The sequence below is a fragment of the Balaenoptera acutorostrata genome, chromosome 4 (genome assembly GCF_949987535.1).
Source record: "Balaenoptera acutorostrata chromosome 4, mBalAcu1.1, whole genome shotgun sequence".
Taxonomy (NCBI): Eukaryota; Metazoa; Chordata; class Mammalia; order Artiodactyla; family Balaenopteridae; genus Balaenoptera; species Balaenoptera acutorostrata.
The window spans coordinates 34,053,875-34,125,963 of NC_080067.1; the positions used below are offsets into that span (position 1 = coordinate 34,053,875).

The window sequence follows — 72,089 nt, forward strand, 5'->3', positions numbered from 1 at the left end:
ACTGTCATAGTGTCGTGACCTCTGTTTAGAATACCCTAACTTTCAAGACAAGGCTCAAATACCTTCTCTGAGATGGGAACTCTCGGCAACTTGTGGCTCTCAGAATTAATTCTGTCCTTCTTTTTATTATCTGAGCATATCTCTCTTATTTAAACACAATATTACACAGCCTGCTACTCTTACCTCATTGGATTGTGGACATCTTACATTCAGGGGTTGTGTCTTATTGATGTCCCCATGCCTAATTCAGTAGTCATTATTGGTGATTTGATTAGTTAGTTGTCTCTCTTCTGTGACTCAAGGCCAAAAACTGGCTTATATCTACACTCTAATAATAAGCAATATTTGAAAAAATTAAATAGTAAAAAATATTTAAAGAGACAACATATGTTGCTCATGTATAAATAATATGAATAAAATAGTACTTTATTTGCATATTTGAGTTATAAATTTTAAAAATTTGACTTTTACGCTTTGTTCATTCAGGAAAAGCCAATTTGCCAACAAAGCCATACTTCGTTGTTAATGCTTATTTTATCCTCTAAATTGTTTCTTATTTTGGTGTGTTCGAAGTGTATTTTAGTGAAATATAAATCTCTTTGCTAAGAATTATTTGAGAATATTATCCTCACAATAAGATATTTGCTTTATATGAATAATATATCTACATCCTGTAAACCTTCAAGTCATAAGCAATGCAGAAAATAGAAAATGATGGATGGGCTGCAAAAGATTCAAGAAAACAATGATAATAATAACTATTCTAATCTTTAAGATGTGCCAAAGGGGAGATCCAGGAAATTACCAAGCAGTTAACATCAATACTGGGAAAGAAAAGAACAAATAATAATCAAATTGATCAGGAAGTACTTAGGCAAGAACAATTTAATGAGCAACTGGCAGCATGAGCTCACGTAGAAAGATCGTGGAATACAAACCAAACAGAAAGTGTGACTACAAGCAGTCAGCCAAAGAAACCTGAATTTGTCTATTTAAAATTATACCAATGGCCATGTGAAAAACTGTTTTCAATTAAAATAACCCTATAAGGATTAGTACAAAATTAACTTTTGACCGATATATTAGAAAAGACAGCACTTAATTTAAAAAACTTGCTGTTCAGAAGATGGTTTCAACTCAACCACGCCTCCACCACTGAACTCCAAATGATGCATAGGATTACCAGTGGCATTACTTCAATATTCACACTTCATCTCCCAAAAAACAATTGATCAAACCTTGCTAATAAGTGGTTTTCAAGCCAGCCAAATATGGACTACTTCGTGAATGCCTCCAGCATGACAACTAGTGTAGATGAAATCTTGATAAGATGACAGCTGTTAGCAATCAAGGGGCTGCGTGTGAGCGCAACCAGTTTTACTTTTTTAAACATAATTTGCTTATGTGTAAGGAAGTATTTGGACTGCAGGGTCAACCTGAAGATTCTAAATGGGCCAGGGGAAGCTTTATACATTAGCTGTCTCTAACCAAAGGAGCTCAGATCAGCTATAAACATCTCCCCTCTGTCAAAGACATGCCTTTCACTGATCAGGGAGGAGCCTTCCGCTTGGACCAGGAATCACGCAGCTCAATCAGCAGGGCAGGAGTCTGCCCTCAGCCAGCAGGGGTGTTCTCAAGGTGGCCGGGTGCCAGAGAAGCGTCAGCCAAAGTAGACAGCTTGTTATCATGACCTCTGTAGTGAGTAAAGGACTGCCAGCATGATTGTGTGAATGAACTATTTGACAGTAAAGAAGGGACCACTCACCAAAATTGAACCAAAATAAGAAATATGGTGGAAAATATTTGGATTGTATTCTGAAGACAATGGGAATTTAAATAAAACTGGGACAACTTCATCTCCTTATCTTTCCTCAGCCAGTTAAATTCAAACACAATTTTGCAAATGTCACCCATTTTTCTAGAATTTTTAATCTGAAAGTCTGCTGAGTTCTTTATATGGGTCAAAATATACCCCCTTTGCCATCCTAAATACCTACCTTGTTCTTCCCAGATACTTTATTTCTCAGCACCTCCATTTTTTAGCATTTACCATATAAAACTTACTTCTCTTAAAGTTAAATGTTTATGAAATTGATCAACTCTTAGTATATCAGTCCCTATATAGAGCATGATGTATTTATTCAATGTTTATTAACAATGATGTTCACAGATTTGAAACACTCACATATTACAACTTTCCAGTTGGGAATTATATTTGTGTGGTAAATAAAATGTTTCATTCTTTCCTATTATCTATCAACATTTTATTGGTGAATACAGTAACCTTGCTTTTTTTAGAAAGTGAAATTAATTCTATACGAAATTGATCCATCTTCATTTACTACATCTGACTTCATTTCTATCGTTAACAATAGCTTTATTCCTACTAGTTTTCTCCTCTTTCCTCATAAGCATTGAAATAATTTTAAAATATATAACTCATGGTTAAAGCAAAATATAACTTGAATAAATATGTTTTATTCTTTTAGAGTCTTCCAGCCTCTACAAATTTTATCACATTCACCAGCTTATTGGACAATATCTATTGAATAATATCCTTATGCTCTGGTGAGTTACAGAACCTTGCAAATATTCATTCTCCATCTTTATAAATGGGATGATAAGAAATAGTAGAAATCCTGTCTGATTAATGATCTATGAAGTTTAGAACTGTTTTTTTTAAATCAGTTAGGTTTGTAAAACAGAAAATAAGAGGGGTAAAGCAGCTGTTTATTCACTCTACATATTAGTTTCTGCAGTATACTATATGGACAACTGAAATAAATCACCTGAGATATAGACCCTCATTATAATACATGGCATTGTAAAACTCAGTTACACTTAATGAGGCGATGTACATGCCCCAGTCAAGAATGCTCAACAATTGTTGTTTGGTTGTCATATTCATCTCTTTATATTCCTGTAAAACTATTTAAAGCAGGGATATCAATTTTGGTAAAGTATATTGAGTAAGATAAATCCCTGTTTTATTAAAAGCATTTCTTAGAATAGTGACTGTATTTGAATATTTGGACATCATACATATGTAGAATTATTAGGGTTAATTTTTTTTTTAAAAAAGATAACATGTATTGAATACTAACTACAGACCAGGCACTGTTCTATTTGCTTTACATTAATTAATTTGTTTAACCCTCATCTACACTGAATTAAGTGCTATTCATACCCACATTTTGCTGATAAGTAAGTTAAAAGATAGGAGATTAAATAACTTGCCCAAGTTCACACAGCTAGTAAACAGGATATTGGAAAACCCTTATTTTAAGGAAAGATCTAGATGTCAGCTGTCTTGGCCAAGCTCCACTGATGTCTCTAGAGATAATGGAAAATGGGCTCCAGGTCTCTGAATTCCTAGTTAACATATCTTCCCATAAAAATCATGCTACTTTATATATTCAAAAACAGTACAGGTATAGGTGCACTCACAGTGTTGAAGCCATGGGGACTTCAAGTTTAGTGTCAGCAAAAACTGTCCACAAAAGGTGACCCCTGATGTTCCTTGATCTCCAAACAGTTCCTGTGCTAAGTTCCCTGCCTTCTTGTTTATTCTGCTAACTTTTTAATGGTGATTTAATCGTTATGTAAAATTTGGATAATATAGACAAACATAAAAATAAAATATAATTTAAAAGTATCCATAATCACTACATTCTTCATTCAGAAAAAACCACTGTATACATTTTGGTGAATATACATCTAATCTTTTTCTACGCATATGCATGTGAATGTGTGTGTATACATGTGTGGGTATGTGTGTGTGTATGTTTTAGTTAATTTGGATAATAGTGTATATATTGTTCAATAAGCTGATTTTCACTAATTTACATATCATGAATATTTTCCATATCACTAAATATCCTTCTGCATTACTTTCAATGGCTAAGTTCTAGTCTAGATTTGCCATGATTTATTTAACTAACCCTTTATTTAGGGGACATTAAGATTTTTTCCAATTATGTACTATCATGCTTAACAATGTAAATAACATCCTTGTACATAAAGCTTTGCATATATCCGTGATTATTACTTAGAATAAATTCCTGGTTGATGAGGGTATGCAACAATCCTACAGTATCAAATATATATATTTTTTTCTGCTTCTGAGAGTACCAACTTACCTACCACCTTGCAAAAATTGAATTCCGGTGTTATCTTTTTTCTTTAATCTCTGGTGATTTTATAGGTGAAAAATTGCACCTTGTTGCTTTAAATTTCATTTTTACTACTTTGAAGACTAAACATTTGTTTCATATTTATTGGGCACTGCACTTCTTTTGCATGACCTGTCGAATTTTTATTCCAGACTGATATTCAGAGTTGAGTCTTTCTTAGATGATCTAGAATCCGACATGAGCCGAGCCCTGGCCTCAGCAGCAGTGAGGCTCTGCACTCCGCCTTTGCTCACCTAGCGTTTCAACAGCCCACTGGCCTTTCCTTCTGTGTTCCCACTTCCAGCTTCATGGTGACGGCTCACTCTGATTCTGCCTCACATGACGCATACAGAGAGGAAAGAGAAAAAAAGCCTACACCTCAGTCCACTGTATCAGAAGACTTCATTTGTATCAAAATTTCAAATTTTAAATACCAGAGACAAATTTAAGCCTTAGAAAGATATCAAGAAGTTTATCTCTTTTTTCAAAGCATCAAAAAGCCAATACATCCCTGACCATTATGGAAAACTGCCAGTTCCTCACTAAAAATCACTGCCAATTATTAAGCACTTTACTATGTACCAGGCACAGTACCTGAAGCTTTTATATATATATATATATATACTCTTTCCCTTAATCCTGACAAGAGTTTAGAGAACATTATTACCCTATGTATTAAAAAATCCATATCAGAGGGTAAATTTGTGTATGAGGCTAACAAGCAGCAAAGCTGGGTTCAGCTTAAGTGTTGGGCGTTTAAACCATACTATTACTCAGCTGATTCAGCACAATAATAATGATGCCATTAATTTCTTGGAAACTTGTCCTTCTCATCTGATTGTGTCTGATGATGTAACATCCCAGGGAGTGAACCCCACCCTTTTGAGAAATTTCACCCAAAACAGCTGACTTTGTAACAAACTTCCTGTCCTCAAAAATACTATCATTTCTAAAATCAAGGTGGAATTTAGTACAGATGTGACTATGGTTAATGATTTCTAGCACTAAATAGGTTTAAAAATATAAAACTCTCCTGATTCTTAAATAATAATCACAGGAGCATTTCCTAATATCACTCACAGACTCTGGAATTTGTCACCTACTTTTGGCTTTTCTACAGAAAGTCTTGTGATAATTGATTCCAAATATCTGTGATACTATGAGGCAAGTCCTCCAACTTTGTTCTTTTTCAAGATTGTTTTGGCTATGCTGGGTCCCTTGCACTTCCACATGAATTTTAGGATCACCTTGTTAATTTCTTCAACAACAGCTTGTTGGGATTTTGATGTGGACTGTGTTTGCTCTGTATATTACTTGGAGATTATTGCTATTTTAACAATACTAAATCTTCCAATCCATGAACATGGAATGTCATTCCGTTCGTTTAGGTCTTATTTAATTTCTTTCAACAATGTTTTCTGTTGTCAGAGTACAAGTTTTGCACCCTTTTGTTAAATTTATTCCCAAATATTTTAATATTTTTGATCTATGGTAAATGCAGTTTTTTCTTTATTTCATTTTTGGATTGCTCATTGCTGATGTATAGAAATACAACTGATTTTGTATACTGTTCTTGTATCATGAAGACTTTCTGAACTCATTTATTAGCGCTAATAGCTTTTTATTGATTTCTCAGGATTTTCTAAATACAAGATCATGTCATCTGCACATAAAAATAGTTTCACTTCCTTTCTAATCTGGATGCCTTTCATTTCTTTTTCTTGCCCAATTGCCCCAGCTAGAACCTCTAGTACAATGTTTGATAGATGTGTGGAAAGCAAATAACTTTGTCTTTTCCCTGATCTTAGATGCAAAAACATTATCTTTCAACATTAAGTATGATGTTAGTGAGTTTTCATAGATAGACTTTACAGTTTGAAGAAGTTCCTTTCTGTTCCTAGTTTGCTGAATGATTTTATCATGAAAACGTGTCCGATTTTGTCAAATCCTTTTCTGATTTATTAAGATGATCCTGTGGTTTCTGTCCTTTATGAATATGGTGTATTACATCACTTGATTTTTGGTAAACTAATCTTGCATTACTTGGATAAATCTCACTTGGTCATATTGTATTATCCTTTTAATATGTTACTGGATTTGATTTGTTAATATTTTGCTGAGGATTTTTATCTACACTCATATGGAAGATTTGTAGTTTTCTTTTCTCCCGACATCTCATCTGGTTTTGGAATAAGGGTGATACTGGCTTCATAGTGTGAGTTGGAAAGTGATACTTCCTCCTTTGTTTTCTTGGAGGAATTTATAAAGAATTTATATTAATTCTTCCTTAAATATTTGGTCATACTTTGTTTTTTAACTTTTTCTATTTTTATATTTAAAAAAAAATGTAACTCCAATAGCATGTCCGATAGGAGGAAATGAATGTCCACCCATTCGCTCTGTAACAACCCTGAGATTAATCTATGGATCTATGATCCACAATGGTATTGTCAAAGTTTGAGTTACTCCCAGGGAAGAGAAAGTCCCCTAATTTGTCCTTAGAAGTTTCCCAAGTTTTAAAAAAAAAAAAAAAAGTAGAGGAATGATCTCGGTGTGAATAGCTGCTCCTGCAATCGCAGCTCTCTTCCATTTCTCCACTCCCTCCCCCGATGCCGGGTTCTGGGCCTGGTACTCTCAGATCTAATAAGTGACACTGGGGTGACTATGGCATCATCCCGCTTCCGTCAGCATCTGGAGAGGAAAGGGGGTTGGGCCGAGAGGGTCTCCCGGGCGGGGCGGAGGAGGAGGGAATTCAAAACACAGCCTCGCCCCTGGAACCCTCGAAGCAGCAACGCCCCTCGCTATAAATTTGTAGCTGCCTTCGTAGAGAATGATTCCAGCGCCTGTCAGCCAAGGGCGCCAGGCAGTGGGCGACTGAGCGCCTGGGCGGACGCAAGTCTAGCAGCTCTGCCGGCCCGAGGCGGCGATCCATGGGGAGGAACCCGAGCGGACCCCGGGAGTGAGGGCGCACCCCGCACCAGCGCCACCAGCTCGGCCGGACGTGGGCGCAGCGTCCCGAGTGGCGGTGAGTGGCGCGGACTGCCCCGCCAGGCTTGGGGGCTGGGGGCGAGGGTAGTCAGTTTCCTGCCAAGGTGTGAACTGCGGGTGCTGTGCCGGGAGGCTCCCGGGGACGAAGGCGAGAGCGAGCTTAGTTCCAACCGGCGCCCACCCCGAGCTGGAGGCCCTTCCCCAAATCAGAGGAGGCGCGTCAGAGTTGGGAAGAAACAATTTCAGCTTGTTTGCCGCACGCCCCAGAAATTTCATTCCGATTTGACACAACTCTATCGAGTACAAGCAAGGAATCTGCAGAAATGGGATGCAGCCAAATAAACTTTCTTCCCGACGCTTTTAGCTAACTCTTGTCTTTTAAATGTGACCTGAGTGTATGACTCCGCGGGGCGTCCATTTAAAAGTTGTGCCACTTCTAAAAGTGAAGTTGAGTGTCCCCTGCCTTCCCAGGCCTCGCACCAACACGGCTCACCTCCCCCATACCCCTCTCTGCAAACCATATCGGTGGGTCCTTGGCACGGGATGCCGTGCCTGCCCACATCGAATTAATTGGAGAGGGGAAAAACCGGGGCTTCTCCACACCCCAATCCCCACAGCCTTGGCCAGGGCACGTTTGTAACTGAGGGGGATTCTAGGAGAAGCTCTTCTGCTTCCAAGACTGAACAGAACCTCTTGCTGGCCCCTTCCCTTCATCCACCCCTCTACCTAGCACCCCATTCTCCAATTCTCTTAAATATCCAGCCCAATCTCTCCAAAGTGCCAGATGCTTCGTCTCCAGAAGCATCTCCTTCCCTGACTTTGGGCCCCCATTAGAGACCTGGCTATTGAACCCATCTGGGGCCTCTTTACCTAATCTTTGTTTGCTGATGGCTTCATTAAGAATCAAACACCCACTAGTGGCCCTCTGGAGCCCTCTCTTCTTTGTGAACGTTTGGGTGCCCACTTTCCCCTGGAATCACATTTTCGACCTGCTACATTTACTTCTAGTGTCATTCCTGGAAGAGAAAGTAACAATGAGGCAGGGAGGAAATCTGGCACCCTGCTGCTCTGTTTTATAACTTTTCTGAGCAACTTATATCTCCTCTTAAAGGTGCCTCATCCCCAACATGATTCTCTTGGTAGTTACCACCCAAGGATCCTGGGTCTCCAAGGTTTATTCTCCTTAGCATAAGCAGTAACACCTTGATAAGTCTTCTCAAAAAAGGACACTGTCTGTTTCCCTTGTCCCCTGCAGTGTTTCCCTAGCTCTAAAGGCCCCACCACGTGGATAATCTTTCCTCAGGCTGTGGTGGAGTCCACCACCCTTTTGGAAGACAGTGCAGGAGCAGCAGGGAAGCACAGAGAGCTGGGAATGGAGACTCCCACTTAACTGGCCATGTGCTGTTAGAGTTATTTCACAACTCTGAACCTCAAGGCCCCGCCTGTAAGTTTGCCTCCAGTGATAAAATTCCTTGATTCCTTTTGTTTCCTAGTTATTGCTTAAAAAAATAAAAGCCTAAAATAATTACCCTTTTAGCCCATGTCTGTGGTCCTCAAAACTGTCTAAATAGCTCTCCTGGTAAATTATCTGCTCTGGAAAATCATTAGGTCCAAGTGTCCATCCCCCAAATTAGAGTTGGCAGTTCCTACAACCTGGCTTAAGGCTCAGGGAGTGGCCCCAAGTTGCTAGATCTCAACATTTGTTAAAGTTTCATGATTGGTAGTGTCAAGTCTGTTATCTATTCTTTTTACCCCCTTTTTTTCCCCTGACTTCATTGTTCTTTGTGCCCATCATGAGGCCTTAATTTCTAGCTCGGTTCTTCTTTGATCTTAAACTGAATCAACTGCTCCATCATCCAGCTCGGAAGAAAACTGGTTTTCTTCCACTGATGCCAAAGGAAGACTTGTCTTCCTTGAGTTTTATAAAGTGTCTTTCAGTCACTGTTGCTTTGGCAATGCTCTGCATCCCAAGAGCTCTGAGCTTCCATCTCTCCTATCACTCTCTTGCCCTGCTTCAGGGTTCAAATTGTGACTCTGTGAATTGTTCAGGTTTCTTACTTCTTCGTTTTTCCTTTTCCTACTTTGGGTAAGAATTGTGTGTGTATACCTGTATATAATTTGGGGTGATTTTGCTGTTGCTGCTGCTTATTACTGTTGTTGTTGTTACTATGACTAATTGCTTGCCCTATGCTAGAGGGAAAATAATGAAAGAAAATTTAATCTGCTCCTTACCCAAAGCCCAGGTAAAATACTTAGCTGAGAAGGAGTTTGAAACTCACGGTTAAAATGCATGATGCACGTCTCCCATAGTTTTATCTGTGCTGTCACACTGTCCTTTTTAAAATGCAGCTGATAGTTGCTGTATTTTGCTCTCAAATTTGTTACAGGGACCAAGATCAAGTCCCATCACACTTAGATGTTTTGGCTGTCTGACACAGGCTCCTGGTCTTTAGCCCCAAGCTCGCTAGTTTACTTGGTCCTTTTCCTGCTCAGTCATGACTGAGCAATGCCAGAGATTCTCCCAAGTGAGCTAGCAAATTAAGAAATTTATTTAGAAGTTTGATGTAAATCCAAGTGTTGTGAAAATTAAAAAGCTGTCTTGAAGACAGACTGTGGCAATAAACAAATAAAGAGCCAGAGCAACAAAATATGACAAAGTATCCAAGGCTCGGTTAGGAACACTTTTCTCCCATGTTATCTAGCAAATTGGAAAAATCAGCTTTCCAACACATCACCACTGGAAAGTACTATTATTTTCTTTAAAATGCTTATAAGCTTTCTCTTTCAAAATTGCCTGAAGTCATTGGATTACATGTGTTTCTTTTCACATAAGTTTATTAAAACAGTATACTAAAGCTCCCATAAGCAAAAGTAAATTTTGTTCCATTTCCAGCCTTAATTTAGCTATCACTTTACATTTTTTATTCTTCATCATGATATGAATTTTAGCTACTAAAAATCAACTTTTCAGTGGCTTAATACACAAAGCCATCTTAAATCTAGGAGTATCTATAGGGATTTAAGGTACTATTCAAATGATTTGGCAAATGACTACCATTATCCTATTAAAGCTCTAAAATAAGTCACAGCAAAAAAATTACCTAAAGAGCTATAAATTTGCCAGATGTTTTGTTAATTGGTAGTTAATGACAAATTTGACAATTAGAAAATGAAATATATATCTATAACAATCATAAAAATGATAAGTGACTCTTAGCTGTGGTTGTATTAACATTAAAAGTTTTTCTATCTGATTTTGATTCTTTCTCTTGATAGCAGATGATCACAGAGGGAAAGAAATTCCCTTGACTATGAAAACCAAAATTTCTTTCAAAATATTTTACTAACAAAGAATGCACTATATACTGTAAATGCTGTACAACTGCTTTATACTATTGATACATTATTTTTATAGCTCAATTTAGAAGAGTTCATTTTTGTTTGTCTGGTTCCTAAATAGGTGCATCAGCTAAATGTCTTAAGTAGAAATAAGTGTCTAGAATCTGCCCGTTACGGTTTGATTTTTCTTCCCATACTCAAAAATATTTTAAATTGTATTGCCAATCTCATATTTAATTACTTTTCTAACACAAGTTGGAAAAATGGGTAAGAAATAGATATGCTTCATTTTTCATAATCTCATTGTGCCTTCACATTCCAAGTCCCAATTCTAGATGTCCTTAAAACTTAAAATCATAGAATTAATAATCATTCAGTTTGGGTCAACTTTTATGGGATTTCTTGTTCATTTTATATACATATAAGCTGCTTTGTTCTTCAAATGATGTTAAAATCTCATTTAGATCAATGAATTAAAGTACTTTGACTAGTGAACTTCAGATTAAGAATACTAGAGAATACACATTTGGTTCTGCACTTTTAAAGAGAGTTAATGATTGCTAATTTCCCCTCTGAGTTTTCTTTCGCTATTTCCCATTTTATATTAGTCAAAGCTCCTCTTATCTACCTTGGAAAATGAAGAATTATATCTATGAAATATATCAATAGTAGTAGAAGATAGAGGGAATTCAATGGATCTGAGTGATATTAGGCCCTGAGGACACACCGAAGTATAAAAATGGTCTTTGCCCTAGAGAGATGTTGGTCAAGCTAAGTACATATTTAGATATGGGTCTCTCTAATCATCTCAATGCCACTGGGGTGGGAAGCCATTTAAAAACAACCCTCCTCCCTCCTACCTTTCAGACTAGGGGGAATGTCTAATGTGGTTACATTGTTTGATTCTAGCCACTTCCATAATAACCACTACAACTTTCGTTTCCCCATGAGGTTATAACTCCTTTGATTGTATGCACCACACCCAACTGCATCCTCCTATTCTGTTACTAAATGCTCCACAAGTCACTTTCTTGCCTGTTTGTTTATGGCTAAAGCTATGGAAAACATTAAATACATTTTCAGATCCCTATATTGTAGAAGAGAAATGTTAGAGAGAAACCACTTCCTATTACACACAATAAAATGACTTAAAATTGATGCTTTAGTCTAATTGAGGAACTAAGTATTAATACCATTTTTTTAGTCTAAAGCTGTAATGTCAAGGGCAAGGTAGAGAAAAGAGTAAGAAAAGGAGAAATGAAAAAGAATAAAAGGTTGAAATATCAAATCAGTGGTTCTTCAGGCTTTAGAGAGCAAGTAAGGCAAGCATATGACAATCACCTGGGGAGCATTTTAAATCTGTACATATTGTCTACACTTCCCTTTTTCCTCCTTTCCCCATTTCCCCCTATTGAGAACCACCACATCTATTACAAGTTAGAACCAATCTTCCATAATTACCTCAAGTGTCCAGGTCCAGAGACTAGCATCATGGGCATCACCTGGAAGCTTATTAGAAATGCAGACTTTCAGACCCCACCCAGACTCACTGAATTACAATCTGCATTTTAACAAGATCCCCACATGATTCAAATGCACATTAAAGCTAAAGAAGCACAAGTGGACAGTACCTCTGGCTTGTTCAGAATGATTACCTAGAGGTTCTTTCCTTGGCTTTTTAATAAACTAACATTTTTAATAAAGCTAACATTTATTGAGCACATACAATGTGCCAAACAATATTCAGCCTTTAAATACTGTGTTTTATTTAATCCTCACAACATCCCTATATAATAGTCACTGCCTTACCCCCATCTTATAGATTGGGATACTGAGTAATAATGAGATAAGTAGCTTTCCCAGATGTGGTAACTCGTAGTCAAGATTTAAACACAAATGTTGATTCCTGTGCTCTGAGCCGCCACCCACACTGTCTGCTCTACACTAGGCTGCCTGCTTTTGAAGGCCAATTAATTATTTGATAATTTATTTAAAGTTATAACTGGAAATCAAGTTCTGTTTCCCTCATAGAAAAAAACAAGATGTCCTCCATTTTGGTTAACATTTGCCTGTCATCTTACCTTTAACTGTAATAATGAAGAATTCTAGAAATTCCTTCTTTAGTTGGGAAATAAATATGAAAACTATGACAGCCCATTATTTAAAACTTAAGGTCTGATATCTCTATTTTCCCATAACTTACCTGAAATTTACTTTTCTTTCTACTGTTTTGTGTTCTGATGAACCTTTTTTTTTTAAAGTTCTTGAATTGAACAAGACATTTCCTACATATATAAACTGTTCATCTTTCCAACTCAAATTATATATCACTTTCAGCTTTTAATATAAACACTTATTTACCTATAGGTATAGTTTACAAAACTTTAGTTGAATATAGTTACTCATCAGTCACTCTGCAAACAAGGGTGACTTATTTTAAGCCAGCGACTCCCCAAATGATTTAGTCTCTGAAAGATTTCTCCCAATGCGTATAGATTGAGAGCTGTCAGTTGGATCTGGTCAAATGTCTGTTGCTTTGACAGGGCCTCATTGATGTTGGTCAAAAGACTGAGGTGAGTCTGGGCTCCTTGTGATCATGTTTGAGAGGAGAGGTGTGTCAACGGGACTGAGCAGCCATGATTTTCTCCGTGATAAAGGGACATCCTTAGGAGACAGAATTTCACCAGCTGCTTAGATCTAGAACTTTCAGCAGTGCTAACAGTACAGCGTCTACCTTGTAAGTTATGGCTGAGGGCGAAATCAACCCAGCGATGCCATAAAGCCAAGTAGCAAGGGAACTCGTGCCCAGGAGACATCCTGCATATTAGCAGGCAGAGTTTCTTAGTGCTAATAAATGATAAAGTACTAGTGATTCTCTCATGACCCTTTACAGTCCTGCTTGTCTCACTAACCCCAAATATCTGTGACTGTGGCTGAATTTAATCTGCACCAGGTTTTTTCCTATATAAATTGAAAAAACATCTCACAGCATTTCTTCTAGTAAACTTCATACATTTACAATTTTATTATCACACACAATTTTCTTCACTTTTTGACCCAAACTCTTATTGTTATACAATTCAAATGCATCTTACATGCTTTCTGTGGGATTATGTGGGATGCCGCTAGAACAAGAATGTTCCATTAACCCAGCTTTAATAATCTAATTCTCTTTCCATTCAAATGATGTCACTTCACATAAAACACACTGTACCATGATGTCTTCCAGCACTTAACCTTCACACAGTTAATTACTGCCACTTTATCAGGAATGGAAAAGAATCTGATGTGATTCCTACGTAATGATTTCCTGAATGTGTCCTAGTGTTTGATCTACTGGGTTAACAGAATGGATTTTTGAGAGAAATACAAATCTACTCTTTTAAATTCCCATTACATTAAGCCACATGATGAAATATTATATAGTCATTATATATTTTTATATAAATATATTTTAAAACATTTAGTGACAAGGAAAGATAATCACAAGTAAATATAGCAACATATAAAACATAGATCGAGTGAGAGACTGTGTGTGTGTATGTGTTTGATAGATTCTTGTCAAGCTGCCATTAAGGTCTTACTTGGGTCACTGGTATTCTAATGAAAATAGTTTAGTTATATTAGCACTGATTTGTGAGTAAAATCACCGATATATTTTTTAAATGCCTGCATATTTGCGGAACAGATAAAAAACACTAGGAAAAATATATAACAAATCTTAAACGCTTTTGAGGATTATTAAGATCAAGGCTAAGATCAAAGGTGACTTTTTTCTTTCCCCCTTTTTTTTTTTGCATGTGCTTTCAAAATTTCCTATAATGAACCTCTATTATACTTCATACTTTCTGTTTATCTTGGAATTTCTTTTCCTTTCCTTCCAACTCACTCTAGATTTCAGATCGTAGACGCTACTGTTAACCCTCTGGAGAATGATACTGGCAAGTCAGCCCTGTCTCTATTTTTTTTGTCCCTAAGGTACACTAGAGCCTTACAAGAATCCACAGATTTTACACCAGAGTGGTATTTTATAGGAAGAATCATCTAATGGGAAAATCTTTGCTATAACAACAAAACCACCAAAAAATTGGGATAAAAATAGATCCTTCTAATGCCAAAATTCTCCTATATCTCCTGTATCACAATGTGATAGTAATAGCTGGCGTACATTGTTGTTTAAAAAAAAAAAAAAAGCAACCTCTACACAGCCTTCTTGAATAACTCTTTAACTTTAAAAAATTTCCTACTTAAAAAAATCCCCAAATCTATAATGAAAAATATTGATGAATTTGGCTACATTAAAAAAAAAAATTGAAATGGTTGTATATTAAAAAGCACCATAAACAAAGTCAAAAGATAAACAGGAACTTGGGAAAGCTATTTGCCACACATTACATGTAAAATGCCAATTTTCAACATGAGCTCTTTAAAATGAGAAACAATGAACAACCCAATGGAAAAATGAGCAAAGGCCATGACTGGGCAAACTAGTAGAAAAATGACTACAAAACATAAGAAAACAAAAAGAAGCTCAACCTCATTCATAACTAAAGAAATGCAAACCAAAACAAATATATACTTTTCACTTATCAGACAGAAAAAAATTTAAGATTTGATACAAGCCAGATTTTTGGTATCATAAATTCATGTAACCTTTATAGAGGACATTTTGTAAGTACCTTTCAAAAACTTAAAGTGTATAAACAATTTGCATCAACAATTATATTTGGAACTTATTCTACCTATATAATCATATAAGTACAAAAATGCAAATGTATAAATATGATCATTGGGCTTTTTTTTAAGCATCCAAAAAGGGAAATTGGAAAAAAAAAACAAAACAAAACAACAACCTTACAGCCCATAATAGGGGCTGGTTAAATAAATTATCATATTTCAGTGCAATGAATGGAATACTATATAGCTATTAAAATGAATGAGTTAGATTTATGTATACTGATGTAGAAAGTTCTGCTAGCATATTATTAAGTTTAAAAAAAAAGAAAGCAAGGCACAGAACATATAATGTATAAAATGAAAAAACATGGATATACACATTTATATGCATGTATATACATTTTTTAAAGTCCTAGAAGGGTACATAAGAAACTATTAGTAGTAAGTATCTCTGGGAAGTGGATCTAGAGAGACAGAGTTAAGAGACGTGTACTTTTGTTTTGTATGTTTCTGTAAGTTGACACGTATATCACATGCATCTATTACTTCAATGAAAGATTAAAACTGAAAACATCTTTTTAAAAGATTCTTTTTCAAAATTATGGTACAATAACACTTGTATAAGCTCTAGAATCATATCAAAGCTTAACTGTAAATTCCCAAGTAAAAATCTAATCTATTAGGATATTTCTTATATTTAGTAGTTATGTCTACAGAAATGCCTTAGAAGATGGCACTGTTTTTGACCCAGAAACATTCTTTTTCTCCTTCTCTAGTGTTCATGTATAAGGGCGTGAGGGAAGGTGTTGACTATAAGGAGGAACAGGACCAGGTCCCGTGACAGACAGCCACTCAGTAGAGCCCAAGTCCATATAAGGAAGAATATGTTCTTGATATCAACCAGATGACTTCATTACCTTTAAAAACTTTCTTAAGATGTAGTGTTAATGCTTATTTTATAAATTAGAAAATTAAAATCTGACCATATTCAGTGAGTCACATTAATCTTTTTTTTCTTTCCAGATTTGATACATGATAAATTGGTCTAAAATGGCTGAGGTTATATCTGAATAAGTCACTGAAGCCACCCCAGAAGGTCTGCATCCAGGTAAATGTCTTACACCTATAACGTTGTATCTGTCAGTAGTTTTCTCTAACGTGTCAACAGTGAAGGTAGCACAAAAAGCCACATATGCCGTTGTCAGGTGACAGAAACAGAGGAAGCAGAAAAGAATGAAGTTCCAGTCTTACCCCATCCCTTCCAATATACAGCTTAAAAACATATATATTAATATGATTTTCAATATAAACAGTGTCAGAATTACCAAGATATTCATGTATTGATGATAAACCACGTGACAGATTTGCAAACCCTTGGCGAGGATCTCCTCATGGTCATAGGCGATTGATCTGAGCATTGCGTTCCAAGCTACCTAGGGCTTTAGCAGGGCCAGGAGGGAAATGACTGTGCTGTCTCATCAGCCACCAAATGGGGAATTGGGGCTCTGTGATGCCCCAGCACTCACTTCTAGAGGCGGGCATATGTCTAAACACCATAAACCTTGAAACTACCTGCTCACCTTCAGAAAACCCGAATGTCTCGGAGCCTCATTCTTACAAAAGTCTCTCTTACTCCAATAAGATATAGGAAAAGGGCTCTGAAATTGGATATAGAGGTACCCTTTAATTCCCATGCAGTTTGACCCCCTGGTAGATGTGAGTCCTGTGGAGTCACATGGCGGGGCATTACACTCAGAACCTCAGAGGGCAACTAGAGACTGCTCTGTTGGTCCAACTCCTATCACATAGGCCTGTATGATATTTTTTGTAAAAAGACTCCTGGATTTACCCGGCTAGCAGGATTTTTTTCTTCTGACATAAATTCAGCTCAAAACACAAGCCCTCAGCTTCCCAAATTAACAGGGGAGACACTCCCTAGTTCCTCTAAGGAGAATGAAAAGAGTAGCTTGTCCCCTTCTGAATATGTTGTGATTGCACTTTATCAAAGTAGAAGGTAGATAAGATAGGTGGTGGGTTACATATGTTAGAGGCGACTAGTCTTTTTGATTGACAAGTAGGAAACACTTGCTGGAAGGCACTCCACAGTGGTGTTAGGCAACTATTTAGGACCGCTTTAATCTTGGAGACAAAAATAGTAACATTCTACAGAGTTCTGCCACTGGAAATCTGTAGGGGTTTTTTTGTGAGGTGTAGTTAAACCTAGGAAGCTGAGCTGTGCATGTTTCCAGCAAAAATCCAGCTCTGGAAAACGTACATTAAAATCTATTAAATTGGGCTTCCCTGGTGGCGCAGTGGTTGAGAATCTGCCTGCCAATGCAGGGGACGCGGGTTCGAGCCCTGGTCTGGGAGGATCCCACATGCCACGGAGCAACTGGGCCCGTGAGCCACAATTACTGAGCTTGCGCGTCAGGAGCCTGTGCTCCGCAACAAGAGAGGCCGCGATAGTGAGAGGCCCGTGCACCGCGATGAAGAGTGGCCCCCGCTTGCCACAACTAGAGAAAGCCCTCGCACAGAAACGAAGACCCAACGCAGCTAAAAATAAATAAATAAATTTTTTAAAAAATCTATTAAATCAGTTAGGAAGACACCAAGACTGGAAGCTTTCTTTTGCATCCTAAGAGTACTGAACAGAAGGAGCTCTTTGTCTGTAATACCCTGTCAGCCTTAGAGCAGAAGAATTGGGACAGTAATACGGGGGGTTCCTACTGGAAATGATTCTTAGACCATCCTCTCTTCTCCTGTATTTTGGAAGCCCCTCGGTTTCTGATTAACATTCCCATATTTGTAGCAAAATTTTCAAATAACTGTGACATTTTGCTTACAAATAAGAAAACACTGAACAAAAACATTGTGTAAAATTTTAAACTTTTTCAAACCTTTAAGGTTCAAATGAATGAGCAAAACATACTTAATTCTAAGAAGTTTTTTTTTGTTAAAGAACTAATGCCATACCAATGCTGCCACTAACTAGCAACTTTGCCTTTGGTTTCCTGTGAAAGAATCTTCAAGGCCCCATCCCAATCCATGGTCACTGTATTGAAATACAAAAAGTGTTTTCTAAGGGCCTTCTGAACTTTGTATTGTCACTTTAAAGCTTTCACCAACTTACAACTACAGAACTTTGATCTCTTATTGATTTAAACCAGTAATGTGTAAACAGCATTTCAGAGCTTGTTTTATTGAACCAAAAATATTTAGGTTGAAATCTACTTATGAAAAATGGGAAAACCTGGTTCGGACATAGAATAAAGAACATGTTCAGTGGCTTAAAATCTTTGGTAACCATTTGCCCCATGTGGCTATTTAAATTAATTATAACAAATGAAATTAAAAACCGAGTTCTTCAGTTGTACTAGCCACATTTCAAGTTCTAGATAGACACAGGTAGTTAGTGGCTACTGTATTGAATAGCAAAGATATAGAACATTTCTATCACTATGGAAAGTTCTATTAGACAATACTATCATAAACAAATTATTAATAATGCAGTGGACTTCCACTGCTACTTGGCAAGAAAGTTTTGTGCTCTTTTATACTTATTTGGAAATTTTTAAATATTTTTTAAATTCCAGTTTTCTCAGTTGTAGGTTATCTGGTGTATAGTTAGGTCTCACAAGCCCCTTTTTCTTTTTCCTATTTGCCTGTTAAAATATGTGGAATTAAATGTTTTACTTAAATATTTATTTAAATATTTTATGTACTCTTCTAAAGTTAGAGGTTTTCGTTTCCTTAAAAATTGTGAAAACTGGTACACACAATTATGTTGAGCTAATACATGGCTGTTGGCTTTTTTACCTGAATCATTGACATCTCCAAGTAAGAAAAACTAGAAAAGATGTAGGATCATTTTTAAGGCCAATATTTTTTCTTTATTGTTGATATTCTGTAAGATTTTATTTTTCCTACAATGATAGATGTGTCTCAATTATACTGACTTAACTAAAGTTGATTTATGTTTTTTAAGCAATTGGAAAGCCAAGCAAAATAACTAATAGATCATTTATTTCTTTTTCTCTTTTTTTATGGAAATGTGTAATATTTTGATTTCAAAATTGTATGTATCACAGATAACAATATTTTGTTTATCATTTTAAATAATATAATCACCCCCTTTTACAGTGTATTCTTAAACTTCTTAGTCACGATTTTTCCACTAATACAATCCTGTTATTTAACATCAGTCTCAATTACTTTCCAGTCACTTATACCTAGTAGTTCAATTAAATTTGGTTCCTGGACTAATGGTTGTACGTTACACAAGGCAAGAAATTAAAAACAAACTTATCTTTGAGTTATTGAAGTATCAAGGATTTGAAATAGCTATATAACTAGCTGAGAAAAAGGTGTATAAATATCCAGCCAATATTCCCTTTACAGATTTAATAGTATCATTTTTCAGTGAAAGCATAAATAATAGAAGTTTGGACCCAGTTTGGAACTGTTAAATATGAATCCGAGTCTTACCAATGAAAAAAAGGCAAAGTAAAGGTTACCCACTTGTGGAGTTTTTTTTTTTTTTTCCAATAAACCAAAAAATAGCTTGCTTTATAGAATAACAGGTTTACTCCAAATAACCTACTGTTCACACAGTTTATCTACAGTAACATTGTTCCTAGGTTTAAATAATATAGCTAGATATGCTCAACATACAACTATGTAGGAGATTCTAATTTAAATTGGATTACTATTAATACTTTTAACAATTAAAAGAGCTCAGAGAATTAGCCTCTAAATTTAGAGGTTCTGTTTTGCTGGCAGGAAGAACTTTTCACTAGTACCAAAAGTGCTGTCATCCTCTCCCTTCAACTAGCTAGTCATTCCTTTTAAGACTCTTGAGATGATTTGGATGTAGAGGAGTCATTTTTTTTTAATTCCAGGAAGATCTAAGATATCTCAGAAATGGAATAGGACAGTGCAGACCTGGCAGAAGGTAACCAGTTATCTGGAACTAGGTCTTTGGCATCTTTCCAGATTTGGAACAAAATACTGGACTCTCCCTGGGCATCCCTGAGACAGCAGGAGCAATGTCATACCGCAAGTCCAAAATCCAATCAGGAGCAGCCTTCCTTCTCCTCTTATCCAGGCAAAGCCAAAATACTTCTGCACACAGCATGGGCCACCATAAAAAGCAAACAAAGCCACTGTAGATAAAACCAGGCAGTGGGTAAGGCTGTCTTTTGACCTAGAGTCTGAACCTTGGCTCCTCAGCGATGCTCCAGGCCAAAGAGCAAGAACAAGATGGGCATTTTGCTGCCTCTTGGTCCCTCCAGTGCGGTCAGTGTACACAGCAGGAGGATAAAACAACTCAGTATCTTCCTTAACAATGCAAAGAAGGAAATCCAACCTGCTTTGGCAGTGTGAAAGCAATGCAAATTTGAGTCATTGATGACGATAGCTTCTTATGTGATATAGAAGTTTATTCTGTAACACTAATGGCCCAGCCATATTTTATTCAACTCTAAACCATTAATGAACACTCATCTTCATTTTACATAGAACATATTTATCTATACACAACTGAACAAATAGGGAATGTTGGAAATGGCCCTGTGAGAAGTATTGGCCCACAGTGCATCTGCTTGGTTTGGGGCAACTGAAGTAGTTAGTACAGGCTCCCTCTGGATTTCTGCTAGAATTTTGATTTAATTAGATCGATGAATTAGACACATAGCATCTGAATTAAAGAGTGAGAAATACAATATGAACCAATTAAGTGAAGGAAAAATTTACTATGAATAAAATAATAAATGTCAATAAATTTAAAAATTGACTTTAGTTTCCTTTATATGACAAATGTAACAGACCTAATTTGACATCTTAAAATGAAGAGATCTATTTGTAATCTATTTTGTGATTTTTATCTTCTTAGGAGTATGTTTTGATATCTTTAACCTTCATATTTAATTTTTTTTTCTTTATCAGTTTCTATGGTGTAAACATCCATCAATCCATATTGGTTGACATATATATATATATATATATATATACACATATATATATGTGTGTATATATATATCTCAAGAGAAAGTAATGCTGCAATCCTTCTCGGCAATTTATTCTGACAATTAAGAACCCTTAAGCTAAATAGAATAATTCATTTCACAGGAAACTCTTATTCAATATGTATAATTAGTTTTAGTTAACTTTATTAATGAAATGTTGCAAATCAATTAGGTTTGCAATAATCAGATCCTGAGGACCCAAGAGGGGCCATTTCCCTCACAAGAGGGGAAGGTGATATACAATTTAGTTGGGAAGCAAATGTAATTAGATTTGATCAGTTGAGGATTCCTGTCCTGATGTGGAATTAGGCACATACCCAAGCCTGAGTTTATAGTTGGAAAGAGGTAGAAAAAACAGCATGACTTAGAAAAATGTCTTCATGGTCCTATTGACCACAAACTAACAGCCAAAGTGGGCCTTTGAAACCACAGGTAGACAGGTTTTCTTCCGACAGGGCTATGTTTACATTTGTTTTTCAAATCTGAATGCCTTTAAGTAGAAGAGTACATGAACTCAACTATTTGTCACTCCTTAATGGCCCTTCACGCATTTATCTAACCGCCTAAATCCTGATGGCATTTCAGTTTGCAACTATTGTAACCTAGAAGTTTATTATTGAACAGGTGTGGGGTAACCCTGAAGTTTCTTTCTTCTGACTCTAAAATAAGAATATCAAAGAAATGTCATGACAGTAAAAAAGTCTTCTGAATGAAAATTATATTAAACACAAGGTATTCCTATTTAGGGCTGCAGTTTGCAACAGATTCTGCTGTTATTCACTCAATAAGTATTTTTATTGGACTCCTACATGCCAGTCACTGTTTTCAGCATTAAGGACAAAGTGTGAGCAAAGCAGACAAAAATCCCTACCCTCATAGAACTTACATTCTAGTGCATGTAGACAGAAAAACAAGTAAAGTATATATGTTGGATGGCATGAATAATGGAAATAGAATGTGGAAGCAGTGAGGGAGAAGGGTGCAGTTTTTAAGGGGAGTTTAGGGAAAGCCTGCTTAGTAAGAAGGAAGGAACTATGTGGACATCTGGAGAAAGATGACTGTATGGAGAGAGCAGAGCAAATGCAAAGGCCCTGAGGCAGCACTATACTGGCATATTCAAAGCACAGCAAATAGGCCAGTATCCAAAAAGCCAGTATTGAAGGGTATAAACTGACAGGTAGACTAGAGACATATTTAGAATGGATGCTAGAAGAGGGGAACAAATGAAATTTTTAAACTGAAATGGTTTAAAGATTGAAAATGCTTTGAAATATAGTGAAATATTTTCACACAAGAGATTTTAAAAAGAAGTCAGGTCCATGATTCAATCCCCAGTGACTGGTTCAGTAGCCATCATAGTCAGGGGCTACGTCTAGAACTCTAATCACTAAAAACCTGCATTTGATGTCAGTTCCTCCTGGACAACCAAATGACTTGTTTGGCACCTTTGGTATACCCCAAAAACATTTTGCCTATCACTGACCTGTAATCCCATGTCTCTGGGCCTGAAAATAAAACTCCCTGTAACAGAGTCAGTGGTGCACGACATTGCCATTAGATTATTTTTAGTGAAAGCTTTGCCTCCTGACACACATACACTGATGAACTTAATAATTCCTGGGGCTACCACTGAATGCAAAATGACTTCATATACTGGTTATTCCATTTAAATTATTTTATCTTCAAGTCCAACAAAAAGAAAATTCTAAATAAAAAGATACATTTGGGATTGTATATGTGGCATCCATCCACATATAACTGAAATAAAATTATTTAATGGAAAATTTCAAATTCAGCCACCTCTAAATATGTAAGATAGTCTGAATGAGAAGGAACAATTCTGACTTTGTATTATTTTTTAGTGGTAGTGTTTTCTCATAATCCCATGCCTTTTTCCTGTCCTGCTATTCTTCAAGGTTTCCTAATGAGAATTAGAGAACAGGCATATTTAACAATCTGTATTTGCAGGTTGTAAACAAGAAAATGAAGACTAATAGTTTCTCTCCTGCTAATTTGATTTTCTACAGCTCCTCTCCTACCAGCTTAGGCAAAGGACTTAGTTACTATTTCCAGCAGATGGGGCCAAGGAAAAGACAATCATCTGTGATGTCATGCTTCCCCCAAATAGGCCAGCTGCCTTTCAGGCCTCGGTTAGAGACTTCCCCAAAGTAAGAAATGAGAAGTGATCATGAACCGAATGAGGAAAAAATGCAATTTCCTTTATTCTAGAAAAACAGTACTCAGTGGCTGGTTCACAATGCTACAGTAAAACATTTTCATACATTTCTCCTGCACATGTGGAGAGTTATAAGGTATGCACTTAGAAGTAGAAATGCTGATTTGATTTCCAAAGTGGTGGTGATAGAAGGAGGCTTCTGGAAACGGGGTTGTGCTGAGTTGACAGAAAGATAAAGGATTCAGTCCTTAACTGGTAATATGTGACTGGCTCTCTAAGCTGAAATATAACCCAAAAAGAACTTCTTCTGGTACAATTCCAGGTCCCAGGGCTAGTTAATAGTACAAATAGTTATTTATATACAACTATACAGGAACGTATTTCCCAGGACCCCTCTTATCATTGACATCTCATGAAATCAGCCCTGCAAAAGAACTAACATTCTGAGAACATACAACACGTAACTTTAAATGAGGAAATTTCCTTTTCTCATGCAAAAGCATGAAAGTTGGTTTGAATTGACATGGACTTCTGTAAAGGCGAGGGCCTGTGATTTCAGGAAGCATGTATCTCTTTTGAAACTCTAGAGTGTCCTTGGAAATTGCTGCATAAAGGCCAAACTGCCAAAGTCTAGTCCTTCTCCTCTGAGTAAAATCTTTTAGTTGTAGGTCAGTAGCTGGTCTTTGTTCTCCTCAATGCCTGTTGCAAAACACCACAATTTTCATTCTAAACCCCAACAGTATTAAGAAGACAAGTTGAGTTAAAATAATGCCTGTAATTTAACAAGTATTCTGTCCCTAATAAAAAGCTAGTTAGTCACAGCTTCCTTCAAATTCATCTCCCCCAGATTTTTCTCCTGAAAGGAGATACTAGACAGCATTTTAGGGAAAACAAACTTTTTTCAATTGCTAAGGATAAGGTAATAAATAAAAGGGTTAAAAATAGATGTCAATCGCTAAGGATAAGGTAATAAAAGGGTTGAAAATAGATGTCAATCGCTAAGGATAAGGTAATAAAAGGGTTGAAAATAGCATTTTAAACATCATGTTTTTTCTTTAAATTCCCTGAGGTTGAACAGATTCTTAACTTCATTTTTTTAACTGCCCTGAAAATAGTTTGTCTCTAGTTGACTCGTTCAGGGCAATGTTATATCTTCTTAATCTAGTAGAGTCACAAATTTAAGTCATCATCCTGAGCAAGTAATTGAAATGGTACAATCTTCTCACTCAAAAAATATAAAAAATAAAAAATAAAAAATCCAGGAATGAATCATCCTTAAAACTCTCCCAACTTGCAGTCTAGTTTCATGGGTGAAAACTTTGGGAGACCAGTTTGGGAAGCAACCAGAGCCTGGTAGTTTCATACACTTGATCTTATCACCTTCTCACAACAACACTTAAAAGTAACTAGGATTAAAAAAATAAACTTGTTATTTAATATGGTAATAAAGTGTTTTTATGTGGAAAAATAAATAAATTAAATAAAATAAAGTATACCTCAGTAAACCTGAAAACAAAAAAGTAACTAGGATTATTGCCATTGTATTATATTGCTATTTTTTTAAATGCAGACACAAAGAGAATGTAATAGTTAACATCTATTAATTGGACACTTAGTTGGGTCAGGCACTGGGTTAGTGACTTTATCTCCATTTTCTTACTTAATTCACAAAAACAAAACAAAACAAAACAAAACTACAAGCTAGGTTTTCTTATTGGCTTCATTTTTTCACAGACAGTGAGTCTAAGGGGCCCATCTTGCTAACCAATACCAGGACAAGAACTGGAATTTTGGGCTGACTCCAAAGCCCTCGTTCTCATTTCTCTCCCAGACGTAACCCATCAAATTCTTCAAAGCCTGAGATCTTCCTTTTTTTCGATTAACTGCTACACTAGCAGCATTTTTTTTACGTATATCTATACAGGCGAACACTGTGCTAATATTTAATTATAGGTTTATACTGATGTTGGATGCAAGTATAAGCTAGCATCATTTTGAATAATAGTAGAAGAGTCAGGAGCTCTGAAAAGTAATGTTCAGGATTGGGTAAAGCAGATATTTTTGTCACATTTCAGTGAGAAAATTAATTCATATGCCACCAGCCATTTGCAGAAATGCAGCAGGAAATGAAAAACTTAACTACTTTAAATAATGTGGTCTGTAATACAAATTATTGCACTGTGAATTAGTTTCCTTCTGCTGTAGAACTGATCATTTGGATTATATAGACAAGCGGTGCAAGACATTACTAAAATTATCCTTGAATCCTAGCTTTGAGATCTATATAAAACACTAGGCAGTTTGCCTGAGAATACATAGAAAACACTTTTTTAAAGGATTGGGATGGGTTATTTTCCCTTCTGTAAAATATTAGCCTTTGAAATGAACTCAGCTGATCTGCTAAATAACATTTGCAAATTGTTGTGTTTTAATAAAGTGACAGACTGAGAGAGAAGCCACACTAGACCTGCTTATGATTCGGGAGGTGTTACAGACCAGGAACATTATGCAATAATGCCTTTTTTTTTTTTTTTTTAAGATTTATTTTTTTATTGATTAATTGATTGATTGATTGATTGCTATGTTGGGTCTTCGTTTCTGTGCTAGGGCTTTCTCCAGTTGTGGCAAGCGGGGGCCACTCTTCATCACGGTGCACGGGCCTCTCACTGTCACGGCCTCTCTTGTTGCGGAGCACAGGCTCCAGACGCGCAGGCTCAGTAGTTGTGGCTCACGGGCCCAGCCGCTCCGCGGCATGTGGGATCTTCCCAGACCAGGGCTCGAACCCGTGTCCCCTGCACCAGCAGGCAGATTCTCAACCGCTGCGCCACCAGGGAAGCCCCAATAATGCCTTTTAAAAGAAGGGAGCCACTTAGCTTTACACCTTGCCTGGCAACAAATGTAGCCACTTACCCCAAACTCAGGGGTAATTAGCATCTATGAAAATCCAGCATCTAAATCCCAAACCCCTGGCGCAATACATACTCAGTAAATTACAGTCTTTTACCTCTAGTATTTTCAACAATTCCATTTAAGTATGTGAATATATGAGTGTGTGGTGTTTTAGGAGGCCTGCTCTATAATGCTATGGAAAGATTTCATCACTATTAATCAGGTATGCAGTAAATGGGACACCTCATTTTTTTGATTTCTGGAAGGCTCAGAGCCTTTGCTGCTGCTGGCAGAAGGCAGACCCAAATGCGCTACGCTAGTGAAAAATCCCCGGCAAACATGGAACCCAGTGAAAGTTTGGGAGACGCAACTTGCTGTCGCTACCACTGGCAATCATCACCACTATTACAGCTTTAATCAGGCAAGCCCAGGCTCATGCATTTGTTTATAAAGTTGCAGCAAAGCCTTATAAATTAAGCCTGAAAGAACATTAAGTTTTAGTCTACTCTTGGATCAACAAGAAATTCTTATTTAAAAACCTTCATAAAAGTAGTCAAATTGGTGTTTTAAGAACTAAACAGAATTACATTGCTTTAACTTTTCTTTTGTTGCAATAGGAAAATAAATGCTTTAAAAATTAAAGTTAAAACACAGAGATCTTAAAATATGTTGGGGGAAAAACTATTTTACAGAAAATAAATTTGTCTCCTGGATTTGTAACTGGCTGTTGATTTCCGTGTTTCTGAGTGTGAAGGTGTACTGTCTCCTAGACAGAGCAGGGAAGACTTGGTACCCTTCTGAATGAAAGGGTTCCTATTAGCTTTTCTCCTTCATTTCCTAAAGTGTTGTGATTTTTATTCCCTGGTGTTATGTTTTTAAAAGATTTTAAATCTTAAAACATAGAAATAGGTGTTGAAATTGAGAGCTGAAAGTCTCAACCAGTTGGGTATGATTTTTTAAAATAGGTAATACAGACCTCTAGTGGTTGAACAGTTTGAAAGCCTCTGCAAGAAGAGGAAATTGTGCATCAGGTGCTTGCATTTTAAAGAGGAAAAACTGTTGCTAGTTACAATTACAATGCAAAATTCACATAGTTCATACAAATCAAAAAAAGGTAATACTGTGCAGCAAGGGAAGATGGAGCACTTCTCATCCTTTTAGGTGCTCTCAATTCTCCCAAAACAAGCAAGGACCCCTCCCATCAAAATCCCAGCAAGAAGTCTGGATCTGTATTGGGTTTCCTCTGAAAGATTAACGTCCAGTTCACTTGTTATATGAATGGAGCTGGCAGATATTTGCGTTATGTAAAAATAGATTTTATTTTCCTTGGCACACAGTTTTGCCTCAATGAGACTCTTCTTCCTCTAAACTCCAAGGGCTCCGCGTGAAAATGCAGGAGACTCTCACACAGCCACTGCTTGCCTGTCCTCTCCCAGGTTCTCTCCATGGGGACAGCCACACTCCACTGGACTGGGGCTCAGTGACTGGGGTGGTTCTCCATCTCTATGAGGGGCAAACTATTGGATCCATGCACAAGCTTCGGTGATTATTAAATGTCTCTCTAGACCAGCGCTTCTCAAACATGAATAGATACACAAACCACCTGGAGAATCTTGTTGACATTCAGATTCTGACTCAGTAGGTGTGGAATGGGGCCTGAGATTGCTTTACTAGAAAGCTCCCAGGTGATGCTAATGCTGGCATCCAGGACCACAGCCGGGAGTGGCGAGGAGACGCTGTAACATCTCTAATTTTTTATTACACTTTGTGTGTCACTCATTTCTTCATCTTTCTCTTCTTTTTTACTTCAATGGCATCTCAAAATTTAATCTTTGACTTTATATAACTTTTAAAGTTCTCTTTCACTTGACTATGTACAAAAATCTCTGGGAACCTGTTATTCAAGTATTGTAAAGTTGATCTTACATTTTAAGAATGGATTCAGTGTCATCTGTTTAGTTTGGTGAGTTCATGGTGGTTGTGAGCACCTCTCTAGCACTTGAAGTAATTAGGCATTTGTAACCACAATTAAATACCTGATTAGCCATACTGGGAGAGTGGGTGAGATCAGGTTTTGTGCGTGCTGAAAAACTACTAAGGGCCCAAGGTAATATCCACATCGTAAAATCAGGCAGAATAAAAAGCACAAGCTGAAACCCTTAAGAGTCAACAGATCAGAGTAAAATATGGGAAGAACATTTCTCAGACAAAATCCATCATCTAAATAAGTTCCTATCATGGCATGTTATCAAGCTTAATTTTGAAATCCATAATTTTAGAACTTATGTCATGGGCTAGTCTTGAAAAGCCTCTTGCAAACTTTTAACATCCAGTTTCAAATCAAAAATAGTATATTAACAGGCTGTAGCATGGAGGGAGTACATAAATTATCATCATTGCCCTGCATGAACAGTAATTCACAGATTTGGCTCAGACACGACTTAGATGCAATAATTAACTATGTATATAGTACTTAACAGTATAAAAGTAATTAATCTAGCTGCCTCATACTGGTTTGGCCTAAATAAACATGTAATAAAAAAAAGCCATACGATTTTATTATTTTTTCACTCACGTTACTACTTTAGTAAGTTGGAATTTTAATATGGCAGAAGAAAGATATATTTCCCATAAAAAAATAACACTTTCTTTTCAAATGTTAAAGTACAACTATAATCTGAATGAGTTCTGTTTATAATTGTGCACAGATGTTCTCAATTAATAGTATTATGCATTCTGCTTCACAGGAATTTGGCAAACATGATTATTTTAAATTATGGTGTACATAAGAAAAAAATCGATTTTTTTAACCACAAGTCACATAGACTCTGTTGAGGTACTAGAGTTGTGTGGCGGTGTAGCTTTGGCAAAATGTTTCAGATAAACTTGTTTTTTGCCCCATGGGTTCTGAGAGGAGACAAGTGGCCTTTGGCTTATAGACCCTTCATCAGCAGGTCCACAAGGTAAAGGGCAGGGTCATTAGTTGGTATGTGGGCAAAAAAATAAGGCAAGTATCCCTGTTTGGGCAAGAGAAAAGAGCTCGGGTGATTTCTGTGAGGGAGAAAGAGGTGCACCTCATGCAGGTCTTTTTTTAAAGTCCACTCTCAACGTATGGCTGCTCCTTTGCCTAATCTTTTTTTTTTTTTTTTTAATATTTATCTATTTATTTGGCTGCTCTGGGTCTTAGTTGCAGCACATGGGATCTTCATTGTGGCACATGGGATCTTTAGTTGCCGCATGTGAACTCTTAGCTGCAGCATGTGGGATCTAGTTCCCTGACCAGGGATAGAGCCCAGGTCCCCTGCATTGGGAGTGCAGAGTCTTAGCCACTGGACCACCAAGAAAGTCCCTCCTTTGCCTAATCTTATAGACTATAACATGTTCTATATGACTCCATTGCCTAATCATTATATTATTATCCCTATTTCATGAATAGACAAAGAAGAGGAGAGGAAGCTAAGTAATTCTTCCAAAATTAAATAGCACACAAGATGTAGATCAAACTCAAACCCAGAGACTTCTACTTCCAGCCAAGATGGAGTGAGAGAGATTTACTGTCTTACAAAAACAACTACTAAAATATTATATATATATACGAATATGTACATAATATATATATGAATATATATGAATATATATGAATATATATATATATATATATATATATATATATATATGAAACAATGATTTTCAAGACAGTGGACACCAGGCAGCAAAGGACAGTAGTCTCTGAGGGATAGGAGACAAATGAAGTGAGCCCCAGATCACTGCCTGGAGAAAGTTCCAAGCCATGGCTCAGAAAGGATAATCCAGAAGGAGCTCCCAGGTCTCCCTGAGCTGAGGAGATGGAGCTGGGGGTCCAGAGAGGCAAGGAGCTAGAGTTCACAGAGCAGAGTACCAGACACTAGAGAGCTTAACAAAGAAAGAGCATGGAAATCTGAAAGGTGCCCCCTGTGTTTCAGTGCATGTGAGTGAGTAATCACCCAGAAGAATTAGAGGGCCCACACTGCAGAGATCATCCAGAGCCAGAAAATAGTTGTTGTTCCCACGAGCCAGAGGGGTAAAACTCATAATTCATGGGACATCAGGTAGCATATTCAGAAGGGTTTTGCCTCAAGAATAGGAAAAAATTAGACTAAATGCTTCTCTGGTCCCACCTAACAAAGCTTAAAAGCCAGATCTGAAGGAATCAAACTGTTTGCAAGTAATTTAACTGCTTCCCAGAACAAAGCTGGAGAATTTATATAGGAATACAAAAACATCCAGTATCCAACAAGGTAAAGTTCACAGTGTTTAGCCTCCATTCAAAAATTACCAGGCATGCAAAGAAGCAGGAAAATAAAATCCATAAAAAGAAAAAAATCAATTAATAGAAACAGACCTAGTAACGACACAGATGATAGAATTCGTTTACAAAAAGGCCATTAGATGACTATAACTGTATTCCATATGTTCAAGAAGCTAGCGGAAAGTCTGAACATATTGAAGAGACATGGACACTATTCAGAAGTCTGAAATAGAATTTCTGGAGCTGAAAACTCAAAGCAAGACTTCAGACACTATGACCATGTTCCTTCCACTGCCCCCACCATATTCTTCCCTGGATCATGAGTTTGATCCCAGTGGCCTCATGCTTACTACTTGCTTAATACTGAAATTCCCAGATGAATACTTCCTTTTAAGAGGGGTTCAGCATCTGAAGACAACAGACTTCCTGAAGGGCTCCACATGGGCCCTTTCCCGCCCCACTTTGACTCCCCCGCCCCCGAGGCCCTCCTCTGGCCCGTGGGGCAGGTGGCACCACTGTCTGTGGGCTGACACTCCACGCTGGCATATGGACTCCTCGGTAGAGTAGCGGCCAGCGGTCCTCAACGTGGCACCTTCTGAAGTATAAGAAAGTTTACATTATCAGACCGCCATGTTCCATCTCGATTTTCCATCTCACTTGAAAACGCTACAGTTTGAAACGGCATGAAATTTGTTCTCTTCACCCAAAGTACAATTCAAATGGAAGTTAGTATTGATACTTTTGAAGCTCCCCACCCTTCCCATCCAAGGCACTATGTATAAAATCACGAACTGTGTTCTTCCAGCCAATGAAGCGATTAACCAAAATGTACATGTTGTCCTTTTACAAGATTCAAAATATGCTCATGAGAATTAAACTATTTTTCCAACCAAGCTAAAAAAAATCAATTTACTTGTCTAGGAAAGTTTTATTAGGGCTAGAATTCCAAGAAATGGATATGCCAGCCAAATATTACTGTTCATCAGAAATGCTCCATATTCATCCAGTATTAATCCTGTGTAATTCCCTCAGTCAATGTACCCACTTAACAGCAGATATATTCTCTCTATGTATTTTGTGTGTGTGTGTTCCTAAACTTGCAGTGAATGAATTTAGAAAAAAAGTATCAAAAACACAAACGTAGCCTTGCAACACAAATGTGTGGATAATTTCATGCTTGGAACATCACAGTTCACTTTAGAAACACTTTACTTGACAACGAAGCTTTCAAGAATAAGTATTTTTCAGCACTTACTGAAAATATTTTAAAATCTCACCTCATCACCAGTTATATAACCAGGGCCATGAGGTCATTGTGGCTCTATGAAATGGCATCAGGCCCTTTCACTACTGATCATCTTTTGGGCACTAGATGATACTTTTTGAATAAATGTTAAAATAATGTGCAAGAACCAAATATCACAGATTGTGTGCTGTATTCACCCACATGGGGACATCACTTTAGTGAAATGCAACAACAGCTCTAGAAAACATAACAGTATCTTTACCAAAATATAAAAAGGAAAAAGGAAAGATAAGTTGCTAGCAAGATCAAAGAAGCGGGGAGGTGCGGTCCCGGCTGCCATTCTGAGACAGTTCTCAGACTCTGCACCAGGCTAGTCTCATGAGAGCAGGGGTGGGTAATACCTCATCCCATCACATCTCTTTGTTTTCCCACTACCTGCTACTCCTTGGTCATGGATTATTGTTGAACGTGGAAATGGAATGGGGGATGTCTAACAACAACACACTTCAAGTATTTAGTGTATTATATAAAAACACTGGAATGGGGGTCTGCAGCATCTTGCTGGGGCTTGAAGTCTGTTTTCTTAATTGTAAAATTAGGTGGTTGGCCTGGATCCTGAGTTGTAAATTGGGAGCCCTTGGACCAAATTTGATCTGCAAAAGAATTCTGTTTACTTCCACGCAGTGTTCCTTTTTTTTCATTCGCTTTAGTTGAAAACATTTCAAAATAGGATATTCCACGTAAAATTTGAAATTTCCAGCTTATCTTAAAAAATCGGCCTGTATCTTCCCCTGATCACCACTGGCACAATTGAGAATCCCCATCCCCACCTCCTCTGAGAAAGGGGAAGTGTCCACCACCATGCCCGCTTCACCCATCTCTGTTACTCCCAGCCCCTATAAGTATTTAAATATGTGAACCCTGAAGCATGTAATTTCTAGGGCCCATTCCAGCAGTAAAATGTTATGAATCTCTGACTCAAGTTGCCTCAATAAAAGCAAAAGACTGTAGAGAATAATATTTCAACTACATTCTAGGTTAAAATAGACTTTGCTTGGGTAGCCTGACAACCAAGACCCCATTTAGAATATCGTAATTGTGTATGTTTACAGGGACAAAGGGCATACATATAGTTTGTAGGTCACCCACCCCACCCGGCGGGTATGGAATTTGATTGTATCGCGAATGTGCCCTTCCTACAGTCTCGTTGTGGCTTCTTATTTGTCTTTGGATGTAGAATATCTTTTTTGGTAGGTTCCAGTCTTTTTTGTCAATGGTTGTTCAGCAGTTTGTTGTGATCTTGATGTTTTCGTGAGAAGAGGTGGGCTCAAGTCCTTCCTCTCCACCATCTTGTCTCTGCCTCCCCTGGTGTCTCTAAGGGCATACATATATATTCCTGTATTTCTCTCAAGAAGAAAAGCAATAAATATGACCCCTAAATTTCCTTCTATAGCAGAAATTTCTGTGACTTCCTGATCTACACTGAGATAAAGCTACACTCCAAACCTAAATCGAAAGTCCATAGTTACAGAATGACTTTTTCTGTAAAGAGAACATCTTAATTTGTTGGTGTAACATGAACCATGTTATTTATCTAGAGAATGGCTTTTAAGCGGATCATTGGCATGCATATAACAATGCCTACTGAAACAGACTGATTCCTAAACATATTTTCTCTGGATTAGAACCTCTTCATATCCAAAATTATTAGCATATTATGTTATTCTCACAAAGTTCTAATGAACTTCACAAATCTGCCTGCTCTATTCTGAGTACAAAAATATTTAGCCTAATTTGTTTTTCCATTATTTTATATAGTAATAAAGTAATATCAAAAATGTTACCAGAAATAATACAGTGTTTTATAATTATTAGAAAGTGAATCTCATGAAGTCATATTAAAAAACAACAATTACCACATGTTAAGTCAGATAATTCAAGGAAGAGACTTATATGAATACTAGGGGGGCTGTTGGCAAAGATTTTTTTTTCTCTGAATCCTACGCTTTGAAGGAAATTTTTGCCATTTAATTAGTTTAGGTATGCTTCATCAACTAAAGGTCTATAGTATGGTATTTTTCCCCCTCCAGCTTAAAGTACTCTTAAAATCATCTGCACTTTAGGTGTTCATACTTTCACTTCTTTTAAAAATGGATCCTTCCTGGATCCTTTACATTGCTTTATGGGATTAACAACAAATTGTATCACCATACTGTATTGTATTGACAGAGCTCTAACATCATTCCAATCTGTTTCTTGGCCATGTGTAATAATGTGACAACTTATACATATATATAAATTTATGGGGTAATTCACTTAGTATTTGGTGGGGACATATGAATATATATTGAAAATATATAAAATGATAGTAAAAATAGATAATATTTATTTAGTGTTTAATACATGGCAATCTTTTTTCCCCCATGTTGTATTTAACCCTCATGTTAACAGCAAGTTTTTATCTTGTTTTAAAAGATAAGGACACTAAGGCTCAATGAGGATAAGTAAATTAGCCAGTTACAAGATTAGTCAGAGGTCGAGCCAGGATCTTACCTTTGTGACCGCAAAGCTTACGGTTTGTTTCCCATGATGCCTGCCAGCCACCAGACTCTGCTAACGTTAATTAAATGAATGTTCCCTTTTAAAATTCTAAGTACTGAATATATACCTCTTGATAAATAGATTAGCTTTCCACTTCAGCCATATATTAAACTTGTTTTTATGGTATATAGTCTGTTCACACTGAATGAGTATAATAAATTATCTTTTGAGGAAATTATTTTAAACATAGAATCTTACAACATTCTTACAAGGGCAAGGTAGAGGCTTTAGCATCTCGTTCCCGTTGGTCAGAGCAAGGTCCAATGAAGGTTTAATGATTTGCCTAAGGTCTCAATTTCTAGAATGGCAAAGAAAAAGCCGCCAAGTCCTCCACCCCCCAGTTCCAGACTACTGTTCATTCTCAGTCTTTTTTTTTCCCTCTGTTAAACCCTGCAATCAACTGATTTCTACTCTTCAACTTCTTAAATTATGTTGCTTTTTTACTCACCACTATTGGTTTTATATATTAAGATTCAGCATCAGCATTTACCATATCTTTTACTTCCTAATTCTGAGTGTTTCCATCTGATTGCTTATTTTTGAACCTTATGGGCTTTTTCTTTATTTCAGTTTTATCCCAATTATCCAGGAAAGGCTGCCTGAGTCTTTTGAAAGCTCTGATGTTCTCAATGAAAAGACCTTCTGAATGACCTTGTTTGTCTCCCATGGAGTTGCATATCACAACTTCAAATGCCCCACTAAAATGTTACCCATTTGGCATCAGTATACAGAAAAGGCTGCATCTGTGATAAGAAGTACAGTGGTGTTTTCCTAGTGAGAGAATAGAGTTCTCAATGGGGAAAAGGGGAAGTATAATTTCCTCAGATTTAGCTGGTATTTCAAACACAATGGTGCTTTTCTTTTAGAACTAGTCAGTAAGAAATTTGTAGGGAAAATACCACAGGAACCAATAAACAATTAAAATTTTGGTCATAGCACTCTATTAATATTGGTCCTTTAGAAACCCTTTTTTTTTTTTTTTTCAGAAATGTTCTTCGGCTACAACAACAACTACTCATTGCCCTTATGGATCAGTAAAGCAGTTGGGCAGAGGAGACAAGTAACAGAGACTCAAACTAAGTAACTGAAACTCTTTGGTTGACAAACTTGGAGAGATTATCAAACATTAAACTAGGTATGTTTATCCCTCTCTTACTTTTCTCTACTTGGTTTAGTTCTCATTAGAGCCTTGATGACAGGCTACATTCAATGTGTTGATCCACGCAGAAAAAAAGCCTAATGTGAATGCAAAGATGAACTTACATTCAAATATTGTACAGTCAGTTCAGACATTAATGACTCAGGTTGACACAGCAGTTGCCTATGGCAGTGATGCCACCAGAGGGCAGGGTTTGACTTCCGGACCTGGTGGCTGCCTTCCTCCAGAGGCAACCTTGGAGTTACTATAAGAGCCATCAGATCCTTAGAAGCCCTTATAATGAGTCTAAGCTCAAATTCTCTCTTCCATTGTTCTTGTACAGAATCCTAGAATTCTGGAAAATACTTAGGATAATTTCTAGAATGATCTGACAAAACAGATATTTAGTCAACTCACAATTTTAGAGCCCCTACTAAGTATTCAGCATGACCTTGAACATTTAAAGGCTACCTGACAGAATTTTATCTTTTGAGGGATCTATAGTTTCCCTGGGAAGATATGAATATAATACCACCAACAAAACAGAGTGTATAGTTAACTTATTCCACAAAAGATAAGAACTACAGGTTATCAAGAATTGAAAGGGGAAAAATCAAAGTCCAGACCAGAAAGATTTCTCAACAACAGTACCACTGACATCTTAGACTAGATAATTCTTTGCTGCAGGGGTCTATCCTGTGCCTTGTAAGATGATTAGCAGTATCTTCAGTCTCTACCCACTAGATGCTAGTAAAACCCCCTCCTCCCTTTCCCCTTGTTATAGGAACCAAAAATGTCTCCAGACATTGCAAAATGTCCCTGAAGGGCAAAATTACCCAATTGAGAAGCGCTTAACCAGAGTATAAAGAGATGACCTTACCAAAAAAAAAAAAAAAAGAACTGAACCTTGAAACTTTAGAATGTCAGAAATGTAAGGACCTGCTCTCTAAGCCTCAGTTTCCTCATCTGAAGAGTGGGAATAATGGTGCCTTCCCTCATAGGTCTTGTATTAGTTTGCTAGGACTGCCATAACAAAATAACAATAGAAATTTATTTTCTCACAGTTCTGGAGGCTAGAAGTTCAAGATCAAGTTGCCAGCAGGGTTGGTTTCTGGTGAGACCTTTCTTTTTCACTCGAAGACAGCCACCTTCTCACTGTCTTCACATGGTTTTTCCTCTGTGCAAGCACATTCCTGGTGTGTCGTCCCCTAATAAGGCCACCAATCATACTGGATTAGAGCCCCAACCCTGTGACCTCATTTAACCTTAATTACCTCTTTAAAGGCCCTATCTCCAAATATAGCCACATTGAGGATTTAGGCTTCAATGTATGAATTTGGGGTTGGGGGGGACACAATTCAGTTCATAACAGGGCTCTTACAGAGGTGAAAGCAATTAGCACAATACTTGGCATATAGTAAGCATTCAATTAATCACAAATGTTCCTTTTGTTAATATTAAGCCACTATTATTATAAGTCCTCCATGTGAATCAGATACCAGCTGAAGCACAAAAGAGTATAAAACAATAAGTTTATAAGTGTGTCACTTGTGTGTCACTTTGTGCTGAAGTTATGCAGCTAAAAAGTTTAAATTGACATTTTCCCCATTGACATAGCTAATTATTTCAAAGATGTTCTGGCTTCCTTTATGTGAAGGTCAAAGGGCAGTAGATCCTGCATCCCCAGCACCTGATGAGTAGTAAATGACCCAGAAATAAGCTTTTAAGTGCTTTGGGGAATTTCTTTGTGTAAAGAAATTCTGTGTAAATATTTTTTGAGAGTGAGGGTGATTAAGTTCACCCTCTTAATTTGATTTATAAGTTTCACCTATCTCACAAGAGATAAGAACAAAAATAAACTAGGGAGGAAAAGAAATAAACAGTTTTGAACAGTTGTGGTCTTTAGTTGGAACCAAAAAACCGTGGAGATTTTGAAATTGCAAAGGAACATGGGCCTTCCTCTGCCAAAAAACTTGTTTATAAAAACTAGAGAGAAAAAAAAAAAAAAAAAAAAAAAAACAACTAGAGAGTGTTAGATATTTCTACCACACTGGCTTATCATTTGAAATTTCTGCTGGCTCAAGTGAAAGCGTGCTCTCCGATATCCTACTGTGGGATTTCCTCCTTAACCACAGATGCTTTCCGATCAGAGGCTCGTGACTTTGCGGACCAGAACACAGTCGGCTTAGCCAGCCAGAAGAACAAGAGGAGAGGTTTCATATCTCATGAAAAAAAGGAAGCACTAATGGGGGAAAAATGGAGTCAACGTTGACAGTTGCTTAGTTGAACTGTTTTATTGTTGGTAATAAAAGCAGGAATTGCTTGTTGAAAGTGAAGGTGAGAAAAGACAGAAATTGCTATGGCAAAGTTAAAAACAAGAGGAGATGGTGGTCTTGGTGTGGCACAGAATGTTTGAAAACATTCACCTTGTCCTTAAAGAGCTGCTGCTGTATGAGTAATGTGCCGCTTCACTGCATAACCCTTGTATGCAGAAATGCTATATTTCCCCTGTACAAACCAAGGGATGCATTTATTCTACATTTAGAGGAGAAACAAACAATCAAAGGTAAAGAGGTGCATTATCTTATGCAGCCCTCTTGGAAAGAGTTCATTTTTTTTGTCCTGCTCAGACTACACACAAATACTGGGAATATATTTTAATTTCAAATCTGATAGGTGACATCTGGTAACTCATTTATTGCTAATGAAGTTTTCACAGGAAGCAGCAGTCACTGGTGTCTCATCGTATTTTTCAGTTGGCAAAGTGTTGTTTACCTTTTATTGGCCCAGCATCCGTGCCTCTTATCACAGGATGATTAATTAGAGAACACAAGTAGCCCCACATAGAAATGAATGGAGAGGTAAATAATGGGAGATAGAATAGTCTAAACTTTTTTTTATTAAAATCAGTGGTGTAGTATCATTATAATTTATATTTTAAAATTATATAGGTATTCAAGAGCGTGATGAGAGCTGGAAAAACTCTCTGGTCAAGAAGCTCATTAGCAGTGCCTTCAGGCCCCTCTCTGAGCCTTTCCACCTCTTTCTGGTCCTTTAGCTTCTTCTCCTTCCAGAATCACATGGAGTTTTCCAATTCTTCTTACCCATATTTGCTTGCAAGGGAAAAATTGGTCATTTACACCACAGTGGATTTTAATAACACTAACAAAAGTCTTAAAGCTACAGGATCTCATAGCATCTCCACATACATGATCTCATTTGATGTTCACAATGGTATTGTGAGCCAGACTGGACAGATATTTTTTTACTTCATCATTATCATGAACTTCGTTATCATTATTTTCCAGACGAATAAGATGAGTCATAGGTTTGGTGAAAAGCTAAAAACTTCATAGCTCATAAGAGGTAAATCATGTACTTGATTCAGGTCTTTGGTTCCCAGCACCATGCTCTTCCACGACCTTAACTCTGGCTCTCACCTGAGTCAGTGTGTCTTCTCCTGCAGGTAGATCTTGGTTCTAATGGGGGTATAGATGTGAGTATCGTCCACCCCACCCCAGTTAAAGAAATTCCAGGCATCTAGGAGTAGGTGCAAGGGTTATTCGACTAGATGACTCCTGTTTGGCTCCCCTTGGCTACTCCAGTCCTGAATGTTTAAAAGAAATACACAGTTTAATGTGTAATTCTCAAGCTGCAGTTAGGAATTTGTCCTATTTCTTCAGGTTTTAATGCCTCAAAAGGGCCAAATGAAAACATTTTAGCTGATGGCACTTTGGTTGTTTGTTGTATTTGGTTTTGCCTATGAATCATGACGGGCACAGAGCACATAAGCAAGGGTTACCAACGAAGATGCCAGTAGGGCAGTGGTTTTTAAATGTTAGCGTGCATCAGAATCACCTGGAGGGCTCATTACAATTTTGTTGGACCTCACCCACAGGGCTTCTAATTCAGTAGGTCTGCGGTGAGGCCTAAGATGTGCATTCCCAGGGAATCCCCAGGCGATGGCGATGGCGATGCTGCTGTTCCAGGGACCACACTTTCAGCACCATTGCTAGAAGGGCTAGGTGGGTGACTTACGTGAGGGAAGCACGTACGCTGTGCTGTCCAGTTCAGCGGGCTGCCCCGAGAGGTGACTGAGCACTTGAAGTGTGGCTAGTTTCAACCAAGAGGTGCTGGCAACTAACTATACTCTGGCTTTTGAAGACTTGGTACAAAAAAAAAAAAAAAAAAAGTAAAATATCTCAATAATTGTTATATTGATTACATGTTGAAATGACAATATTTTGGGTATATTGGGTTAAATAAAATATATTACCAAAATTAATGTCACCTGTTCCTTTTTATTTTTTAATGTGGCTGCTAGAAAATGTTTAATTACATATGTGGCTCACATTATATTTCTTTTGAACAGCACTGACCTAAAGAATCAGAAAATAGAGAATGGTGGGGATTAGTGAACCACAGAGTATTCAAATCCCAAAAGCTATGAACACTTTGGGGGCCAAAGAAAATATATCTGTCAATCAGATTTAGCCTGAGGGTCCCATGTTGTACACAAACATTTGCTGCTACAGTGTAAATGTAGAAGCTATACAATATCGTATCATTTTACCTTTCAACATTTATCAAGTACCTTGTTATAATTCTTGAAGTAAAAGCATTAGATTACAATAATCAAAAATATTTCTGCTGAATTTCTGAATGAAAAAATTCCACTAATCTTTTGAAGTTCTGAGTTTTCTGTCATGAAGTTCATTTCATTTATCCTTGCATTATAGAAAGCTTATGTTTTCAAAGTGCCTCCAGACCTTCCAAAGACCTCACTTTTTAACTTTAACAATCTATGAAATAGAGGTGAGAACAGGTATTGGTAGTCCCATTCTAAATACTTTGTAATATTTAAGGGATAAGAGATTAAATTACCTATGTACGATTTTAGTGACAAAACAAGCCATTGGACAGGACTCTATTCCAGTGCTTTCTCTGTCAAACCATTCAACCATCTCTCCATTTTTATGACATTTTAATGTAAAAAATAAAATGAAAAGTAGCATACAAAACTGTATTTGAAAAAAAATGTAACTCTGTGATAAAAATCAAATGGACATTACCCTTACAGAATTCATTTTCTTGGCACAAAAGTCCATTTAGCTCATCAAAACACTGACAATATAATACTCTGAAGTATTATTCTAAATAGTATATTACTGTGAGGTTCCTCTGCCCTCACCTCTGTTTTATCTGGGCAACTGAACCACTTTGAGTATATGCTAAACTTTAAAAAGTTGTATTTTCCCCACAGAGAATCTGAGAATAGGTTCGTTTTGAATAAGTTATTTTAACAATAACATATTGTGCCACCTTTTTCATAGGATGATATAATCTTGACTCCCTCACTGCAGGGCATACTTTTAATTTTGACTTGCAGCCATGAATCAATCTGTCTTTACCCTTTCACCTGGAATTGCCAGTGAATAACACAAGGGATGCCTGAGAGGCTCATAGTCTTTGACCATAAATGGAGTGAAAACAGCTAGTCTAGATCGGGTCCAAACCTATAATCTTGACCTCATCAACCTGGAGTCACAACCAGCTATCCAAATGCTCTGCTGGGGTAACATGTCTTTGGGTTAATAGATAGTTAATCTAAAAATTGGGGCGGGGGGAACTCACTGTCACTATAACATAATGATCTTAAGTAGAGTTTCTTTATTCATCTTCAGTAAAAGGTAAAATTCTTTTCATTTCATTTTTAATAAAAGAGAGTTTTTATATTTAATTACAGAATGTTATTAAATCATTGTGACACTAATAATATCTGTATCAATAGATAAACAAATAGCTGGCTGACTTAATGATTTATTGGGTAATTTCTACTTGTCGAGCCATTATTGTATACCTTTTGTATATCTACCTAATATATATCTTTTGTATATTGTATACAAAAGATGTATACCTATTTGGAAGAGAGATTATGAAATTTCAGTGTTTCAGGAGATTTCCTGAAGCATGTACCAGCTCCCTGACGATAGAGAAACCTAGAGAAGCTAAGTGACTGGTTCAAGGTCACCTTGCTAGTGAGTGGGAAAGCCAAAATTAGAACCCAAGCCTCCTTACACATTGTGCAGGACCAATTTGTAGACTATCATCCAAAGAATATTTCTACTTCAATTAGGACACTGGGTAATTTGGGGAAACATGTACAATATACTGAATATTTAATCCTTCTAGCTTCATTTAAAATTTATGGTTATCTGATTTGCATAACATTAAAAACTTTAATCTGAAATGAATTGCCATGTCATATGCCATATATGGTTATATGCCATAACCTCTAACATAAAACTCATAATACAATAAATTCTATAATATTATCATCATTTCTTAAGGGTATAAATTAATTAGTGCATCCTTTCCTTCCCAATAACTTTCCTCATACCCCTTAAAGTGGAATTTGAAATGAAATAAGCAGTGTCTGCTCCTGATTTAAAGTCTCAAAGAAGCAAATGTGGAGTGGCTTCACAGATGAAATCTGGGCTTTTGTTCACAAGTTGGATAAAGCAGCTGTTGTTGACTGAGATGCCCACCTAGGAGCTGCCTTTTTTATCTTTAGAAAAAGAAAAGCTTGTAAACAGTCTCCAAAAGCCATATATTAAAAATGAGGTTTCCTCCACCTTGATGGCCAAGATACTGATCTTCTGAAATGTGGTTATGATTCCCTCAGGGAGATTCTATGAGTCCATAAGTTTGAGGAAGTTGGAAGTAGTAAAGGACAGGGGTTCATGTATGTACAAGCTTTCTTCCAAGTTAGATGTTATTTTCCTTTTCTCCTAGTCTCTGGAACACTACTCTTTCTAAGCTCACTGGAAAACCTTCCATTGCCTTCCATATTTAACATAAGAAGAATATTTTCTTCTAACACCAGTGTGTCAAAGGAAGATTATTAAGCACCTGATTAGACTTAATCACATATCTTTCATCCCTATCTTTCCTTTCTGAAATTAAAAAAAAAAAATCATACTACAGAAATAGCCAAGAGTTTAGGATAGACAAGAGTGGGAGGAAATACCATAGGAATGAAGAGAGTTGTTTGGGGAGCTTGGGATATTCATCACAACCGACTTGTTTAAACTATAATTTATGATAAATTGGAGCTTCTCGAGTGGAGAGAAATTTAATTGTAGTTTAATGTTATATTATTAGATATTAAAGTATTGAATAATTTCCAAGAAGCAAAAATTTAGGATTAACATTTTACTTTCCTTGAAATTTATACCCTAACTTGGAAGGAACTTCTGAATTTCCTTTCTTAAAGCTGAGTTCTTTAGGTTCTTGGGCTGTTTTGGACAAAGCAAAGGGGAGGACTGGTTGAGGATGACAGGATATTTAACCACCATCACCACAGTTGGTTACATATGGTATGAGCAGAAATAAAAAAGTAGCTTGCACTGTTTTCATTTCTTGTGAGGGCAGGCCATGGTGGATGATATTGACTTAGGAAGAGGGCCAGACACCACTACTTACCACTTAGACATACCACACTTGCATTCATTAAGTTTGAAGAGATTGAATCTTAAGTATGTAATTAGTATGGCATTAATAATTTTAATAAAATATCTTTTGTATTAAGAGAAAGATTCATCTGGGAATTGCAGAGGCAAACAAAATCAACAAAAGTATTTAACATAGAGAAGTTAGGCTGGGATTGCTGACCAAAAGCACTGCATTCTCCTGTGGATCTGACTTGAGAGTAATTCTGGTCACTTGCCTTATGATGCAGGCTCTTTGCCACGCTCCCTTCTTCATGGCTGCCAGGATTATCAGCCTGGAGGAGCGTGTCACCCAGAAAGGCCTGGATGCTTCATCAAAGGGCAGGATGGGGCAGGGAGAGCAAGAAGAGGGACAAGACTATATTTCAAAGCTTATTGGATCCAAGCAACTTAACTATTATCACCAAATAATGTGTAGGGCAACTTCCAGTCAAGATGAAGATAATGGATTAAGCAATCATGGATATTACCTTTTTTCTCTAAATACATAAAATATCACATTACAGCTCTGAATAAGAATTGAGACCACAGGGGCCAGAGAAGAACCAACACCAGATACACAGCTGAGGTAAAGTTCTAATGACTTTACCAGAATGGAAGTAAAGACCATTAAGCTCATGTACTGAAGGCAATGGAAACTGGGTTTCCTGGTTAAAGCCAGGACTGGAAAATTACTGCCCATTGTGACCAAAGACTAAGATAACTTCTGTAGACCAGCAGAAATTTGAGAATGGGTAGAGGGCCTAATCTGCAGTATCTGCAAAGTAAGGGGTTGGAAACTAGGCTGAGAATTGGCATTGAAAGCTTTTCCAGATCAAGTGAGTGTTTTATGCCCAAGCAGAAATTTTACCACCACTGCCATCCACTCAGGCCTCCTAAAGAAGTTAATTCCCACTAGAGATTAACTCGCAAAGATTATGAAACCTAAGATGAAGGCAAATGCCAAGAAAGAGCGTCTATAGATGAAGCAAATAGAATTTATACCTGAAGAACTACAAATAGTAAAGCAATTGGATAGGGGCTCTTCACATACAGATGTTCAAAATGGTTAAGGAGATAAGGGTAGAAATAGACCCCATAAAATAAGAACAGAAGGTTAAGAAATAAGAACAAGTGGATTTGAAAAAGAAACAAGTAGAAACCCTAAAAATTTGAATGCCAACTTCTATGATTCAATGAATTCACAAATGGATACTAACAGTTGTTCCCTGTAGAATGCCTCATTCATTACTGGGGGAAAAACACACAGGAGCAGAAACAGTTGCTTTCTAATGTCTGAATTATAAGATAGGAGCAATAAAGAGAATGCCTTTTGAACAGGATGGTGTATTGAGCTGTCCAGCACTACAGGCAAATAACAAACACTGGCCTACTCTTTTTGATATCTAAGAAAGATACTTTGGGGCACAGTGGTTAAGACTCCGTGCTCCCAATGCAGGGGGCCTGGGTTCGATCCCTGGGCAGGGAACTAGATCCCACGTGCATGCCGCAACTGAGAGTTCACATGCCACAACTAAGGAGCCCCGGAGCACAACTAAGGAGCCCGCCTGCTGCAACTAAGACCTGGTGCAACCAAATAAATAAATATTTTAAAAAATAAATAAAAGGAGATAATAAAATTAAATAGAAATTTTTTAAAAAGAAAGATACTTAGATAGATTATCCTAAAATATAATTATTTGGTCGTTTAGTTCTCTCTTTATTATCATAGGAAACTTTGGGGTATTTTTTTTTTTTCTTCAGATTGCAAACTCATTAAAAAAGGAGCTTGTAATGAACAATTTAATTAGATTGGTTTTGGCTTGCCTAAAAGCTTAAGGAGGTATTAATATTCTAATCAAAAGTCTTGGGGAAATATTCTTAGAATTAAAAAAAAAAGAAAAAAGAAAATCTTCTTTCTTAGGTTTGTTTTTAAGAACCAGGGAAGGTGTCAAGGAATGAAAGGTAACTCCTACTAAAGCAAGCAGTAGATAAATGTGGTGTGGCCACCACGAACCAACCTTGTGTTTGTAGCAGACTGAAAGTTCCCACCTGACTCAGGGCAAATTTATTCATCTGCTTAAGATTATTTTTTACTCATACTTTGAAAGAAAAACAGCTTGGTATTTTTAGCCTTTTAATGGCAAGAGAAAGAGCTTACCAATGATAAACCTTTTTTTTAAATCTCTCATGCTTTTTTGATCCATGGCTGAGTCAGCACTTGCCTTGCATTCAAAAAAATAATAGTAAAGATTCAAATAAAACACATTTATTAAACACTTACTATTTGAAAGATAGGCCCAGTGCTTTCAAGTTATTGCATTTAATTACTACAATAATTAAGTGCAGTAAGAATCATTGCTCCCATTTCTTACAGATGAGGAAACTGAGGCTTATGTTCAGAGAAAAACTGGGTGACTTATCCAGAGCCACACAGATTTGTAAGTGGTAAAGGAAGATTCCATTACAAGCATTTTGACTCCAAATTCCATCTTCTTTACCCCAAGAGGAAATGATGTTGTGGAATTCATGTAAACCACAGAGCCTAAGTAAAAGCTACGGTGAGACCCAGAAATAGAGAGAGGTGGATCCTCCTGTGTTTTTAATCAGTATCCTACCTGCCTATAACCCTACTGGAAGAAGAAGCAGGATGAAACAGGATAGTAGCTGCTTTCTGGGACTCAAAAGTTTGGTGTCCTGGGAAATCACATCTCTCTCTCCTTCAGCTGCTCACCAAAATAGCACACTTCGAAGCTTCAAAGAGAAAAACAGCCTACTCTTCACCACTTATTTGTCATCAATCTAAGGTGACTCCAATCATAAGAGTTCCATTTTCTCTCTTTCTCAAGAACCAAGTTTCTCTAGGGAAGCCTATGAGTGGCAACAGTGCAGACTAAGAGAACAATATTTCTTACCTACTAGTGTGGCCTGTGTCACCCTCCCATCCAGTACACATTCAGACCCCACACCCCTGCCTGGGAGGTTGTACACTATCTGTAAATTTACAAGAGCAGTTTCCCATAGATGAAGCTGCAGACATTTATAAGGAGGGAAAAGTTCAAGCGATAACGAAATCTCTATTCCACCTTAGCTGGCCAGATGGTTGCCTTTAACTTCTAACCACTCTGTTTCCCATACATCCTCCAAAGTCCAACTGCCATCTCTGGGAAATGTGCCTGATTAACTCCTGGACATTCTCACCATCAAGCTGGGTCAGTGAAAAATACAGAACTTTCCACATGCCTCTGGTATGGTATAGTATTCAACACGCTGGAGATAATTTTGGCTTTACAGCTCCTGTTCCCCCAGCTAGACTCAAATCATCCAAAGCAGGAGAAGGACTGTGGCTTTATTCACTTTGCGCCCCTAACCCCAGCACATAGTAGGTGTTTAGTGAATATGGGACGAATGGATGCCTGCCTGCTGAATGCACTATTTGCATTTCTGCTTTCTTGTACTTGCTCCTGCTATTTTCACCCCCTGAAATTCCTCTCCCCGACGCCTTACTAGATAGGAAGTTTTGGTCATTACTTATATAAACATTTATATAAAATGTCCTTCCAGTTAGTATATTCAATGCTATGCCCAGAGTTTCTCAAATAATATACTCATTAAAATAATACATACCTCATTCAAACTTCCAGGGATGTTTCCCTAGTTGTTCAGAGCAACCTTTTACATTTTAAATATCAGTCAATATGAATCGATGGAAACTTAAGAAAAGGCTGACCTCAGAATGTGAAGGAACTGGAGTCCAAAACCATGTTTATAAATGGGTCCTTTCAAATGCAAATTTTTCCACTGAAATTCTTTTATAAATGATGGTTATAGTTCCAGCCTAGTCAATAAAGTTCTACCCCCTCTAGACAAAAAATGGGACCAGTAAGAGTTGTGTGCCCTCAAAGTGAGGTCAAGAGAGGAAAGAGAGTTTCCTCTCTACTCTTGTGCACCCAAGCTCAGGGCACCCAAGGAATCCGAATGAATCCAGTTTATTCCTTCCTAACGTGTAGTGCTCTTATGCCCAAACTGAAACAAATATTTAACTCTGCCCTATTTTCAGTTCAACCCAGGCCACTTTTAATCTTTGAGATTCTTTAACCTTGACATTTCCAATTTTTTCCTAGGCAAAATCCAACTTATCACAACTAGATGTCAGAAGGAGAGCAAATAAGTAAATGAATCCACTTTAAGGTATAAATGACTGCTAGCTCATAAGCTTTTTAAGAAGCATTTAATTTTTAATAGAGAATATTTGTTTACCTAAATGAATTTCTACTTTTAAATTGGAATAATTTCAGTAATTATGACTTTTTTAAAAACTGATAAAATCAGGAAAGTGTAGAGAAATCCTTCTGGGTGAGGAAGAAGTAGGTCAAACCTTCCTGAGAGCCTAGCCCTAGTTTCTACTAAGTTATTCCTTATTTTTATCTTCTTCTGTTTTGCAAACTACAGATTTCTAAAAGTGCCAAGGTTTTTTTTGTCAGTTTGGTTTGGTTTGGTTTAGGATTAGATTTGGGTTTGGGTTTTGGCTTGTTATCCAAGGTGAAGCGCAGGTTGACACTGAGTATTTTCTGTCAGATTCTTTGGGAGCAGAATGTAAATTGATTTCATTGGCCCCTAGAAATTAGTCTCAATACTCTCTACTTGTAGCTTTCAGTTATATAATATTCACTCATTCATTTGTCCACTTGCTGTCTTATTTATCAGACACTTATCATCTGCTTCCAGGAAGATGTCAGGGCCTATACTAATGAACAAGATGCTTCGAAACAGGCCTTACCCTCAAGCCACTGACAGACCAGTGGAGAAGACAGATATGTCAACATACCATTATAATATATAGGTCAAAACCTACATCGAGAGCGCCAAAGCAGCACAAAAAATGGAACAGCCAATTGCCCAGACAAGTCAGGAAGGCTCCGCAGAGGCTGTGACATTTGCCTGTTGGTGGATGCTGATACCCCCATGAATGAAAAGAGAAGAAAGGGATTTAGATTATATAGTCTTGAGTACAAAAGGAGAAGATAACGAGGGCATAGAGCCAAAAACTTGGGTAGGGAGAATAACTGCCTCCTTGGGGGAGGCAAAGAGGCCACTTAAGAACCTCTCTTTCCCAGTGTTACCTCTTAAAATCTGGCTACTTGAGACTCATCCTTTTCATAGCACCACTCTGCACCAAGATGGACACCACCTTAAGTGCACGAGTTCATCCAGCTCTCCTGGATGCCAAGCACAGCTATCCTGGGCAGACTATTAATGTCTTATTCCTGTTCCTCTTCTTACCCAGGATGATTTGCTACAAGTGGAATGCACACCCATGCTCATCTAGGGACCCACTCCTGGTGGAGCAATAGGGTCTTTACCCAACACCACTACCCTGCCTGGCCAGCCTCGCGTGTGCCTAGGGCTGGCCTTCACCTCAGAGCCTGCCTGTGCCACACGCTGCCACGTTATCCTCACAGCATCTTCAGCTTCCCTTCCAAAGGTTTTTTGATAGACTCCTGTCTAGGGCAGAATATGATGCTTTTCTAAATCACATAAATGAATGGCTTGATTGTTGATTATGTAAAATATTGGAGCGAATATTTGCAAAAGTCTCTGTGGAGCTCATTCCTGAGCATCTGATTCTTCCTAAAATCCTAAAGAACCGCTGCTATCTTGAGCCCCCCCAAAACACATGTTTTATTGATAATCCTGACCTAATCTATTTATTTTACATCCTTGTTAGACAAATGGTTAACCTCAGAGTTAACTCCAGAAATGGCATGTGGGCACAAAAGTTAGGAGATTCAGGCCCTTTTGCTAGACTGGGGTGGAAGTTAAAGAATAAGTGGTAACTGCCTGTAGTGACCTGGAAAACCATGGAAAGAATGCTGTTCCCCAAAGCCTCGAGCCCTCCCTTTTATCCCCTCTTAAATCAATTCCTCAGAACCTAGAGGCAGCTATTCAGACCACTTAAGGGAGGATGCTAATAATTTTTATACCTAAGATTGTGACATGAAAGAAATGGTTCAAAGAATAAGATACGTATGTGTCACATTTCTGAGGTTAAAGACAAATTAATTCACCTCAGGAAAAACTCAAGTCTTTCTGAATAACTAATTTAATTCAGTAGTATTTTCTGAGATTTAGATTATGTTTTTCTAATCAATTTGGAAGCTAGGATTTACTCCTAGGAAAAAGGCAAAGGACCTAGATGAGTATTCACATAGGAGCCCACGTCTGCTTGTCTGAAGGATCCTTATCATTTCCTAGAAAAGCAATATGTTCTAAAACTTAATTTAAATGTGCAATCTTACATTTTATCAGTTCACAGCTTTTCTCCAGAAAATCTGATCTAATTTTTTTCCTAAAAACTAAAGTTGAGTTACTGTATTAATGATTGAGAAATAAAACTATTCATTTATAACTGGAAGTTAAAAATTTTTTACCTTTTCATTTTTATTCTTTCTAGGTGCATTCGGCATAGTGTCTGAGACCAACTAACCCAGGAGATCAAAATGATCCTCAACTCTTCCACCGAAGATGGTATTAAAAGAATCCAAGAGGACTGTCCCAAAGCTGGAAGGCACAATTACATATTTGTCATGATCCCCACTTTATACAGTATTATCTTTGTGGTGGGAATATTTGGAAACAGCTTGGTGGTGATTGTCATTTACTTTTACATGAAACTGAAGACTGTGGCCAGTGTTTTTCTTTTGAATTTAGCACTGGCTGACTTATGCTTTTTACTGACTTTGCCACTATGGGCTGTATACACTGCTATGGAATACCACTGGCCCTTCGGCAATTACCTATGTAAGATCGCTTCAGCCAGCGTCAGTTTCAACCTCTATGCCAGTGTGTTTCTACTCACATGTCTAAGCATTGATCGCTACCTGGCTATTGTGCACCCAATGAAGTCCCGCCTTCGGCGCACAATGCTTGTGGCCAAAGTCACCTGCATCATTATTTGGCTGCTGGCTGGCTTGGCCAGTTTGCCAACTATAATCCACCGCAATGTATTTTTCATCGAGAATATCAATATCACAGTTTGTGCTTTCCATTACGAATCCCAAAATTCAACCCTCCCCGTAGGGCTGGGGCTAACCAAGAATATACTGGGTTTCTTGTTTCCTTTTCTGATCATTCTTACAAGTTATACTCTTATTTGGAAGACCCTAAAGAAGGCTTATGAAATTCAGAAGAACAAACCAAGAAAAGATGATATTTTCAAGATAATTATGGCAATTGTGCTTTTCTTTTTCTTTTCCTGGGTTCCCCACCAAATATTCACTTTTCTGGATGTACTGATTCAGTTGGGCATCATACATGACTGTAAAATTTCAGATATTGTCGACACCGCCATGCCCATCACCATTTGCTTAGCTTATTTTAACAACTGCCTGAATCCTCTCTTTTATGGCTTTCTGGGGAAAAAATTTAAAAAACATTTTCTCCAGCTTCTGAAATACATTCCCCCAAGGGCCAAATCCCACTCAACCCTGTCAACAAAAATGAGCACGCTTTCCTACCGCCCCTCAGAAAATGGAAGCTCATCTACCAAGAAGCCTGTCCCATGTATTGAGGTTGAGTGACACACTTGAAACCTGTCTGTGAAGTCATCTTGTTGAAGAAGGAGCAAGAGAAACATTCCTCTACAACACTTCACTACCAAATGAGCGTGAGCTACTTTTCAGAATTAAAGAAGCAAATGGATTATGTGTACTGAACTGACTTTTCTAAAGCTCTGAACAAAAGCTTTCCTCTCCCTTTGCAGCTAAACAAAGCAAAGCCACATTTTGCATCAGACAGACGACGTCCACTCAAAGAGTGATGTCAGAAACTGGACGAGTGTGTTGATTTGGAAAAGTTTACTGGTAGAAACGCCATCTCCCCAGTCTGCTCTTGTTCCGTTATTTTTGATTTCCACATAAAGGTACTTAGAATATATTAAAACTTGAGAGGAGCAACAGGAAATCAGAGCTCAAGATTGCTCTGCCCAACTTCCAAAGGGCAGCAAAGCTTTTGTGCCTATTTACCTATTAGCAACTGTGGCCCACTTGTACCTGCTACTGCACATTTTATACAAAGACTTGCTAAGCAGTAGTTGTCAGGTTGCGGAAGTTTATGTGAAATTCAGCCAGTGTCTTATAGATTCACACTGCCAAAACATGCCTGCTAAATGGCTTATTTGTATAATGATGTTACTAAAGTCACGTATAAAAATTAAACTACTTGTAAAGGTGTTATTCTGGTCCCAGGTAGTAGCGTCTTCCTAGTCATATTAGTTTTATTTCGTATCTGAGAAGTATATATATTTTGTGGTAAAAAGATTATATATCATAAAATATGCCTTACTATTTTAAAAAGTATATATTCTACCTATATATGTATATCTCTAAACTGTTGTTATTTTATTAAAATCTGGCAAAGTTATATTCACATTAAAACAATGTTATTGTAATGTATTTAATCTTCATTACTTAAAATAGATGCTGATTTATTTTTAAAACAACTGTGAATAAGTATAAACATATTTCTATTTAAATTTTGATACAACTGATAGTTTAATACTGTTGGTTTTAGATTTTATATCCTCCCGTGAAAAGATAAAGAACACACTTTATTCCACTGTACAACATGGAGTAAATACACCATTTTGAATTTTCCAAAGTTTTTCATGCAACAAAGAAAAAACTCATTCCTTTTAACACTAAAATAATATATTATTTTACACAGAACTTTTTAATAATAGGATTTTTCTATTCACGTACATGATTATTGTAAGAAATATAGGAAAGCAGTAAAAAAAAAGTCATATTTAGTTCTCCTGCTCAAAAATTACCATTTTTAACATTTAGGTGCAATGTTCTACTTTTCTTTTATTCATTATACACAGATACATGTATAAATCATGATATTGGAGTCATAAAGTATATAGTATTTTGTATACAAATTTTTCACTTAATGTCATAGCATAATAGTTTGCTACACCATTAAATGTTTTTCTAAACATTTTAATAATTGTATAACATTACAAAATACAGACACATCATGATACAGTTAGCTAGTATTCAAATTGGAACATTTAGCTTTTTTCTGATTTTTCAGTATCATAAATTGCATTGTACCTGAACATTCAAGTACATGAATCTGATAAATCCCTCATGATACACTCCTAGAAGTGGTACAACTGAGTATACAGATATGAATGTTTTTAATATTCTTAATACGTATTGCCAAATATTTTCCAGAAAACATAACAATTTACAATACTACCAACTATGTATGACATCTCACCACAGCCTCAGCAGCGTGGAATATATACTAGATTTAAGCAGAAAAGGAAAATTTACTGCAAGAATTCAGGGGCCACATGCAAGAGCAAGGATGCAACTACACTGAAGAAAGTGCTGTTGTGTTCCTGCTCCCCTTGGAGTATCCTAGAGGCCTCTGCTGCTTTGCTCCGAACAGAGCAGGCAGAGGTACTCATCTGACTCCGGAAACAGTGGCCAAGGATTGGGCTGATGTATAAAGGAGCGGATGGGAGGCGTGGCTGGGGGGGAGCATTCAGAGAGGCCTCGGTAGGCTGGACAGAATCTCCACAAAGCAGCCTATTATCGTTCACATTCCCAAGGATAGAGTTATTCTGTGAATAAATGTGGTTACTTGTGCCTCATTTTCCTTTTATATTATTTTTAATTTCACTGATATAAAATGCCAGCCACTAACTCCAAAGGTCCTTTACTATTTTCACAATCACCTCCAAAAAATAAATTCTAGCTTGTCTCAAATTATAGTGTAGACTTACCCTATTTGAAATCCCTCTGAGTCGGCTGTATAACAATTCATTTTTTATTCAATAATCATCTTAAGCCAAGTGATTACAAGTACTTCAAACTTGCTGAAACACTTAATAAGTTATAGCTGATAAGATTTCTGGTAGACAATTGTACTTAGATACCATCTATCTCATGTATTTATTAACTGGTGTGAATAACAAGCTCCAAGCCTTGTTTTCATTTTAATTTCATCAAATTATACTGTGATTTTTCCCCATCCCATCTTGTGAAATAGATACTGATAACTTCATGATTAATCTTGCTTTATCAGTGAGACCAACTTAATACTGAAGTTGAGACTCTACTTACCAAAATGTTAGGATGGTATGCCATGATTTATTCTTCATGAACGTATTTAGAGGTTAAGTGGATTCCTTATTTTTTGGAATATTTTTAAAATTAATCAGAAAGGAATATTTACCATGAGGATCTATGTGCCCAACAGAACTCAAGGTCTATATATATATATATATATATTTTTTTTTTTTTTTACATTCCAATCCTTGTTTCCCCCATGAAAGATTCATCTTTTCAGTCAATAATTCATTAATTCATGGATTCAATAAATTTTGTATTGCTTACCTATTCTGTGCTGGAGGACTAGAGTTATATAACATACAGCTTAAAATGCACAGTAAACTTTTCAACCAGCTGCTGTGGGGAGTATGAAAGCAAGCCAAGTGAGAAGTAGCTTGACTGCCAATCCAAGGAAAAGCTCACAAAGGTTTGACGCCACAGTTTCTCAGTTTTATAACTCTGTATACCAGGCCAATTTTTTTCCAACCATACATGCCAACCTGGAGGACCAAAGATGGGAAAGTAGATTCAGACAGGTCACAAAAGTGAGGTGAAGTGAGTGGAGAAAAGGAGTCCCAGGGAATTTTGAATACTGGTATGAAGGATGATTTCCCTGAGAGCAGTGAAGAAAATAAATCAGGAGCAGATGAGATACAGAAGACTGAGGAGTGGTAGAACCCTGGGGACAGAGACACACTGCCTCAAATGTCAGGGTGCAAACCCCCAGGAGAGCTGCATACAGATGTTTAGTCCCCCCGGGCCATGTTGGATCCACTAGACCCAGACCAACCAGAGGAAGAAAGAACCTAAATATCAGGAAGGGAGGCAAGTAATAAACAGTAGACAATGGTATGTGGCAAAACTCAGCAATTTTTATATATTTCAGGTTGCGTTTTGGGAAAGCAAAAGTCCTCTGAAGAACTATTCATACTGGAGGTTTTGATGAGACTGAAGAATAAATGTAAAGGGAGTAAGGAAATGGAAGAGGCAGAATATTGGAGCTAATGATCATAGAGTCAGACTTTCACAATTTAAAACTTTGAATCAATTAAAATATGACATCTGCAACTACAGCCACTCTTATCTGATGGCTATGTGTAGTGGACACCTGTGGAACTATCTGCACAGTGTCCCCTTTTTCCTTATCATGGGGATTTCCCAACTCACCGAAGAACACAACCACCTTAGAATGAGCAATTTTCTTATCTAACCCTATCCCCAGGCCACAGTTAATCAATCCAGGCTTGAACTGAACCATTCACAGCTTTTTTCCTAAGGATTTTTTAAGCATATACTGATGAAGAGTTGGCCCAACTCCAGTGCTGGAAGTTGTTGGGAGAGAAGTTGTGAGATGTAAGCTTGGAATCTATTAGCAACCATGTCTTCACTCTGGATAAATCTAGCCTGTACTGCGAGTGAAGTTAACAGAAAGGCAAGAAAGTCCAGGGGATACCTGAGTCCTTGATTCTATCTGCGTCCAATGCCCAGCTGTGTCCCTGCCCACCTTATACTTGGAACCAGCATCCATGTCTCTAATCAGGGGACAGAATATAATGATCTGCAGCTGAGATCTGCATGTGTTCCTTCCTGCTTGACCAATAAGAATTTCCTTTCTGTAGTGGTCAACACATCACCCATTGACCATCCAGCAAGAATAATACCAGTCTAGGTCCCAAAATATCTTTATCTTAATAAGGGATCATGTGGACCATCCTTTTTTCACATGTCTCCTTATCAAAAGGTGAGGACCAGGACATCTAGGATTGTGTGTGTTAGAGCAGAAGAGGTGTGCTGATAGAAAAGGACCCATATTGAGATGAGACTAAGGGTACTACAGTACCTACTATTGTAAATTATTATAAACTGAGATCTTCCCCTGAGGTGGCACACTGGTAAAACACTCTTCTGTTGCCCAGGAAATTATGATAAGTATTATCTGAACTATTAAATACAAGTAAAGAGAGGTAATGAGCACCCTGCACCCCCTGAGAGTTCAAATACATGGTCCACATGCTGTCTGGACCCTCCCCTCTCTCCATGACCTGGATGTTCTCTAGATCTCACAGAACTTGCGAACACTGCATCCTACCCTGCCCAAATACAACAGAAAAGGCCTTCATTCAACAAGTCCATCCACCATACTTGAGAAATGAGATAACTGAATTTTCACAATCAGAAACAGTCAGAATTGGATTATTGTCTTTTTTTTCCCAAAAGACAATAGCTTAGAATGAGAGAATTTAGCTTTATTAATATTTAATTCTGTCACTCATATACAAAGAAACTTTGTATAATAACCTCTAAGAGCTTAAATACCCTGAGGTTTGCCCTTCAAACAGCAGGAGAGGAAAATATTTACCTATGTGCACAAGAGATGTAAATTTGATAAATAAATGATGTTAATTTTGAAACTATTAAAAACCAGTTTGCTATTATGATTACTTTGCTTCAAATATCAAAATGATGATGAGCCATAGATGTCCTGGGGCCCATTTCTTGATTCGTTTCATGTATTACAAAGGTTCTTTTGAAAAACTATACAAGATGAGAAATAGGAATCCTGGCTGAACATCCCAATGAGTTGGGCTATATCTCACAGAACCTCTTTTCCTAGCCTGATAAAGTTCTGCTATGCCATATTGGCACACAGAATTGCTAAATGATAACTTGCAGAAAATAAGATGCACCTCAATTTCAATCTCTGGAGATATGCAACAACAACAAAAAGAGAGAGAGAGAAAGGATCCCCAAGCATATAATCTGATGTCCTTACAAATAAGTAACTTATTTTCATTCATTCATGTAGTAAATGGATAGCAGGAAAAAAAACCTTTTCACTGATTATCACCTTTATAGTTGTTCCTTGAGTACCCATATCTGTTCCACCTTCCTCCAGAAGTAGGCCCCTATTTCCATTTTGGTGCCCTCTCTGTCCCACATTTAGTGTAGAGTCTGGATAGGGCTCTACCCCTATTCCAAACACATGCAACGAGGGATGTGAGGAGACCTAAGCAAATCAGCCCATATATTCCCCTGACTGCAATGGAATGGGCACATAACCTAAAAGGACCCAATCAAGGTGAATTTCCTAATTTTGCCAGGAGCCACCAGACAAAATGCTTATTCTTTCTCATCATACAGAACTTAAGTAAATGTGAGGAGCAGATGCAGCATTTGGTCACTCCAAAGGGAGAGGCAGAAATTTCCTGGAGTTTTCACAGAAAGCATAAGAGTAAAGTCAACATATGAAACTAAAATAATGAAAGGGTAGACCAAGAATTGGAGAGGAACCAAGCCTTTATGATATCATTCAAGAATTGACTTTCTGTGCCAGACTTTTTTTTCTTAAGCTGTCTGAGGATGAGTTTCCTGTCAAAATTATCCACTAAAATCCAATCTTCAGCAAAATCATTAGAGCCACCATTTATCAAATTCTTAATATAGGACAGAGTTCTCTGCTTATATGCATTATATCACATAATCCTCACAACAACCAATCTTATCAGTTCTATTATTATCCAATGAGACAAAATGAGGCTTAGAGATGCTGCATAATTGGTCCAAGGCAACGTGACTGACAAATGCTAGAGCTGAAATCTGAACCCAGACATTTTGAATCCAGAATCTGTGCTCTTATTTACTAAACTATGTTGCCCCCTTCCAAAAAACAGCATCACAAAATGTGAATCAGGGGCTTCCCTGGTGGCGCAGTGGTTAAGAATCTGCCTGCCAATGCAGGGGACACAGGTTCGAGCCCTGGTCCAGGAAGATCCCACATGCCACGGAGCAACTAAGCCCATGCGCCACAACTACTGAGCCTGTGCTCTAGATCCTGCGAGCCATGACTACTGAGCCTGCGCACCACAACTACTGAAGCCCACGCACCTAGAGCCTGTGCTCCACAGCAAAAGAAGCCACCACAATGAGAAGCCCGCACAATGCAATGAAGAGTAGCCCTGGCTCACCACAACTAGAGAAAGCCCACACACAGCAACGAAGACCCAATGCAGCCAAAAATAAAAAAAATAAATTTAGGGCTTCCCTGGTGGCGCAGTGGTTAAGAATCTGCCAGCTAATGCAGGGGACACGGGTTTGAGCCCTGGTCTGGGACGATCCCACATGCCACGGAGCAACTAGGCCCGTGAGCCACAACTACTGAGCCTGCGCGTCTGGAGCCTGTGCTCCGCAACAAGAGAGGCCACGATAGTGAGAGGCCCGCGCACCATGATGAAGAGTGGCCCCCGCTTGCCGCAACTAGAGAAAGCCCTCGCACAGAAATGAAGACTCAACACAGCCAAAAATAAATAAATTAATTAATTAATAAAAAATTAAAAAATAAATAAATAAATAAATAAATTTTTAAAAAAGAGAGAGAGAACCCCATTTAAAAAAAATATATACGAATCATGTAGGTACCTTCCAAAATATTGCCCAAGTCTATTTATTCAAAATCAACATGAGTATTATTTTGGATGAGCTTATATTGGGTCTAGCAAATAAACAGGCTATGACTGCTAACCATCACAGTAATTAGTTCAATGCTCTGGTCCTTTCTGCAGCCAAGAATTTAGACAGTATTTACTATATGGGAGAGAGAAAGAAATTCCTAAATTAATTTTTCATGTCAAATTTTCTTCTTACAATCTAACAGAATGATGTTCTTTTGAGAAAACATTGTGTAGAAACTATATTACATTCTGAGAGATTTCCTTTTAAGTTATACAGTTCAGATTGGGCAATAAATTTAGTTGAAGAATATACCTAGAATAATGAAAACAAAAGTGTGATTTATCTCAACTGTGTCCAGAGACCAAAAGAATAAAGGCAATAAGATCACAGCCATGAGTCCTGAAGAAAGTTCTAGCAGCATCACTGAAAATCACCTCAAAATAGACACTATTTGAAACAGTGAGAGCTACGAAGAGAGTTGCAACAGATCAGGCAAAACATGCTCACTGCTTCACCTTTGCTTCAGGGTGCAGAAGAGGTAGAAAGGAGTGGTTATACAGGAAACACTTAAAAACAAGGTGATTCAGCCATGGGCTGAGAGGATGACCACGACATGATGGAAATTCCAACAATCAATGTGAATCAGAAAGTAGTAATGGCGGAGATCGATAGAGATGGTGGGGTAGGAGGACACGGAACTCATCTCCCCCCATGAACACATCAAAAATACATCTACATATGGAACAATTCTCACTGAAAACTAAATAGAAACTAGCAGAAAGACTCCTGTACAGCCAAGGCTATGAGAAAGATCCACAAGGAATTGGGCAGGAAGGGAAGAGAAACAATCAGGTCAGGACCTGTGCCCCTGAGAGGCGACTCAGAGAAAAAAGGGAAATTATCAAGACATGGGCAAAGACGCACCCTGGGGAGTAAGCAGTTTGAGCCACAGACTGGGCGCCCCAGTTCTGGGGTCCTACACAGGGAGACAAGCCCCCTTGGCTGGTTTAAGGACTGCTGAGACTAACAGGAGGGCTAAGAGAATCCTGGACTCCACTTACGCGGAGTGCACACACACTGGTGTCGCCCCAAGGCAGGGCAGAGACAGCAGATAGGAGATCGCGCCAGCGGCTGCCGGCTTTCCCACAACCAACCCAGGGAGCACCCAGCTCAAGCCGAGGGAACGCTCCAGCCCCGCTTACTCTATGTCACAGCATGGCAACGCAGCTATGGCTGCCACCACCAGGAAGGAAGCTCAGAAGTCGGACACAGAGGCGACTCGGTCCTGGGGCAGCATCTGAGTAGGGCAGTGGTAGCCACTGCTGGTGCTTACTCAAGCAGCACGTCGGAAGCAGCCCAGGCCTCTGACAGCTACCAGCCCACCACAGCTCATTCGCCAATACACACCAAGACTCCATGCAGGGCCCCCTGCCCTGCAGTGTGGCCCCAAAACAAGGCAGGGGTGTCAGAGGCTGGGGGAGTGATTGGCTATGAGGGACAAAGGGGCCTGGACTCGAGGCTACAATTCAGCGGAGTGAGGTAAACAATTGCTGGCACCAGCACAGGCAGCGCACTGGAGACAGCTTTGACCTCTGTCTGCTACCAACACGAGCTGAGAGCCCACACAGGCTCCCCTTGTTTCAGCACTCCGCCACTCTGGGGCAAGGGTCTCAGTGCTTGGAGAAGGGAAAGCACACACTCAGAGGGAACAAAGCCAGCTAGGGCCCGAACCTCAGGGCTTCTCCTCCAGCAAGTTGGGATCAGACCCCGCTCCTGATAGGGCAGTGATGTCCACTGAGCAGAGGGGGAGCCCCGCCTCACACCTGGCTCCAGCTCTAGCCCCTCCATCTCCAGTCCCACCTCCTACCAAGATGAAAGCTGGCAGTACACCCTGAGGAAAGACATGTCTTGTGTCCACGTCAAATCCGTCTCTCCCACCAAAGGCACTGAGCTCACACAGTCTGTATAGGGACACTCCCACATAAGGTTACGCCTTCAAGACCACAAGAGGTAAATGTTTCACCTAAATTCATAGAGGCAGAGAAAGTTAAGCAAAATGAAAAGGCAGAAGAACTGGTCTCAATTGAAACAGCAAAAGAAAACTCCTGAAAAAATAAATAATGAAAAAGAAATAAACAACTTACCAGATAAATAATTTAAAGTATTAGTAATAAGAATGATCACTGAATTAGGGATAGCAATAGATGAACACAGTGAGAATTTTTAACAAGAAACTAGAAAATATAAAAGAGACCCAATCAGAAATGAAGAATTCGATAACTGAAATAAAAAACACACTAGAAGGAGTGAATAGAAGACTAACTGATGTAAAAGAATGAATAAGTGATCTGGAAGATAGAATAATGGAAAATCACTCAATCAGAACAACGAAAAGAAAAACAAATTGTAAAAAATGAAAAGTGTTTAAGAGATCTCTAGAATAACATTAAGCATACCAACATCGATATTACATGGATCCCAGCAGGAGAAAAAAGACAGAAGGGGATCAAAAATGTATTTGATGAAATTAGAGCTGAAAACTTCCCAAACCTGAGAAAGGAAACTGGTATCTGGGAACAGTAAGTACAGAGGGCCCCAAACCGAAGATGAACCGAAACAGATCCACACCAAGACATATAATAATTAAAATGACAAAAGTAAAAGATAAAGAGAGAATTATAAAGGCAGCAAGAGAAAAGCAAACAGTCATATACAAGGGAATCCCCATGAGGCTATCAATTTATTTCTTTGCAGAAATTTTGCAGGCCAGAAGGGAGTGGCATGATATATTCAAGGTGTTGAAAGGGAAAACCTGCAACCTAAGATACTCTACCTAGCAAGATAATCATTTAGAAGAGATAAAGAACATCTCAGACAAGCAAAAACCAAAAGAGTTCATAAATATTAAACCTACCCTAAAATAAATTTTAAAGAGTCTCCTCTAAGTGGAAAAGAAGTAAGAGTCTATAGGAAACAGAAAAGCCCACTAGGAAAGGCAAATATATAGTAAGGGCTGAGGATCAACAATTTAAATAAGCTAATACAAAGATTAAAAGAAAAAAATTATATAAAAGCAACTACAACTATGATAAACAGTTGAGGGATAAACATGAAGATATAAAATGTGATATCAAAAATGCAAAATGTGAGGGAAAGGAGTTTTAAAATGTAGACCTTTTAGCATATGTTTGAACTTAAATGATTACCAGTTTAAAACAAATAGATATAGGTCAACATATATGAACCCCATGGTAACCACAATTCAAAAACCTACAATAGATAAACAAAAACAAGAAAAAAATAAATAACACAAGCATACTACTAAAGAAAAACATGAAATCACAAGGGAGGAAACAAAAACAAGAAGAAATGAACAGAGAAGAATTACAAAAACAACTGGAAAACAAGTAATAAAATGGCAATAAGTCATACCTATCAATTATTATTTTAAACGTCAATGCATTAATGCGCCAGTCAAAAGACATAGGGTGGCTGATCGGATAAAAAAACAAAACCCATCTATATGCTGCTTACAAGAGACTCACTTCAGAGCTAAAGACACACACACAGGGCGGACCTTCAAGACGGCGGAGGAGTAAGACGTGGAGATCACCTTCCACCACAAATACAAATATATCAAAAGTACATCTACATGTGGAACAACGCCTACAGAACACCTACTGAACGCTGGCAAAAGACCTCAGACGTCCCAAAAGGCAAGAAACTCCCCACATACCTGGGTAGGGCAAAAGAGAAAAGAAAACACAGAGACAAAAGAATTGGGATGGGACCTGCACCAGTGGGAGGGAGCCATGAAGGAGGAAAGGTTTCCACACACTAGGAAGCCCCTTCGCGGGTAGAGACTGTGGGTGGCAGAGGCGGGAAGCTTCGGAGCCACAGAGGAGAGCGCAGCCACAGGGGTGCGGAGGGCAAAGCGGAGAGATTCCCGCACAGAGGCTCGGCGCCGAGCAGCACTCACCAGCCCGAGAGGCTTGTCTGCTCACCCGCCGGGATGGGCGGGGCTGGGAGCTGAGGCTCCAGCTTCGGAGGTCGGATCCCAGGGAGAGGACTGGGGTTGGCTGCGTGAACACAGCCTGAAGGGGGCTAGTGCGCCACGGCTAGCCGGGAGGGAGTCCAGGAAAATGTCTGGAATGGCCTAAGAGGCAAGAGACCATTGTTTCGGGGTGAGCGAGGAGAGGGGATTCAGAGCACCACCTAAACGAGCTCCACAGACAGGCGCGAGACACGACTATCAGCACGGACCCCAGAGACGGGCATGAAATGCTAAGGCTGCTGCCGCCACCAGGAAGCCTGTGTGCAAGCACAGGTCACTACCCACACCTCCCCTCCTGGGAGCCTGTGAAGCCCGCCACTGCCAGGGTCCCGTGATCCGGGGACAACTTCCCCAGGAGAACACACGGCGCGCCTCAGGCTGGTGCAACGTCACGCCGGCCTCTGCCACCGCAGGCTCTCCCCACATCCATACCCCTCCCTCCCCCAGGCCTGAGTGAGCCCGAGCCCCCGAATCAGCCACTCCTTTAACCCCGTCCTGTCTGGGCGAACAACAGATGCCAGAGGGCGACCTACATGCAGAGGCGGGTACAAATCCAAAGCTGAACCCCAGGAGCTGTGCTAACAATGAAGAGAAAGGGACATTTCCCCGTGCAGCTTCAGGAGCAGCCGATTAGATCCCCACAATCAACTTGATATACCCTGCATCTGTGGAACACTTAAGTAGACAACGAATGATCCCAAAATTGAGGCACTGGATTTGGGAGCAACTGTAGATTGGGGTTTGCTGTATGCGACTACCAGTTTCTGATTTTTATGTTTATTTTATTTTAGTTTTTTTTTTTTAAACTTATTGGAGTATAATTGCTTTACGATGATGTGTTAGTTTCTGCTTTAAAACAAAGTGAGTCAGTTATACATATACATATATCCCCATATCGCCTCCCTCTTGCATCTCCCTCCAACCCTCCCATCCCACCCCTCTAGGTGGTCACTGAGCTGATCTCCCTGTGCTATGTGGATGCTTCCCACTAGCTATCTATTTTACATTTGGTAGTGTATATATGTCCATGCCACTCTCTCACTTCGTCCCAGCTTACCCTTCCCCCTCCCCGTGTCCTCAAGTCCATTCTCTACGTCTGCATCTTTATACCTGTCCTGCCCCTAGGTTCTTCAGAACCATTAATTATTTATTTAGATTCCACATATATGTGTGTTTATGTGTTCACATACGGTATTTGTTTTTCTCTAACTTACTTCACTCTGTATGACAGACTCTAGGTCCACGCACCTCACTACAAATAACTCAATTTCGTTTCTTTAAAGGCTGAGTAATATTCCATTGTATATATGTGCCACATCTTCTTTATCCATTCATCTGTAGATGGACACTTAGGTTGCTTCCATGACCTGGCTATTGTAAACAGTGCTGCAATGAACATTGGGGTACATGACTCTTTTTGAATTATGGTTTTCTCAGGGTATATGCCCAGTAGTGGAATTGCTGGGTCGTATAGTACTTCTATTTTTAGTTTTTTGAGGAACCTCCATACTGTTCTCCATAGTGGCTGTTTCAATTTACATTCCCATCAACAGTGCAAGAGGGTTCCCTTTTCCCCACCCCTCTCCAACATTTACTGTTTGTAGATTTTTTGATGATGGCCATTCTAACTGCTGTGAGGTGATACCTCATTGTAGTTTTGATTTGCATTTCTCTAATGATTAGTGATGTCGAGCAGCCTTTCATGTGTTTGTTGGCAATCTGTATATCTTCTTTGGAGAAATGTCTGTTTAGGTCTTCTGCCCATTTTTGGATTGGGTTGTTTGTTTTTTTCATATTGAGCTGCATGAGCTGCTTGTAAATTTTGGAGATTAATCCTTTGTCAGTTGCTTCATTTGCAAATATTTTCTCCCATTCTGAGGGTTGTCTTTTCACCTTGTTTATGGTTTCCTTTGCTGTGCAAAAGCCTTTAAGTTTCATTAGGTCCCATTTGTTTCTTTATGTTTATCTTTCCATTTCTCTAGGAGGTGGGTCAAAAAGGACCTTGCTGTGATTTATGTCATAGAGTGTTCTGCCTATGTTTCCTCTAAGAGTTTTATAGTAACTGGCCTTATATTTAGGTCTTTAATCCATTCTGAGTTTATTTTTGTGTATGGTGTTAGGGAGTGTTCTAATTTCTTTCTTTTCCATGTAGCTGTTCAGTTTTCCCAGCACCACTTATTGAAGAGGCTGTCTTTTCTCCACTGTATATTCTTGCCTCCTTTATCAAAAATAAGGTGACCATATGTGCATGGGTTTATCTCTGGGCTTTCTATCCTGTTCCATTGATCTATATTTCTGTTTTTGTGTCCGTACCATACTGTCTTGATTACTGTAGTTTTGTAGTATAGACTGAAGTCAGGGAGCCTGATTCCTCCAGCTCCATTTTCCTTTCTCAAGATTGCTTTGGTTATTCAGGGTCTTTTATGTCTGCATGCAAATTTTAAGACTTTTTGTTCTAGTTCTGTGAAAAATGCCATTGGTACTTTGATAGGGATTGCATTGAATCTGTAGATTGCTTTGGGGTACTATAGTCATTTTCACAATGTTGATTCTTCCAATCCAAGAACATGGTGTATCTCCCCATCTGTTTGTATCATCTTTAATTTCTTTCATCAGTGTCTTATAGTTTTCAGCATACAGGTCTTTTGTCTCCTTAGGTAGGTTTATTCCTAGGTATTTTATTCTTTTCGTTGCAATGGTAAATGGGTGTGTTTCCTTCTTTTCGCTTTCAGATATTTCATCATAAGTTTATAGAAATGCAAGAGATTTCTGTGCATTAATGTTGCATCCTGCTACTTTACCAAATTCATTGATTAGCTCTAGTAGTTTTCTGGTAGCATCTTTAGGATTCTCTATGTATAGTATGATGTTACCTGCAAACAGTGACAGCTTTACTTCTTCTTTTCCAACTTGGATTCCTTTTCTTTTTCTTCTCTGATTGCTGTGGCTAAAACATCCAAAACTATGTTGAATAATAGTGGTGAGAGTGGACAACCTTGTCTTGTTCCTGATCTTAGAGGAAATGCTTTCAGTTTTTCACCATTGAGAATGATGATTGTTATGGGTTTGTCATATATGGCCTTTATTATGTTGAGGTAAGTTCGCTCTATGCCTACTTTCAGGAGGGTTTTTATCATAAATGGGTGTTGAATTTTGTCAAAAGCTTTTTCTGCATCTATTGAGATGATCATATGGTTTTTCTCCTTCAATTGGTTAATATGGTGTATCACACTGATTGATTTGTGTATATTGAAGAATCTTTGCATCCCTGGGATAAATCCCACTTGATCATGGTGTATGATCCTTTTAATGTGCTGTTGGATTCTGTTTGCTAGTATTTTGTTGAGGATTTTTGCATCTATGTTCATCAGTGATATTGGCCTGTAGTTTTCTTTCTTTGTGAGAGGTTTGTCTGGTTTTGGTATCAGGGTGATGGTGGCCTCGTAGAATGAGTTTGGGAGTGTTCCTCCCTCTGCTATATTTTGGAAGAGTTTGAGAAGGATAGGTGTTAGCTCTTCTCTAAATGTTTGATAGAATTCGCCTGTGAAGTCATCTTGTCCTGGGCTTTTGTTTGTTGGAAGATTTTTAATCACAGTCTCAATTTCAGTGCCTGTGATTGGTCTGTTTATACTTTCTATTTCTTCCTGGTTCAGTCTTGGAAGGTTGTGCTTTTCTAAGAATTTGTCCATTTCTTCCAGGTCATCCATTTTATTGGCATATATTTGCTTGTAGTAATCTCTCATGATCCTTTGTATTTCTGCAGTGTCAGTTGTTACTTCTCCTTTTTCATTTCTAATTTTGTTGATTTGAGTCTTCTCCCTTTTTTTCTTCATGAGTCTGGCTAATGGTTTATCAATTTTGTTTATCTTCTCAAAGAATCAGCTTTTAGTTTTATTGATCTTTGCTATTGTTTCCTTTCTTTTTCATTTATTTCTGACCTGATCTTTATGATTTCTTTCCTTCTGCTAATTTTGGGGTTTTCTGTTCTTCTTTCTCTAATTGCTTTAGGTGTAAGTTTAGGTTGTTTCTTTGAGATGTTTCTTGTTTCTTGAGGTAGGATTTTATTGCTATGAAGTTCTCTCTTAGAACTGCTTTTGCTGCATCCCATACGTTTTGGGTCATCGTGTTTTCATTGTCATTTGTTTCTAGGTATTTTTTGATTTCCTCTTTGATTTCTTCAGTGATCGCTTGGTTATTAAGTAGTGTATTGTTTAGCCTCCATGTATTTGTATTTTTTACAGATTATTTCCTGTAATTGATATCTAGTCTCATAGCATTGTGATCGGAAAAGACACTTGATATGATTTCAATTTTCTTAAATTTACCAAGTCTTGATTTATGACCCAAGATATATCTATCCTGGAGAATGTTCCATGAGCAGTTGAGAAGAAAGTGTATTCTGTTGTTTTTGGATGGAATGTCCTATAAATATCAATTAAGTCCATCCTGTTTAATGTATCATTTAAAGCTTGTGTTTCCTTATTTATTTTCATTTTGGATGATCTGTCCATTGGTGAAAGTGGGGTGTTAAAGTCCCCTACTATGATTGCGTTACTGTCGATTTCCCCTTTTATGGCTGTTAGCACTTGCCTTATGTATTGAGGTGCTCCTATGTTGGGGGCATAAATATTTACAATTGTTATATGTTCTTCTTGGATTGATCCCTTGATCATTATGTAGTGTCCTTCTTTGTCTCTTGTAATAGTCTTTATTTTAAAGTCTATTTTGTCTGATACGAGAATTGCTACTCCAGCTTTCTTTCGATTTCCATTTGCATGGAATACCTTTTTCCATCCCCTCACTTTCAGTCTGTATGTGTCCCTAGGTCTGAAGTGGTTCTCTTGTAGACAGCATATATATGGGTCTTGTTTTTGTATCCATTCAGCCAGTCTGTGTCTTTTGATGGGAGCATTTAATCCATTTACATTTAAGGTAATTATCAATATGTATGTTCCTATTACCATTTTCTTAATTGTTCTGGGTTTGTTATTGTAGGTCAAAGGAGAACATAAACAAGACGAAAAGATAACCCTCAGAATGGGACAAAATATTTGCAAATGAAGCAACTGGCAAAGGATTAATCTCCAAAATATAGAAGCAGCTTATGCAGCTTAGTATCACAAAAAGAAACAACTGGAAACTGTTAAGACTAAAGACTAAAGGAAAGGTGCATAAATACTGTACTTAGATTGATAAAGTTGTTTCCTGTGGAGGTTAACAATTCTGAAAGTACTCTACATATATACTGAGATTGAGCAAATAAGTAAAGGCAGGACAGGTGGTGGGAGCCAGGTTTCTCCCTGTTGGAGAAGGAGGCTACAGGCTAACAAGAGGGGCAGGCTAGAATGAACCGTGTGGGCTTGGATTAAATTTCGTGACTCAGCATGAACTCATGTTTAGATTAATATAGATACAGACTGATAGATACATGAATAACTATAGATATGTGTGTATACATATGTGTACATGTATGTTAATACACATACATATATTTCCTGTCTCTGTGCACTGAAAAGGCTTAGGAGCAATGACACTTCTGTAGCAACAGGCACAGCAAGGGCCCACATGTTGCTTTCTGTACCATTCTCCAATTAAAGAACCAGTGCTATTTGGAGAAATGGCTGATTCTAGGGCTGGGGCAGGGAATATACTAGATGAACCTGGAGTGTTTTGTAGTGCCAGAAAGTAAGGAAACGCTGAAAAATAAACGATGTTGTCATGTCAGAGGGACACAGGAGCCAATCTGAAGAGCTTCCAATGGCCAAAGCTGAAATAATTCAAGCAGTAAAATAAATAATATGGTATTGGGTTATAGCCCAAAATATAAAATAAATATTCAAGAGTCTGTGCTGATATAAATGAATGATTGAATAAATAAATAAATGGGAGCTCAATATCACAAAAACAAACAACCCAATCCAAAAATGGACAGAAGATCTAAATAGACATTTTTCCAAAGAAGACATACAGATGGCTAACAAACACATGAAAGGATGCTCAACATCACTAATTATTAGAGAAATGCAAATCAAAACCACAATGAGGACTTCCCTGGTGGCGCAGTGGTTAAGAATCCGCCTGCCAATGCAGGGGACACGGGTTCGAGCCCTGATCCGGGAAGATCCCACATGCCACGGAGAAACTAAGACCATGTGCCACAGCTACTGAGCCTGTGCTCTAGAACCCACAAGCCACAACTACTGAGCCCATGTGCCACAACTACGGAAGCCCGTGCACCTAGAGCCTGTGCTCCGCAACAAGAGAAGCCACTGCAGTGAGAAGCCCGCGCACCACAACGATGAGTAGCCCCCGCTCGCCACAACTAGAGAAAGCCCGCACACAGCAACGAAGACCCAACACAGCCAAAAATAAAAATAAATAAAATAAATTAAAAAAAAAAAAAGAACCACAATGAGATATCACCTCACATTTGCCAGAATGACTATCATCAAAAAATCTTTAAATAACAAATGTTGGCAAGGATGTGGAGAAAAGGAAACCCTTGTACACTGTTGGTGGGAATGTAAATTGGTGCAGCCACTATGGAAAACATTATGCAGGATCCTCAAAAAACTGAAAATAGAACTACCATATGACCCAGCAATTCCACTCCTGGGTATGTATCTGGAAAAAATGAAAACTGTAATTCAAAAAGATACATGCATTCCAATGTTCATAACAGCATTATTTACAATAGTCAAGACATGGAAGCAACCTAAGCGTCCATCAATAGTGGAATGGATAAAGAAGATATTGTGTGTGTACATATGTGTGCATATACACACACACGTGCGCACACACACACACAATGGACTATTACTCAGCCACAAAAAAGAATGAAATTCTGCCAATTAAAGCACCATGGATGGACCTAGAGAATATTAACTAAGCTTAGTGAAATGTCAGACAAAAAAAGACAAATACTGTATGATATCACTTATTTGTGGAATCTAAAAAAATAAAACAAATGAATGTATATAGCAAAAAAGAAACAGACTCACAGAGGGAAAACAAACTAGGGGTTACCTACCAGTGGGAAGAGGGAAGGAGGAGGGGCAATATAGGTGTACGGAATTAAGAGATTCAAACTACTATGTATAAAATAGATAAGCAACAAGGATATATTGTACAGTACAGGGAATTACAGCCATTATTTTGTAATAACTTTTTTTTTTAAAGAATTTTATTTATTTATTTATGGCTGTGTTGGGTCTTCGTTTCTGTGCGAGGGCTTTCTCTAGTTGCGGCAAGTGGGGGCCACTCTTCATCGCGGTGCGCAGGCCTCTCACTATCGCGGCCTCTCTTGTTGCGGAGCACAGGCTCCAGATGCGCAGCCTCAGTAATTGTGGCTCACGGGCCTAGTTGCTCCGTGGCATGTGGGACCTTCCCAGACCAGGGCTCGAACCCGTGTCCCCTGCATTGGCAGGCAGATTCTCAACCACTGCGCCACCAGGGAAGCCCTTTGTAATAACTTTTAATGGCATATAATCTACAGAAATACTGAATCACTATTCTGTATATCTGAAACTACTGTAATATTGTAAATCAACTGTACTTCAATAAATAAATAGACAGAACTTGTAAATACCAAAAAAAAAAAAAGGTAGTAATGAAGACAGTAGTAATGTAGCATAGGAAAGTTGGGCATAGAGGTAGATCAGTGATTCTCAACTGGGAATGATATGCTCCCCAGGGATATCTGGCAATGTCTGGAGACAGTTTTGAATGTCACAACTTGGGGGAGGAAAGTGCTAGTGCCACCCAGTGGGTAGAGACCAGGGAAGCTGCTAACCATCCTATAATGCACAGGACAGTCCCACACAGCAAAAAGTTTTCTAGCTCAACATGTCATTAGGGTCAAGGTTGAGAATCTCTGGGGTCCAGAAGGAAGGGAGGAGCACCTTTTAAGCAGTGTGAATTAGCTGCCATGTATGGTGGTAAATAAGAAAGTGCTGGTCTCCTGATTTTTATTACCCATAAAGTGCCTTTTCACCCCTCTCTTTTCTGTGCTCCCAGTCACCTTCTCAAATGTCACTGCATGTGAACTTCATCCAAATAATATATTTCATGGAAAACTGTATTAAAAAGAGCAGTGTCATTTGGGGGGCTAAATAGGCAAATCTATCAGAATTGTACAACAAGCTGTATATTTTAAATTCACTCATGAATGTTAGCAACAAAGACAGCTGGTAGCATGATGTAAAACCAAATGGTTACACCCCCACTGCCATGGAAAACGAAATGAAGGTGTGGGTTCCACGGAGCAGCTAATCCTCAGAGAAGACACTAAATGCAGAAATGAAACACGCAGGCATGGCGATGCAGCTGGCAGCTCCACCAGGACACTCTATAGTATTTCTAGCAGTTCCTGTGATTCTAACGAAAATGTTTATTGAACAAAATCAAAGGTGTCCTTTATTTTTGCTCTAAATATTTCCATAGAGGATTTCAGCGGCTTCCAATGAAGAACACTTTAAAACAGAAATAAAGACCGCAGGAAGGAAGAAGCAAAACCACTGATAATGCAGGTTAACAGAGTAGTTGTGACTGAGAAAAATATTGAGTTCTGACCTTCTTGGGATGAACATCACAACATCTCCAGCACCTTTTATCAAAGCAACAACAGACCAGGTTCCCAAATGGAGCAGAGTCTTCTTGACACTGAATTCCTAAGGGAGTTTCTCACAAAGAATTGTAGAGATGTAGAGCAACCTAATAGATCACTTTTAAGCAACATTTTTCACTTAGGTCTGATTCTTACATCGCTGTTCTTGTAATGTTCTTCTATAAAAGCCAAGAGCATGACAATTCAATGAAGGTGATGATGTGAGGGTATCCAGTACTGTGATATGAGAGTCGTCCAATGCTGTACTTGACAGGAGTAGCGAAGTACTTGTGACATCAATGGAACCTCTAGGTCCATTAAAATCTTAGATGAGATTGACTCAGACTCCCTGAGAAAGTCCAAGATGTTCAGAAATTTCTGCCAAAGCCTGAGAAGTTTATATTTCCATGGTCTAATTATAACCATCTGCTTCCCCCAGTTCACTTTAGACATCATCTCACTATTCTACACAGACTGTAGGATGTCCCTGTTCCATGGGATATAGAGGTGAAACAGCTCCAATTACTTATACACACACACACACACAGAAACACACACACATCTATAAGCACTGAGGGATACCCTTAAATCAAAAAGGCCTCCATCACTCTGGACATTTCTCCCTAGACCCCATGCAGTCCCCACCTTCACCCTATCTCACACATCATCCCCTTCCTTCTCTGCACTCTTTGCTCTTTTATCACCACCTCCCTTGGGGGAAGCAAATCCAGTTTCCCTTATTTTCTCACATAAAACAACCTAGTCATTCATTTCATTAGCTCCCCCGTGCTGAATATCAACCATGCCTGAGGCAGAGACTCATCTTCTCCCCAAAGCAGACTGTCAGAATATGTCCTTAGAGAAATTCCAGCACACACCACTAAGATAAAGAATTGTTCACCCCGTTACTGACAGTCCAATGGTCCTCAAATAGTAGTAGTAGTATCAGTCCTATTGGTGGAAAACAGAAAAACTTCTCATGGAATGGAGGATCCCATAATTTTATTTATTCAGGATTCATGCTCCATCAATCCTCATGTTTTTCTGCCATTCAGATACATCACTTCCTGCTGTTCCTACTTGCCAGGGATTACCCACTGCTTTGTATATGGAAGGGTCCCCGTGATTTATGTGGACATCCACTCAAGAAGACACACTCATGGACTTCTTTCAATAAATTTTTAAGTGATACCACCTTTTCAACCTTTTTTCCCCTTATATCCATTTAACATATCATTGGGCTTAGTTCTTAAGAAGTTCCCATATTCCACAGTTATTTGAAAATTTTTAAATTTCATCTTTATTTTAAAATATAAATCATTATGTAACTAATACCTAGAAGTACACATTCTAAGTAATCATTTTCTCCATTTACCACATGCAGGCATAAAAATTAGTGATATTGTTAATATAATCTCACATTTTTAAAAATCCTGGGGCGGGTGTGTGATTAATTTACTGAAGTTAAAGATTAATTTTTGACAGAGGAAGGTTGCCAAAACAACAGTGCAAACAGTGGACTAAAGGTCTTAGTTATTTCTTGAGTCAGAAGTTTAGTAGTGCCTGCTGTTGCTGTGACCATGGCTCTCCTCTCAGGGCCGAACGTGTTGTTGCCTGACATTCAGCAAGTGCTTAATGTTGGTTAAACAGAATTAAATAAATGTCCCTTGTACAGGAATCACTGTTGCTATAGCTAGATGGAATGGTTGAGGTTCCCAATCCAGCTGCCTCATTTTGCAGAGAAAGAAATAGAAACTCAATAGGTTAGGTCTCAAATCATATAGGCAGGCAATAGCAGAGTTTAGACTCCAAATAAATCTTCTGATTCCC

At 38.1% G+C, this 72,089-nt stretch overlaps 1 protein-coding gene across 2 annotated transcripts; it reads left to right on the top strand.

Annotated features, from left to right (window-relative positions):
- The first annotated feature begins 6,957 nt into the window (after nucleotides 1–6,957).
- Nucleotides 6,958–51,473, top strand: AGTR1 (angiotensin II receptor type 1). Of its 2 annotated transcripts, XM_007188108.3 has the most exons (5): nucleotides 6,958–7,197; nucleotides 16,200–16,284; nucleotides 35,386–35,534; nucleotides 47,152–47,218; nucleotides 49,482–51,473. In XM_007188108.3, exon 5 carries the CDS (start codon nucleotides 49,528–49,530, stop codon nucleotides 50,605–50,607), a length of 1,080 nt encoding a protein of 359 aa, XP_007188170.1. In that variant the 5' UTR covers nucleotides 6,958–7,197; nucleotides 16,200–16,284; nucleotides 35,386–35,534; nucleotides 47,152–47,218; nucleotides 49,482–49,527; the 3' UTR covers nucleotides 50,608–51,473. The 2 variants fall into 2 exon arrangements, with proteins under 2 accessions (XP_007188170.1, XP_007188169.1); XM_007188107.2 differs by lacking the exon at nucleotides 47,152–47,218.
- Nucleotides 51,474–72,089: the final 20,616 nt, after the last annotated feature.

Bases quoted from the DNA above. Each gene is read 5' to 3' on its own strand.
- AGTR1 (XM_007188108.3), top strand. From the start codon at position 49,528: ATGATCCTCAACTCTTCCACCGAAGATGGTATTAAAAGAATCCAAGAG.